Genomic DNA, 72089 nt, shown 5'->3' on the forward strand with positions numbered 1-72089 from the left:
TGTCTACCTAGCTCATAGGGTAAATGTTTTTGTAAACCTCAAAGCTCAGGCAGCCAGGCAGGAAATAATAATAACAGCCAGCATTTATATAGTGCTTAAGGATTGGGCATTTATTAAGCACCTACTATATTCAGAGTACTGTGTTAAGTGCTGGCTATATAAAGAAAGACAAAAGGCAGTCCTTGGTCTCAAGAATTTCACAGTCTAATGGAAAGACAAAATAAAACCCAACTGTTCTGATCTCCTGAAAATGTTATTGGTCACTGTGAGAGTGGACCCCTATCTTGGTTCTATGGGTATTCAGGGTATTCCATCTTGCTGCAGACTGAAGCTATCTTCCTTCTCTGCTTCAGTGGATTTGTGATCTCATCCATGCAGGGCCTCCTTCCCATGATGTGAACTACAACCTAAGCACCCCTTCCCTTCTTTCCATCTGTCCTGTATATATCTTGCTTCTCCCTAGTTGTTTACCTGTTGTCTATTCAATGAGAATGTAAGCTCTTTGAGGACCGGGCTTGTCCTTGCATTTCTTTGCATTTGCAATACTTAAATGCTTCTTGACCTGATGGAGAAAAAGAAAAGGTTCATTTAATATATCTGCTTTTGTGCATTTGGTTTGAGGTTTTTATGCCCTCATCCATGGTCAGTTTTTGTAAGGGTGCCATGTACAGCTGAGAAAAAAGTATACTCTTTTTTATTCCTGTTGATTTTTCTCCAGAGGTCTATTATAACTAGCTTTTCTAAGATTCTTATGATCTCCTTGACTTTTTTTTTGTGTGTGTGATTCAAGTTATCTGGGTCTGGGAGGAGAAAGTTAAGATCCTCCACTAGTAGAGAGTTACTGTCTATTTCCTCTTGTAAGTCATTTAAATTTTCCTTAGAAATTGTGGATGCTACGCCATTTGGTGTATATATGTTTAGTATTGATTGCCTATGGTACCTTTTAGCAAGATGTAGTTTTCCTGCTTATCCCTTTTAATTAGGTCTATATTTGTTTTTCTTTGTTTGAAATCATGATTCCTACCAGTGCTTTTTTTTTAAATCTCAGCTGAAGCATAATAGATTCCATTCCAGCCCCTTCTTTAAACTATGTGTGTGTGTCACTGTTTCAAGTGTGTTTCTTGTAAATAGAGTATTATTAGATTCTGGTTTCTAGTCCATTTTGCTATCTACTTCCATTTCATGGTGAGTTCGTCCCATTCACATTCATAGTTATGATTACTAACTATGCATTTCCTTCCATTTTATTTTCTTCTGTTTATCTTTTTAAAAAATTTTTAGTAATTTATTTTGATTTATCACAATCACTTCCATAAGCTTTTTGAGATTTAAATTTTTCTCCCCCTCCCTGCCCAAGATGGCAAACAGTTTGATATAGGCTATGCATGCAAATTCCTATTAAATGTATTTTCATATTAGTTATGTTGTAAGGAAGAATTAGAACCAACAGAAGGAACAATCTTCTGTTTACATTTTTCTCTCTTTTTGCCCTGTCCTTCCTCTAAAGTCTGTTTTGCTTCTGACCACTGCCTTCTTTTATCTGCTCTCTCTTTATTCATCCCCCCATTATCCCCTTCTTCTTTTACTTCTTTATTAGATGATAGATTTCTATTATGTATTGATACACATGTATGTGTGTGTATTTATTTCCCTCTTGGAACCAATTTACATGTGAGTTTAAAACATTGCCTACACTCACCAACTATTTTCCCCAAGTTTTTTCTTCTGTGCTCTTTTATGTGAGATATTTTCCCCTAGTCTTCCTCTTCCCTCCTCATTTTCTCATTTTCACATTCTTTCTCACCTATCCATCTTTTTTACATCATCCCAACATATTTGACTCATTCCTGCACCCAATTTCTAAGTAGAATTCTTCTCACAATCCTTATAATGATAAATATCTTAGAAGATATGTGTTTATCTTCCCATATAGAAAAGTAAACAGTTTAACCCAATAGAGTCCTTTATGATTTCCCTTTCATGTTTACCTTTTAATGTTTCTCTTGAGTCTTGTATTTGAGAGCCAAATTTTCTATTCAGCTCTGGTCTTTTCATCAGAAATACTTGGAATCTCTCTAATTAAATATCCATTTTCCTCTTGTATTTTTCCTTTTCCCTATACTCACTTTTGCTGAGTAGGTTATTATTGGTTGTAATCCCAGTGCTTTTGCCTTCTGGAATATATATTCCAAGCTGTACTCTCTTTTAATGTGATAGCTGCTAAATCTTGTGTAATCCTGACTCTGGGTCCATAGTATTTTCATGGTTTCTTTCTGGCTGCATAAACATAAAGGGTTTTCTCTTTGACCTAGCAGCCCTTGAATTTGGCTATAATATGCCTGGGAGTTTTCATTTTGGGATCTCTTTCAGATGGTGATCAGTAGATTCTTTCAGTGTCTATTTTATCCTTTGGTTCTAGGATATCAGGGTAATTTTCCTTGATAACTTCTTGAAATATGACCTTTAGACTCTTTCTTTGATCATAGTCCAGGTCAGTTGTTTTTCCAATGAGATATTTTACATTTACTTCTATTTTTTTCATCCTTTTGACTTTGTTTTATTAATTTTTGATGTCCCATGAAGTCATTAGCTTCCATTTGTCTAGTTCTAATTTTTAAGGAATTATTTTCTTCAGTGAGCTTTGGATGTATTTTTCCATTTGGCCACTTATGCTTTTGAAGGAGTTATTTTTATTAGTCAATTTTTGTAACTCTTTTTTCCATTTGGACAATTCTGGTTTTTTTTTGTTTTTGTTTTTGTTTGTTTGTTTTGTTTTGTTTTGTTTGGTGAGGCAATTGGAGTTAAGTGACTTGCCCAGAGTCACACAGCTAATAAGTGTTATGTGTCTGAGGTCAGACTTGAACTCAGGTCCTCCTGACTCCAGAGTCAGTGCTCTATGCACTGAGCCACCTAGCTGCCCCAAATTCTGGTTTTTAAGGTATTTTTTCTTCAGTATTTTTGTGCCTCTTTTAGCAAGCTGTTGTCTTTTTATAATATTCTTCCTTTGCTTTCATTTCTACCACTTTTATTTTGAAAATACCTTTTTAAGCTCTTTCAGAAATTTTTGTTCAGCTTGTGTCTATTTCACATTTTTTTCTTTGAGGCTTTGCTTGTGGCTGTTTTGACTTCATTATCTTTTTCTGAGTTTGTGTTTTGATCTTCCCTATCACCATAGTAGATGTTTATGGTTTGATTCTCTTCTTATTTGCACATTTTTTCCACCTTATTTCTTAATTTGGAACTTTATGTTAATATTGCACTCTATTCCCAGTGTTGGGTGGATGGAGGTTGGGGGTGGGAAGAGGCTTCAGACTTTTTCTCACTGCTGTTTTCAAAGCTAGTTCTGGGGGTTTGGAATTTTTCAGTGCTTCCAAAGCAATGTCATCTTGAGAGAGGTATGGTCACTGCTCTCGTTGTCTACACTCTGATCCTTATCCAGGAAGGGCCATTGATTGATTGGAATTTCAATCAATACTACTTTTCAGTGCCCCTCCTCCTTTGGGATCAGAATTGATACTGTTCTTTAGGGTCCCTAATCCCTTGGAGTTGGAAGTTATACTTCCCTATGGGGTTTCTACTCCCTTTTCACTGATAGTGTACCTCTGTGCCCTTGAACTACAACCCAGAAGTGAGTATAGTCAATGTAGTTGTCAAGCAGTGTCTGGTCCTTTGTTTAGTACTAGCACAGGAGTGCCCTGTAATTTCTTTCCTACTAGTTATTAAGTCCCTTTATCATCTTTGGTTTGAGAGTTTCTGAAGCTGCTGCTGCTTCTGTTGCCACCACCTAGTCCCACCACTGGTATTTCATCTGCATCTTTTTCATCTTCAAGAACAACCTCTACCCCCATGTCACAGATCTCTATTTCCACTTCCTATGTGGTTTGGGGGTGGAAGAATGTCTTGCTCTGGCCTCTTGTTGGCTTCGCCACTCCAGAATTCAACTTTAGGCATTATTTTTAAGTTGTTCAGAGAATGTTGGAAGAACTCTACTGAGTGCTTCTCCACTCTATCATTTTGTCTCTACCCCCAAAGTCATCTTCTGAGCCTTCTGTCTCTGAGTTTTGATAACCTCTAGGTAGACCACCAGAACTAACAAATGGGATTTTCTGAGAATAGTGCAATTTGTCAGATGAGAACATAAATGAACTTGATTGGAAATAGAGATTGCTGCCCCATGAAAGCCCCCATTGCCTGGAGTAGAATGAAAAATAAATTATTTAAATTTCATTTTCAAGAGAGATGAAGTGTTTAAGATGAATGTGTTCCTAATGAGAAGGAGCATGGTTTAGTGAAAAGAGCTCTGGCTTTAGAGCCAAAAGGCCTGGATTCAAAATCTGGTTTTACTAATTGATGTTGTGACCTTGAGTGATTCATGCCTCCTTTTTAGGCCCCATTTTTTCATTTGTAAAATGAGAGGGTAGGATTTGGTGATTTCTTTTTTTTCTTTTTTTTTTATTTTTAGAGGCAATCAGGATTAAATGACTAGCCCAGGGTCATACAGCTTGTATGTGTCAAGTGTATAAGGCTGGATTTGAATGCAGGCCCTCCTGACTCCAGGGCTGTTGCTCTATCCACTGTGCCACCTAGCTGCCCCAAATTTGGTGATTTCTAAGGTCCTTCTCCAAAATCTGAGATTTTCTGGTTCAGTGGAAGTTATCAACTGACTAGTTATCAGAAAAGGCAAAGATAGGATGCTGTACACTGGGGCCTCAGTAACATAACACAAATCAGAGATAATATGTAGAGGTGCTATGAACTAAGGCAAGAGAGGTTACATTGGAACAAAGTCTTGAAGGATAGGTGGTTATTTCAATTAAAATAGTTTAAGTAGGAGAGGATATTCATGATATAGGGAATATTAGTAAATTGATATTAACTGTTTGTTGAATAAATAATCTCATTTGATCTGGCAAAGGAAGCAAAGCAAGGATTATTATTCCCATTCAGAAGGTGGAAACAAATGAAACCCACATAGAAGAAGACACTTATATAAGGTTTTTGAATCAGTAAATGATTGAGCCTTTATCAAACTCCAGATTCTCCTGGTTACTAACCATGGGTCTTTTCATTTGCATTGGGCTATCTCCTTACAATAATGAGGGGTCTATCAGAAAGTATGATGCAGGCACCCCCCCCCACACACACACTGCTGGCTGTCTCAGCCAGGGAAGAGCATATCCTGTAGACTTTGTGGCCACTGGTAATACTAACTTGGGTATATGATCCAGGAGAGGATTCCTGCTGCCTCCCTCCCCAGGGTGTTGTGAAATTCAGATAATACGATTCATTGATTCAACAAGCATTTATTACCAATTTAGCAATCATGCTCTCCCTATGCCAGGGATGCCTACCTCTTACCAACTTCTTAGTGTTGAAATCCTACTTATATGTCAAGGCTTAAGTCAAATTGTCACCCAGTCCTTCCAAGGAGACTTTCTCAATCTGTCTGGCTCCAAGGAACTTCCTATTCTCTCATTAGGTAGATTCTCCATCTTCATTTATGATGTTCTGTGTTATGTAAGACTTGAAAAGAAAGTAGGAGCTGATCATGTGATGAAAAGCAAGGATGAACAAGGATAGCCAGTGTGTTTCATTAGCATCCTCCCAAGGTCAAGGAAACTAGAAAGAGGTCCCAACATGGTGGTTGTACCCTCACCATGAGGCAAAAAAGAACATAAGTCAAAGTTGAAAGGTATTATAAGCATGGATGGGCTGCAATCTGGATCCCTGAGAGGGAGGTTCCCACACTGCTATCACAGATTTATCACAGCATCAATCCTAAGGGAGTCCAAGACCAAGGGTTTTTAAGTTGGTACCACCTCTCCCCATGGGGTCCATGGATAGATTTCAGAAGGTCCATTAGTTTAGATGGGGAAAATTATACTTTTTTCTTTTTAATTTAACTGGTTTCCTTTATAATCTTATGTATTTTACTTTATGCATTTAAAAATCTTATTTTAAAAAGACATCTATAGATTTCATGATACTCCCAAAAGAGTCCATAGCGAAAAAAAAAAAAAAAGATAGAGGAAAGCTCACTTTAATTGTTGAAGTTAGAAGAGTCATATTAAAATCCTGTCTCTGCTGTTTACTAGCCAGGAGATATCAGACATTCCAGGGACTCAGTTTTTACCTTGGTAACAACAGAGCCATATCATATTATCTCTGAGGCCCCTTCTAGGTAGATGAGTACAGTTTAGTCCCATCAGCAATGGGACCATGTGCCGTTTTCTCCCCCAGACACTATTACTGGCCAGAGCCTCTCCATAGAGATTAATCAGTGTTGGATGTTATCGAATGTGTAAAGTTTACAGGTTCTAAAGCATAAGATATTGGCTTTGGAAATGGACTTTATAGGAGATCTCATTGCCCATTATGTCACAGAACAAAAAATGCAGGGTGAACCCACCAGAAAGGGAAGCAAGTGTCCAGAGTTTGGCTTGGCTACTCTTCACAATCCCTGGATCTGCTCAGTCCATTTGACAGTGAGTCTGGAGGTGATGGAGTTTCTAAAAGATCTATCTACTGCCTGCTACCTCCCTCCCTCCTTAAAAAGCCAGGGGTACCACACCCTTTAATAGCGTGGCACTCATTATTTGACCCTTTAAGAACAGCAAGTCAACCTGTGTGTCTTCCCTCTCTCTTGTCCTTAACAATGCCCACAGCACTTGTGTGTGTTACCTAGCAACAGGACGCTGGTGTTGAGTATGTGTCTGTTTCCTAGGAGATGAAAGTCGCTTTAGTCAAGGGCACCCAGCGCAGCCCAGTTCAGACTTCTCTCTGGTCCCTGCCTTAAGGCAATCCATCTGTCTTAGAGATTATGCCACAGTCAGGCATCCTGGTCACCCAGGAGCCTGCCCCACAGTCCGTGCAGGTCTGTGATCTTCCCCCCAAGGTCTATGAGATCGAACGCAACACAGGGCCCTACAGCTCCTCAGGGTTGGCCACAGCTGGCTTCCGGACAGCAAAGTACCTAACAGAGGAATGGTATCAGAACAACTACACCCTCTACCATGAGGCCTTTGCTGACCGTGACCACTCAGAGTGCAACCGGCATGAGTCCAAGCAGCTGGCAGCTGAGACAGAGGCCCTGAGCCAGCGCACGCAGCAGGACTCCACCAAGAAGGTAGGGGAGAGACTACAAGACATACATTTTTGGAAGTCAGAGCTACAGAGGGAGATCGAGGACCTCGAGACCGAGACTGACTTACTGATTGGTCAGAAACTGAGGCTTGAAAGGGCTCTGGATGCCACCGAAGTACCTTTCAGCATTGCCACAGACAACCTGCAATGCCGGGAGAGAAGACAACCTCCAGACCTGGTTAGGGATGTCGTGGAAATGGAGCTATTGAAGGTGCTTAATCCCCTCACCCCCTGGGGGGTGTGGCTGGAGGGATGGGTCATACTTTGCCACTTCTGAGGCAGCTGCCAAGTTACTATTTTCCTAACCATGGCCTGTATGGGACACCAATGACTGCGGTGAATGAGGGTCCCAGGGTCATGTGTCCACAGACCAGCCTGTATAAGGGCACCCATGCCCTCTCATCCACCAATTGGCTTTCGTTACTGTTGAAGGTAATGTTGCCACCTTGTAAAATGCAAACCTGTTAGGAGGAGGGTTCCACTTACCTGCAGCATGCTTCTCCCTGACAGAAGGGACCAGGGTTGAGGTTTTATTTACCACTTTGGAAGGAACAAGGGTGGAGGCAATAGAGGGCCTGAAAGGATAAATCTAGAACACGAAAGCAGAATTTATAGAGGATGAGACCCTAAAGGTTATCTAGTCCAACACTTTCATTTAACAGATGAAGAAATTAGGACTAGAAAAGAGGGACGTGCCCAAAAGTCACATTGGTAGCATATAGTGGATAAATCATCTGAATCTAGGTTCTCTGCCTCCAAATTCCACTCTCTGGACAGTGCAACATGATTTTCCCAATTTCACACTGTTTTTTGTCAATACTAGGTGGGGCCAGAATTAGTATATTGAATATTCTGTTGTGGTCAGATACATGCAGGTACTTGTGTCTTTCCTGAATATGCGGGGAAGGGTGGGGGAAAATGAAGAGAGAATGTGGTCAGAATATGGGGCTGACAAATTGTTGGGCAAGACCTTTTAAAGGGACAGTCTAGAGGTCATTATCAAGTCCAAATCACTCATCTCACAGAGAAAGAACCAGGGAAGCTAAATGGCCTATGATCATACGTAAGCATAAGAAGTAAGATTAGAACTCTTTTCACCAAACAATGCAGATTCTAGGTCTGTTGGGTTCCCTTGTCTCCTTTGTTCACACATTGCTGGGGTACTGGGAGACAGGAGACCAGGTCCCTGGTTTGGTGGCTGCCTTCATGTGCTGAAACAAGTGACTTCCCCCTACTTGCCTGCAGTTTTCCCATGAGGGGTTTATAAACAGGCATTTTCAAAGTTCCTTTTAACTTTCCTTATATCTACTACATACATGTAAGCTACATGGGATTCTGGGTCTCTCTGTTTCTGGTCAGGCTGGGTTTCGACTCTGTCCATACTTAGCTATGTCTATCCCAGTAGAGGACATGGGGAGAAGTGGACATGATTTACAAGTTCAAGATTCATTATATTGCGAAAATCCAGGTTCTGTTCCAGGGTCACCTATGGGTAATATCACATGAAGTTTGTATCATTTCCTTCATTCAGTGTCTCCATCACCCAGTGCTGCCTCAAGCTATTACCCATGTACCACCAATCCATTCCCCAGATTTTTGGAGAGTCAAGGAACATACTTCACCTTAGTAGAAGACATGCATTTAAATCCCTGCTCCTCAGCTTACTCCCTGTGTGACCTTAGGTAAGTCACTTAACCACTCAGCCTCAGTTTCCTCAATGTTCAATAAGATCTCCTCCATCCCTTTTCATTGTTGTCATTTTTCAGTCATGTTCTACTCTTTGTGACCCTATTTGGAGTTTTCTTGGCAGAAATACTGGAATGGTTTGCCATTTCCTTCTCCAGCTCATTTTACAGATGAGGAAACTGTGGCAAACAGTGCTTAAGTGACTTGCCTATAGTCGTACAGCTCGTAAGTGTCTAAGGCCAAATTTGAACTCACAAAGAAGAGTCTTCCTGACTCTAGGCCCAGCATTCCACCTACTGTGCCACCTAGTTTCTATCCCCAAATATATATTAGGACCAGTACTCACTCCGACTTTAATCAAGTCACTTCCATTCTGTTCCTCAGTTCCCTCCACTTTAAAATGCTGCTTTTCTGTTGGAAAACACATTTTTTTCCCAGTCAATACAAATGAATATTGGGGAAAGAAATACAACATAGTAAAGAAAATGAGAATTGAATTCTGGAGATTTGGGGCTTCAGTCCTGGTTCTAACATTCATTGTGCACTATGATTCAATTTCCTCTGTCACATGATGTAAATAATAATAACTCAAATAACAAAGGAGCTCCCCCATGTGCCCAGCCTTGTGCTCAGCTATGCTGTGAGGAGACAGAGATGAAAGATAGATCTGAAAGGCAGATCCACATTCTCAGGAAGCTCACAATTTAAAGTTAGGTGGCATTTACACTCACAGAACAGGTAAAGGACAGTAAATGAAACTTTATGTTCATAGAAGGAAAAATAATGCATTACCTCGAATCTCCTTAATTCATAGACTATCAGAGCTGGAAGGAACTTTCAATGTCATCTACTCCAACCCTTTCATCATACAATGGAAGAAATTGAGGTCTGAGTGGAAATGATATGCCCAAATTCATAGAGTCAATTTCTGACTGAAAGGGATTTGAAACCTAGAGTCCTGACTCCCAGGCCAGAGTTCTTATCACTTCAGTTAAAAGAACAGAAATGGTCTTTAAAATGTCTTTCTGCTCTATACTTTTCTATCATTTATCTGATAGGATTTGTCACCATGCTCTTGGCCCACAGAGAGTGTGTTACCTGGAAATCCTCTTCACTGTATAATTTAGGATACTCATAGATTTGATTGGACCATGGTTTCCAAGGCAACAGAATCCACAACCACTATCTGCAACTCATTCCAGTTTATGCAATTTAGATTTGGCTCTTCCCCCTAGCCTCACCATACCACCAAGGCAGCTTCTTCATTTCTATCCTTAGCCTAATGCTGAATTATAAAGGTCCCTGGGGCTGGTGAACATGAATGTTTCAGCCACTGTGGCTCTGTAGGGGACAAAACCATTTCTGAGGTCCTGTAGCAAGTAAAGAGAAACTCTCTCTCCATCAGACTTCTGGGTTACCAACTTGTCAGGACCTGGCCCACTTCCTGAACTTGGGACCTTAGTCTGTCATCAGATACTAGCTCTGGCTTCCCAAAGTAAATCAACAGAGTTAGCCTGTGCCTGAGATATAAACTACACCACAGGGCAGAGTTTGTTTTTGATGGTTGATAAGGTTTTCGGTGTTTTCTCTCCCAAAGGTATCTAATTTCTTTAGGAGCCATCAAAGCCCCCAAAGTCTCCAAGATCCAAAGGAATGAAACTCTACTGGTAAAATTTCAGGTACCAAGACAGAACAGTACTAAGGGAAAGGAAAGAAAAGGAAGAGAAGGGAAGGGACAGTTATTAAGCTTTTACTATATTCCAGGCACTTTACAAGTATTATCTCATTTGATGAGACAACATAATCATCTCATCAAATGTTGGGAAGTCATAGAGTGGAAAGTCAAGAGGAGCAAAGGCTTTCAGCTTTCATCATCTTATCCAATGTATATTTTTGCTTATATTTTCCACACGTAAGGTTATCCCTGGTCATAGGTAGTGGTACATAGAATGTCATCCCAATTCCATGGAAAGTGAACTGGACTAGAATTTTATGGTCTAATCTAGGCCAAGTCACGTACTTAACCTGAACCTCTGTTTCCTCATGTCTAAAATGAGTGGATTGGTTTCGATGATTTCTTAGTTCCATTCCATCACTGATGCTTTATGACTCATTATTCTCCGTAAGTCAGGCAAGTGTCCAAGGATGCACCTGTCATGTTCAGTCCTTGAAGATTCCTTACTTCTCCTACAGCAAAGCTTCTCTCAGTCTCCCTCACTTTCTAGCAAACCAAGGGAGTGTTTTCCTTTGCTAAAATAGAGCCAATCAATCAATCCAATTCAACATTTAGTAATTAAGTACCTAGTATATGGAGTACTGTACTAGGCAATGGAAGAAATAGAAAGTTCAGATTAAAGATGTCCTCTGTCCTTACAGAGACTCTGGGATCAAGAAAATAGATCTTGTAAAAAAAATTATTGAGATCATATTTTTACATCATTCTCATATCCCAATGAATCCCCCTCCCCATCACCCCATATTAAGAGAACAATTAAACAAACACACTCAAAACAAATCACACATTGGTCATATCTGAAAATAAATGCCTCACTTGAAACTTATAATCCGTCACCTCTTGGCTTATAGGTGGAAGATAATGCTTCATTATCAGTCTTCTCAAGTCATCATTGGACACTGCTTTAATCAGAGTCACAGATAACTCTGTCACATTGCTCCATCCACAATTACTTCAAAATGGGTTATTTTCTACATCTTACACGTTGCCTTCTGATCTTAGCAGGTACTTGTTCATGTCTTTCCACAAATTCTCAGTGGATGATCCACCCAAGGTGCAGGAGGCAGAAATGTCCCATTAAGGCCACCTATTTGGTGGCCTTAATTCTTGTCATGTGACCAGAGCATCTTCTTTTCAGTCTATACATGTTTTTTTTAAAGGTTTAAACATGTCTTACATGCAACCCATTATTTATAACCCAATTCATCTAATTTATTCCCACCATGCATCTTTCTATTATCCTTTAGGTTACTTGTAATATTGACTTTTCTTGGATCATGGCATGATTTTTAGCCATATAATATCAGTGGAGAATATTGGAATTTAAGAAATGGAGCTGGGCTTTTTCAATAGTGAGCAATTTAGGATCATTCAAAGTGCTGGACAGTTTCCCAGATAAGATTCCATTTAATCTCCTTCTCTTACTCAAGTATTGGCCCAGCTCATAAACCTATTTACAGCACTTTGATAAGATATATGTATATGCCCCTCCTCCAGCTATTAAAAGAAGTGCAGATGGAAAACCAGAAAAGATTCTCTTTTTTATTTAAACTTTGTGTCTCCTTCACATGTACACACATGTATCCACCCGTGTGGATTTTTACAAATGTGTGTATACGTGTATTTCCTGGAGTGATGCAGATACCAACCCTTGCCTTATGTATGTCTCCACATACATAAATATATACATACATACAAGTGTATTCAGTTGATGAGATGCCCATTCAGCTGCATTTCATTCAGGAATAGGGAACCTGTGGCCTCAAGGCCATGTCTCTTTCTAGGTCCTTGGGTGGGGTCTTTTGACCGAGTCCAACTTTTGCAGAACAAATCCTTTTATTAAGGGGGAATTCTTCAGGATCTAGAGGGCCACATGTGCCCTCAAGACCACAGGTTCCCCACCCCTGGACCATAACAGGCAATTTTCATTCACATGATTTTTCCTGTCCTAATCAGACTAATCTCCCATACCTAGCTACTCACTTCACTGAGGATTTTGCAATGTTCTGGAGCTCAATGCAGTTAATATATTTTCATCTGCAGGAAGAAACATTTGGAAAACATTGCTATTAATGGGGAACTGTTCTTCTATTTTAATTTGGCCCATAAAATTAGCAAATGTCTTAGGTGAACATTTACTAACCTGTCATATCTGGACTGATAGAGATACTTTGAAGATTACTGAGCAGTTGTTTCTGTAGACACACTTGTCATTCTTGTATAATTTTAACTTCTCCATGGGAGACACTTGGATAAGAATCTTCAAGATTGCATTTTGTTTTACCAAATCAAAATGCTCTTCTTTTCTGTATTTGGAAAAAAGAGGAATATCTTAATAGGCTAATGACAGCTTAATATTATTATAGTTTTGACCTTGAAGACCTGGGACTGACCAGGGGTCTGAGGACCACACTTTGAGAACCATTGTAATAGGTCATTTCCACTAACAATGTCCAGAAGGTTTCTTTTCTCATACCTAAAATCCTTAATGTTCTTGATTCATTTGTTTGGGCTCAAGCTTCATTCTTTCCATCCTCACCTTCTCTAATAACAGTAATACAAGAACCTGTTCCTTTCCACATCAGTCTTGATATAGAAAGTAGTTGTAAGTTAAAATTTTCTAATCCATAAATACACAGTGGGATCTTGTGTTTTCTACACTCTAAGTTAATGGTGTAGCCATCAATATCTGCTGTAGAAAATTGTTTGGTCAAAGCCTTCCTCATGTTTTCATCAAGTATACACCTCATGCACACACAAATCACTCTCACTTAGAAAGCTAAGAAAATAGACTTGAGAATCAGTAATTATTGGTAGCTTTTTGCATTGCCTTTTGTGGGGGAGGGCAGGAAGATAAATGCTTCACCTCTAAGTTATCCCATTTTGGTGGAAATACTTTTTTCAATATTTCAAAATTCAACCCCCACCAATGCCTTTAAAATTAGTTTGCTTGGTCATGGACTTCCTATTTGGGTACCTGTGTCCATCAAGCCCTTCCCAGCCATCATTGAAATGCCCTCCCTACTTCCTTAAATGGTATGTTGGGTAACAAGATGGTAGTGTCCAAACCTGTTGGCTCCATCATCATACCTGGATAAGACATTGTTATCCAAATGCCAGCAAATATTTTCCATTCCATATTTATTGTCCTCCTTCCAATTTTACCCACAAATGATTTCTGAACAACATGACTTAGCTGGATCTCACAGCAAACTTCACATACATGTTTTCTCCTTGACTGTTTTTCAGTGTTTCATGAGGTAATGCTCACAGTCTTACCTCACCTTCTACCATAATGTTTTTCAAATGAGCTTGTAAACTGGTGATGTTTTTGGCTGCCTGGTCCCCCTGTTTGACAATCAAGTTGAATATTTGCTACTGAAGGGCTTTCTGGCTTCTTTTCAGCTCCTCTTTTAGATTAGTAGAGGCAGCTGGGTGGTTCAGTGAATACAGTGCTGGCCTGGAGTCAGGAAGGCTCATCTTCCTGAGTTCAAATCTGGCCTCAGATACCTACTAGCTGTGTGACCCTGGGCAAGTCACTTAACTACTGTTTGCCTCTATTTTCTCATTTGCAAAATGGGCATGGTAGTAGCACCTACCTCCCACGGTCGTTGTGAGGACCAAAAGAGCGGGTATTTGTAAAAGTACTTAGCGAGGTGCAAGCACGTAGCAGTCATTTAATAAATTCATATTTCCTTCCCTCCTGTTATTTTAAACATCTTTAAGAATCAGTGATAGTAAGTCAATGTCTCTTCTTTTGTCCATTTCCTGTTTTTACTGTTCTTAGCCTGGAATAAGAGGCTAAAGGATCAAAGACCTAAAGGGTTTTTAGGAATCATTTAGTTCATCTTCTCATTTTACAAATGACAAAGCTCAAGCCCAGACACTTGCCCAAGGTAACAAAAGTACTAAACCTGCAGGGCTAGGATTTGAACCCAAGTCTTGTTACTCCAATTCCAGGGCTCTTTTTCATTATCATACTGCCCCTGGCTTGAATATGGCCCTTAGACAGCCTAATTAATGCAGGTCAGGAACTTGTCTGTTCCATAATGAATCACTGTGTATAAAGTCATTAACTCCAAGCAGGTAATTTTTCATCATTTGTGAAGTCCCGGCCAATTTTTTTTTTAATTTCTTAGTATTTTATTTTTCCCCAATTACATGTAAAAACAATTTTTAACATTTATTTTTGAAACTTTGAGTTCCAAATTCTCTCCTTTCCTCTCTCTCCACCCCCTGAAGTCTCCACCATTATGCATGTAAATGAGGCTTCAGCTGCTAGTCTTTAGAGGCAAAAATCTGCTATTAATTATGAAGCAATGTCCTAGCTTCTCTGGGGAAGAATCATGAGGTAATACTAATAGTAACAATAACTAGCATTTATATAATGCTTTAAAATTTGCAAAACACTTTATGTGTTATCTAATTTGATTCTTACAACAGCTATATCAAACTCAATTATCTTTTCCTTACCCAATACCTTTTCCCAAACTGGATCCCCTTTACAGCTACTATTTCACTATTAATGTGCTATGATCTTCCAAACTAGAAGTCTCAGAGTCATATTGAATGATTCCTTCTCCTTCATTCCCTCTATCCACCATGAAACACTAATTCCAAGACCAGTTACTTTTTTCTTCAAGATGTCTCATACCTACTTGCCTCTCTTCATTTCTAGTGCATTCATCCCAGTTCAGACCCTTATCACCTTTTATCTTGACTAGTTTTAAAAAATATTTTTATTTATTTCATTAAATATTTACTAATTCAGTGTAAAACTTTTAACAATAATTTCTTTAAAAATTCTGAGTTCTAAATTCTCTCCATCCCTCCCACCCCTCTTCCTTCCTTGAGAAGGCAAGCAATTTGATTTCTATTATATACGTGGAGGGTCATACAAAACATATTTCCATATTAGCAAAAGAAAACACAAACAAAATAAAACAATAAAAATAAAGAAAGTTAAAAAAATGTGCTTCAACCTGCATTCATCAGTTCTCTCTCTGGAAGCGGATAGCATTTTTCATCATAGGCCCTTTGGAAATGTCTTGGATCATTGTCTTAATCAGAATAGCTAAGGCTTTCACCCTTGATCATCCCCACAATATTATTATTACTGTGCACAATGTTCTATTGGTTCTGCTTCCTTCATTTTGCATGAGTTCATATGTCTTCCCAGGTTTTTCTGAACCCATTCTGCTTCACCTTGACTATTGCAAAATCCTCCTCATTAGACTTCCCTATCTCTTTTCTCTCCCTTCTATCCAACTGACATAGCCTACCAGAGGCACTTATTAATGCACAGCTCTGTGGTACTGTGGAAAGAACCCTACCTCAGAATATAATATTTACAAAGCAATTAGCACAGTGCTTGGCACCCTGTAGGCATTTAATAAATGCTCTTCTCTTCCTTTCTCTTCTCTCAGCAGAGGGGCTTGGTTAAACTTTTTTCCGTTCATATATATTACTGCATGACATTAGACAAATCACTGAAATACTCTGGACCTCAGTTTCCTTATCTGTAAAAATGAAGGGGGTTGGACTTGGTGGCCTCCTAGGTCCCTCCTAGATCTGTGATCCTACATTATTCTGATGTTCAAAATCCCTCACTGACTCCATATCCATATCCATATTTGGACAAAATGAGAAATCCTCAGCCTTGGAATCGAAGACTTTTACAACTAAGCCTCAATCCTCCAGTCTAACCTCATATCAAGTTGTTCCTCTACATGCACCCTCAAGTCTAACCAAGTCCATTTCCCCACCATCCTCTAGACATAACTAGTTCATTCCTATCACTGTGCCTTTGTTCACATTGTTCTCTAACCTAAAATGCCCTTCCCTTTCTTCTCCTCTTACCCAAATGCTACTGATTATTCTCCAGATTCAAATGTGGAAAGTTTTTTTCCCAGGAGATTTCTCATAACAACCCCTAGCTCGTGCCTTTCCCTCTTTCTTTTGATTCTTCTAGCTCACATTATCTGTGCTTACCTGTAGTCAGTACTGAATACACAGTACAGAACTTAATAGCCCTCTGTGCATGAGTTTTGAGCCCTGATAAGGCAGGAACCATAGTTGTAGCAGTATCTTTTTGTGACACGAAGGGATAGTTTCTGGCTCCTCCTTTAACTCAGTCCAACAGCTCATGTAGTCATGACTTCTTGTGGAATCATGCTATAATACAGTGAAGCACCTACTTTTTCCAAGGAGGCTCATTTTCCTTGGCTGTAAAGCAGGGATAATCATAATTTTGTAAGCTGGAAATCACAATGAGAGTGAGTTACTGTTGGTGTTATTTTTGTTTGATAACTGACTGGCATTCTGAGATCCAGAGGGATAAGTCTTTCCTGTAAACCCTAAGAAAGATTTAGAATATTATGATCTTTGAGCTAGAAGGGGGGTACTAGGGTCATGCGCAGGAATTATAAAAGAAAGACACACAGCCTGGGAAAGAATAGACTAGAAGGGAGGAATGGGCATATTCCCTTTCCTACCCACAACTACCAAGTCAAACTAGAAAGAATTGTTGGCATAGGGGCAACAATATACAGAAGTAACCAAGAGAAGAAATGAGCTGCAGTAGAAAAGGAAAATACAGGTAAGCCCTCAGGCCTCTCCAGGCACTTCAGAACAGAAGAATCAGGCTAAAGCTACTCATGTTTTCAATGGCTGAGGGAAGAGCAACAAAAAAGAAAAGAAAGAAAGGGCTGTTGTTTCCTCAACTTTCCCTCTTCATGCTTTCTAGTAACAGATGCTGTAATATATTCTGCCTGATTCTTTTACCTAAATATTTTCTGTATATACCTTGCCTGAAATAGAGAGAGGCCAGGAGTTACTTGGAAATGAAAAAAAAATCTTAAAGAGCCAAATCTCTTTCTGAATGTTAGGGATTTGCTTAACTGGGGGCTCTGAGCTATTGTGTTTACACTACTTTTTGTCTGCTATAAACTTTGCAAAGGGGGAAGACCAGATGGGCCTCTCAACCATAATATTGATCCTAAGCTAAAAATCAAGCTAATCATTGCAACAAGTGTGGATTATTAAATCTCTAGATGCAAGGGGGGAAATGGCATGCTGGTAAATATTTAACAATTGGCTTTCCAAAAATGCATGCTTATGTTTAGGTTTAATCTGTATCATTAACATTTTCTCTGTCACTTTCTTAAATCTAGACAGAGCAGAGCTGTCAAACTCACAAACAGCTAGCAAAACTCCCTCAAACAGCCCAAACCAATTAAAATGTAATTGGAAAATGTTTTCATTTTAAAATGAAATGCAATATAGATAATATCAATTTGTGCTTTTCTAGGTCAACATGTGGCCTTCATGGATCCATTTCTATTTGACTTTGATACCACTGGTCTAGACAAACCACAAAGCAATAAACCAATCCATGATTTATAATGTTTGCTGATTTCCAAAGTGTGAATATTCACACTGAAAATTTAGCAATCAGTTCCCTTGAGTCAGTTCAAACTGGCTTCAGAGAGGAATATGGAGGAGAAAAGATCATGCCCTAAATACCTCCCAAAGAAATAGGCATGGGAAGGATTCAGCTCTGCCTAACCTAACTGGAAAGAGGGAACAAAATGGATATAATACCAGCCCGACAACTTGACACTCCATGATTATACTTAATAATGTTATGTTATTATTACTTCAAGACCACAAGAACAAGATTCCATTGGTGTGGTCACATCCACCACCCTAAGCAATCATGATGCCTCCATGCTTTACTGGATATGTTCATAAAGAACTGTGGGAAAAGAGATTCATCAGCAAGAAGTCAATATTATTATTGTAGAAATGTGAGCCACCACCATCATCACCATCAATAATCATCTTGAAAATTAGGGGATCAGATGGTCTTGATCAGGACTTTTTAAACTGTGAGTAGAGACTCCATATGGGTCTAGATGTACTCTGAGTTTCTCCTTGCTTTAAAGCTATAATCCTATGAAAATAATTTTTATTGAGATGCCATTTATCCCCCATGGGGTTATGTTACATTTTGTAGAGGAAATGAGTTAGACTAGTATAGATGGCCACTGAAGTGCCTTCTATCTCTGAAATCCTATGATGCTGTTAAATCCCTGAACTCCCTGTCTTTAAGACCAGAGGAGTACTTGTGGTCCCTACTGAAAGGACATAAACTCTAATTTCAACCAAGGGGCCAAATGTTTATGTTATTCTGGGCAAGTTGTTTTCTTTATGAAATCCCCTCATCTGTAAAATGGGGATGATAATAATAACCTCCAAAGAACATAACATGAGCATGAAGAGGAGCCATTACAAGTCCACCGTCTAGCTGATTCTCAGGACAGCAAAGTTGGAATCTACTCCTTCTGTGAGTATAAAGCCTACAAACCCTGGGAGTGACATAACAATTTAATCTTTAAGATTCACGAGAAAACAAGCCCCATAAATTTAAGTGAATCACAAACATTTGGTCTTAAAAACGGAAAGAATATTTCTATTGGGCTTCCACAGCAGAGACTCATCGATGTATAAAGCTGGCCTAGTGATGGATTTATGGCCTGTACTGGACCATCGGGGCAGCCCCAGCCCTGCTGGTGTTGGAACTACACAGGGTCATAAAAGGAAGTTACAGCCTTGAAATCTGAAACATTCATCACTTTCTCAATTGATGGTCACTTGTGCCACTAATGAAGGTTATTATTATTAATTATTATTATTGTTATTATTATTGGTGGTGGTGGTGGTGTTAACTGGGAAATCAGCTGAAAACTGACCTACGTCTGCTTCAAAGACCAAATAGTTCTTCCATCTGTGTAAAGTTTGAGAAGATCTGCTCATTTACTGAGTGTCTACTGTGTGCAAAGCCCCCTCCTGAAATCACTTACCTGGCTGATAATGGTTTCCATTACCCTCACATAAACAAGGTAGGCATTCTATACTCTTGCAATAGCAGCCCAGAAAGTGGTCAGAAGAGACTTGTTATCATTCCCACTTCAAATAAGGTGATATTGCATACCTCTGGAGGAGCCCTGAGAACCCTAATGCATAGACACAATGGAATCACTGGCCACTTAACAGAGAAAAAGCCTGCTCCTTGACTTAGCATCTTATCCAGGTGCATGGGCTGGGGTAGGGAAGAGTATTAATGAACTCCCAGGAGCTACAGTGTGAAAGTAATACAACTGTGGTGGTAAAGAATTCCCAGGGCAATCCCATACTGTTCTTCCTAGACTAATCTCCAAGTGCCCCCTAGCCAGGAATGTGCTGGTAAAGGCTTAACAACTGGCTCTCCAAATTGCAGGACACACTTTTAAGCTTAATCTGCTTCATTAACATTTTCTCCATCACTTTCTTAAGCCTAGACAATCCACAAAACAATAAATCAAGCCTTTATTTGTAGTTTTCTAATTTCTGAGGTGAAAATGTTCAATACTGAAAATTTAGCAATCAGTTCCCTGAGAGCCTTTCTGAGCTGGCTCTGTCTATACCCCAAACCAACACACTTGGAGGTTTGCTAGTCTTATAGAGTCATAGATCATTGGAGACAGAAAGGACCTCAGAGAGTCCAAGACCCTAGCTTTACACAAGGGGAAACTGAGACTCAGAGAAAAGGGACTTAACAACTGTCAGGGTAATTTCAGAGCAGCAATTTCCTCTGCGATGATTTCACAGAATCTAGTGCAGCTCCTTCATTTTATTCAAGTCTCTTCATGCTCTATATCCTATGATTTTATAGTACTCTGAGATTTAGAGACCACTTTTCTCATAATAGCCCTGTGAGGTAGGTGATAGAAGTATTATTCCCATTTTGTAGATAAAGAAACTGAGGCTTAGAGGGGCATGATCAGGATAACATTTAGAAAGTAACAGAACTAGAACTTAAACTCACGTCATATCATTGATTCTAAGGCCAATGCTCTTTCCATGATATGATGCTGCCTCTTCAAAAACATCCACCAAAGTTAGTCATCCGTCCTCAGCTTGAACATTTCCAGTGAGAAGGAGTTCACTCCTTTGCAATGAAACATGCCTAGTTTTGACTGCCCTGGTTGTTAGGACATCCTTCCAATTACCCTAAACTTAGAGGGCTTTCTATGTTACTTCCTTATCTTGTAAAGTGAAGAATTACAGTTTTTGTGGGGGGGTTTTCTTTATATAATTGTTTTCCTTTGTAATTGTATGTCTCTTATCCTATGCATTCAAAATTTTATTCTGAGAAGGGGTCCATAGGTTTCCAAAAGAGTCTATGATATTCAGAAAGGACAATCAAAAACCCTTGATCTAAGGATTTAGTGTGTAGATGTAGTGTGTATCACCTCATAGCTCAGTCCCTATTTACTTAAGCTCATTTTCCATTCTCATTCCCAGCTGTGTGCTTCATTGATTCACCTCTAACTCTAGGACATATTATAATCAGCATTTAATCAGAATAAATGAAAGGTTGCCTGAGGCACTCAGCTGCAGATGAGATATAGTGACCGCATTGATAAAGGGAATTCCTCACCAAGAAGCTTGCTATATGGGAAAAAAAAATAATATCCCAGGACCCAGCCCTCTGCCCCAACAAAAAAGAAAAATATCAAAGGGAAAGCAAAGCAGAAACATTAGTCAACATAATTAAAGAGACAAAGATGATATATTACATTAAATCCTCATACCCAACTCCTTCCAAGAAACCCTTTCAGGCCAATATCCATTTTTCCCTCTTATGTCCAAGTCTGAAGGTGACCCAGAAATACAGTTTTCAGTTGCTCCCAGTCAGAAGCTGAGTAAAAAGGGGATTTCCCTCCTAATGGACCCATATGAAGCCCTGGAAGTCAGGCCATCTGTTTATGCACATCAGGAAATTTAAGCCCTCTGAGAGTCTCAACTGCAGAGCAGTAGCATGGCTTGAGCAAATAGGCAGCATGAGGCCCTTATGTCAGTCCTGAATTTCCATCTTTGAATAAAATCATCTGGACTTTCTCCAAGGGAATGCTCCCTGCTACTACTACTACACTATCAGTGTCCCCTCCAAAGGAGATGGACCAAAAAGTGGGGGTGGAGGCCATATCATCAGATGGCTCCTAGTCCTTCGCTATCTTCTCTCTCCTAATCTCCTTGAAAAACCCACAAGCCTGTCATACCTTCTGTAATGGTATATGCAGCTTAGACTGGGAAAGAAACTGAGACCTTGAATAAGCTTCAAACTATGTTTCTAGCAAATGATGATGATGATGATGAAGGCAATCAATAATAACTGACATATCAGTACTTTAATTTTTGCAGTCCTAATAATAACTGATATTTTATATTAGTATTTTAATTTTTGCAAAGTGCTTTATATGCATTTAATTGTCACAAACTGTAAGGCAAGTGTTATCATTCCTATTTTATAGATGAGGAAACTGAGGTTCAGAATTAGAGCTAATGTTTGAAGTAGGGTTTGAACCCAGGTCTTTCAGAAAGACCCCAAGTTCAGCATGTCTACCCATTATACCATGCTATGGAACCAGAATGAAAGCTAAGGTCCTTTGACTACAGATTCAATATGTTTCTCTTTACACTATGCTCCTTCTGTGAGTCTCACAGCATCAAAGAATTTCATAGTTGGAAGCAACTTCAAAGACCATTGGATTCAGGCTGGATTTGAACAAAACATGCCTGACAAGTGTCCAGGCAGCTTTTACAGGTGAGGGGGGCCTTTTGTCTCCCGAGATGATCCATTCCACTTTTAAGTAGCTCTAGTTGTAAGAAAATTTCCTTATATCCAGCTTAAATCCACCTCTCTAAAGCTTCCATCCATTACTACTACTTTCGCCTTCTGCGTCCAACAGAACAAGTCTCTTTTACTTTGTAGACTTTCAAACATCTGAGGAGAGCTATATCACTTGTTCTGGCTTAGGCCAGCATGCGACCTCTCCTCCAACCATCACCTCCCCACTGGTAAATTGGACTCTACCCATGGATCCCTAAGTTCATACAAGTTGGTTTTGCCTTATCTTTCTGGGGCCCAGATCCCTATGCCACTAAGGAAGACCTTCCCGCCTTTAGGTATTGTCTTTCTGGATTAGAATACAAGGAACTTGAGGTCAGAGACTACCTCATTTGCTTGTATATATATATCCCCAGTGTTGAGCACAAAGATTGATATATAATATTAGTACATTAGTATATATTAATAATTATATATAATACATATTAATAATAGGATAGAATATATTGCATTATTAATAATATTATAATAAAATAATATAAAATAAAACTTGATAAATGCTCAATCTACCTGTCTAGTCTCCTCTGAGTCTTCTCTTCTCTACTCTAAGCATCCTTAATTCCTTCCATTTTGACCTTTATGATCTTATAGCTTTTCACCATTCTGGTGGCCCTCTTCTGGATATTCTCCAGTTGAGAACAAGCTGGATTGCCTCCAAAACATGTGACATTCCAAAAAGAGCCCAGATGTGGTCTGACCAGAGCTCAGAGGGACTATTAAATGTATCCCTATCATAACCACTAAGCTTCCCTTATGCAGTCTAAGAACTTAGCTTTCTTAGCTGCCATATCAAAACAGATGGCTCGTATCGAACCTGCAACATCCCCAGATTCTTTTCAGGTGAATTACTATCTATCCAGGCCTCCCCCACCTTGTATTCAAAGCTGGTTTTGCACCCAAATGTAAGACTTTACATTTAGCTCTTCCTCACTTTAACTTTTTTTAAATTTAGTATAATGACTAGCTTGTCATGATTGCATTTGATTCAATATGATAGCCAACTCTCTTAGAGAGTTTGATAAAGATACCTTCTATGCCCTGCAGTTATCTAAATCACTGATAAGAAGTGTTTAACTGCACAGAACCAAGGATAAATTTTCAGGTCAGTCCTAAAAGACTGCCTTCTAAGTTGTCATCAAACCACTAATGAGTGTGCTCTGGATCCAGCCATTCTTTCCACAAGGATGGCATTAGAGACTTTCTCAATTGTTTCTCTGGCACCTGAACTGACTCTCTATAATTACCCAGACAGAAAAAAAAAAAAGGAAATGAGGTTAGTCTGGCATGACCAGTTCTTGATAGGAACACTACTTTCTTTTCTGAATGTTCACTGACTTATCTGTCCAATAATGGATTCTAGAATTTTGCCAGGAATCAAAGCCAAGATGACTGGGCCTATATAGTCTGTTTCCTTTAACATTCTACCTTCTCCAGGCCTGTGCATGTCTCCTGTTTTCCACAATCCTTTAAAGATCACTGATGGGGTTCAGTGACCACATAGCACCCTAGGCTATAGTTCACTTGGGGTTGGTGATTTGAACTTCATTAATGGCGGCTCAGAGCTCTATTAGTACGTCCCCTATTTATCTTGTGTTTCAACACCCCCCCAAAATTAGGTCTTTTTGGTTCTTTCCCCTCATTCAAGGTATATCCTTAGCAGAGAAAACAAGAAAAATGAGCAATTCTATAATTCTGGGTTCTGACTGCTGTCAGTCACCATTGTCTTATCCACCCCAGCCAATAGTCCTGCCTTTACTTTGATCTCCTTGTTTTCACTAATTACACTTTTTTAAAAATCCCCCTTTCTTGGTTGTCCTTCCTCTACTATCCTTGTCACTTTAACTTATTCTACACCTATCAGGCTGAATGGGCAAGAAGATAACTTGCATTTGTATATCTGGTGCATAATACAGCGCCTGACCCATAGTAGATGCTCATAAATGCTTGTTAATTGGCTCATTGAAGTAGTGATCATAGAATCACAGGATTTAGAGAGCAAAGAGCTGTAACTATGTGATATTTAACTTCTGCATTCTTCAAAGCAGAAAACCAAAAGTCAGAAAAGTTAGGCTACTTTCAATAATGAACAGTGACAGATGAAGAGAATTGCATTGATGTGGGCACAATAAAGGTGATGGAGAGTTTTGGATGAAAAGCAAGGGACACTATGGTGTGAGGTAGAGGAGTTCTTATAGGGGAGTGATTGGTTGAGGGGATATAGCATGGAATAACATCAGGGTCATCCATGGTATCAGTCTTGGGTCTTTTCCCCTTTTATCACCATTGTGGTATGAGAGATGTTCATAGGCATTCGCCTGATGTGATTGCTGAGCCCATAAACACAGCAGATACCAGTGTGGGAAACCATGCAGTAAAGCCACGATCTCAGCTCTAGCCTTCTACAACTTCTCCGAATTGTATCAGCTGAGCTTGCTCTTGGTTCCCATCCCAAAAGAAGAGTGCCTGGTTCAAAGTTTGGGGAACATCTGACAACCTCATTCATCCCTCTGCCATTGGTAGGAGATGGAGTCTGAGAAAACATTTAGTACAACAATTATAATAGTAACTACCATTGATATAATGCCTTTAGTTCTGCAACCTTTACAAATGTTAACTCTTATCCATTGCACCACCTAGCTGCCTAGCATGGGACAGGTCCCTCAATCTTTGATAACAAATATATCTGAAAGCAAAGAACAGCTTACATTTATATGAACTTTACCATTTATGAAACACTTTCTGCCCAACCACCTTGTGAGATAGATGATTTTCTTTCACATTTAAAAATATGTTTAATTGCTATCTTTTGTTTTTTTGTCACTTTTCCTCTGTATTCCCCTTCCCAAAGATCCATCCTCTATATCAAAGATTAAAAAAAAGAGGAAGAGAATATTAGCCAAACCAACCGATCTATTAAAAGTCCACTACTGAATCAATGTTCCATACCCATAGATCCAGCACCTTTGAAAAGGAATTGGGAGAGATGTCTTCTCCTGTCTTTTCTTTGGGGCTCATATTTCTTCTTTCTAATTTCTCAACATTCATTTTAGATTGTTCTGTAGTTTGTTTTTCCCATTGTTTAACTCAATGACTGGTAACTACCTTGATTTACATTAATTACTACCATAAAAAGTGGTATATAGAAAGCCTATATATTTTGTTAATGACATCCTTAGGGTATATGCCTAGCAGCATAATCTCTGGATCAAAGCAGATGGATATTTTAGACACTTGTATAGTTCCAAATTACTTTCCAGAATGTTCTACTAATTCAGACCTTCAACCAAAATACACTAGTGTGCCTATATTTCTACAACCTTCCAACACTGACCATTCTCATCTTTTGTCATCTTGGCTAATTTGCAGTATATGAAGTAAACTTCAGGGTTGTTTAGATTTGCTTTATTCTGATAGAGAGAGAGAGTTCCCTCATATGGTTAATAGTTTGCATATCCTTTGACTACTTCTGTATTGGTGTTTTGGTTTTATTTATTTTTGTTCATGGTCTGTATATCTTGGGCAGCTAGGTGGCACAGTGGATAGAGTGGTGGGACTGGAGTCAGGAAGACTTCATGAGTTCAAATCTAGCATCAGGCACTTAGTAGCTGTGTGGCTTTGGGCAAGTCACTTAACCCTGTTGGCCTCAGTTTCCTCATCTGAAAAATGAACTAGAGAAGGAAATGACAAACCATTCTAGTATCTCTGCCAAGAAAACTCCAAATGGGGTTATGAAGAGTCAGACATGACTGAAAATTGACTGAACAACAACAACTATGTATCTTGGATTCAAACCCTTATCACAGTTATTTTATACAAAGCATTTTCCCCAGGTGAGCAATTGTCCCCATACATACACACACACACACACACACACACACACACACACACACACATATCCTAGATATATTCATTTTATTTGTGCAGAAGCTTTCCAATTTCATGTAACCAAAATTATTTCTTTTCTTTTTTGTAATTGTCTTTACCACTTGTTTGTTTAAGAATTTCCTATGGGGCAAACATTATTATCACTATTCCACAGTTGAGAAACTGAGACTCAACAGAAAGGATCTGCCCAAGGTCACACAGTAAGTGAGAAGAAAAACTGGAGCTTGAACTCAATTATTTTAACTCCAAGTTCTAGGACCACATCACTTTACAATTATGCAGCAACCAATGCCAATTCCTAGTAGGATGATTCTCTCCTTTTTCTAAAACACAAATCAGGAGACTAAATAGAGGATCAGGGATGAGTGACAACGATGTTGTATAAAATAATAGCATCATAAACATAATGATAATGACAATTGATCTTTGTATAATGCCAGACAGATGGTACATTATTAATGATGAAAGAAGAATGGGCTTATTTAAAGCCTCCATTTTTTCCCCTGACATGTTTAATAAACTGATCATTAATGGCTCAATTTGCTGATCAGTGCCTATTGAATTCCTTTGCATTTTAATTATGGTTTAATAGTCTCAAGATATTCAATTTCAAATCTTAGAAGTGATTTTCTTGACATGGTTCTTTGGAAAGGGAGGGAAATGTCTAATACATGGGGATAGAGTATTTCACAGGATGCTGTTCTATATGTCTGCCCTTCTTTTCTCCCTCCCTCCTCTCCCACTTCCCAAGTGCTATCCAAGATGGGTTTAAGCAGTAGAATGATCAGTGGATTTGGGGTCAGAGAACCTGGTTTTGAGTCTTGGCTCTGCTACTTACACCACGTGTGACCTTTGGCAACTCCTGACTCTTCTTTGGGCTTCTGATTTTCTTGTGTGTAAAATGAAGGGATTGGATGAGATCATCCCTATTTGTTGTTTGGTCATGCCCAGTTCTCCATGACTCCATATGGGGTTTTCCTGGCAGAGACACCGGAGTGGTTTGCCATTTCCTTCTCCAGCTCATTTTACAGATGAGGAAACTGAGGCAAATGGGGGTAAGTGACATGCCCAGGGTCACACAGCAAATAAATGTCTGAGGCTGGATTTCAACTCATGAAGATGAGTCTTCCTGATTCAAAGCTCCATGCTCTATCCATTCTGCCACCTAGCTGCCCCAATAATCTCTAAGGTCCAATCTAAGTCTTGCAATTTATAAAAATGAGAAGCCTGGGATCAGACAGGATTGCAGTACTGTTTTATTGTTATTTTTATTGTTATTGTTGTTTTTTAAACTCAGGAAACTGAACTCATCCGAAACATTCAAGAACTTCTAAAAAGGACTCTAATGCAGACCGTTAATCAGATAAGGTAAGGCACCTTCTTTCCAATATCCTTATGTTGCTGACCAGTCCCTCAGAAGCAGCCTTAGGTCACTTGGAATTTTATTAGCCTTTCCTCAAAAGAAAGAACATACACATTTCGTGCATGAATCATCAAAGGGATGTGTTGTGTTGGGAGCCATCTAGTACCAGATCTGAGAGCCAGTTGTTAAATTTTCAGTGCAAGCCTTTACCCCTTAGAGGTACAAATCAGGGCATGATTTATTATTTGGTCGATTATCTAGACTTAAGAAAGTTATGGAGAAAATGTTAAAATTTCAGATTAAATGTAAAAGTGTGTTGTTCATACATTTGAGGAATAGGCAGTTGGTTGTATATCAATGAATAGGTATAAAATACTAGCCCCTTGACTTTTTTGATGATTTACAGGACACCCATAGGAAATTCAGAGTTGGGGTGGTTACAGTGCCTGACTGAATAAAGGACGTGGTCATCTTAGTGTATCTCCACTGCTCTCCCTAGAGTAGTAGTCATAGAACACTGGAGTTTTGCATGCAGTATTTTACAACAACCTTGTCTGAGGACTTGGGTTCAAATCCTAACTGCTTCTTCCTACCGTTATAACCTTGGGGAAATTATTTATCTTCCCTAGGCTTCTCTCCATATTTATAAAATGAAGTAGTTTGACAAAATTTCTAAGGTCTGTTCCAAATTTAAATTCAAGGTTCCTATTAGGCAAAAATGATTATTTCCATTTTACAGATGAGAAAACTAGAGTTTAGAGAGAAAGGAAGATCCTACTTCTAGTAAGTGGCAACAGAGCCAGGACTAATTTCAAATCCAAGGGGTTTTTTTTCCCTTTCCATCATGGTTTTTTCCCAAGTGGCCATGGACCAGCAGTATCACATGAATAGGTATCTCACATTTATATGTAAATAATATGATATTAAAAAAGAAACAAAAGAAAGAAAAAATAATGTGATATATACAACACATATGTGGTCACATAGTGCATATGATACTGATATACATATGTCAACATGCATGCATATGCATACACATGTATGCATTATACATACATCCACCAAAATTTGAAGCAAACCCACTATGTCCAACAAGAATATGAGAGCCCATGTTCTTTTATTTCTTGGTTGATACTGACACCTGGTGGATAATATGAAATAAATGTCTCTCTGGAATATTCAGGTTCACATGACCAATATTTTCATAGAGTCCTAGGATCTCAAAACTAGAAGAGCCCTCCCAGAGATCATCTAGTCCAAATTCTTAACCCTAAGTAGGAATCTTTTTTATACAATCCCAGACAGGTGGTCTCCATCTAAACTTTGCTTGGCCATATCTAGTGACTGGAGCTCATTTGTATATTCACTAATGAAAGAATATTACATTAATGTTATTAATTCATATTTATATAGTACTTCCAAGTTACCAGACATTTTTACTACCTGTCAAGTATATAATCAATGCATCTTTATTGATATTTATAGATGAGGAATTAGACTCAGAGAGATTAATTGACTGAAGTGATGGTCACGCAGCTAGTTAATTGTCAGAAAAGCTAGGTCCAAATTCATAGACTTAAGTCCAATTCGTTTTCCATACACCATATTTTTCCCCAAGGGACATAATTATTTATTGCCATAACCAGAATTGGAGCACTAGAACAGATGACCTCATTGGGTCTCTTATCTTACTCTGGGATTCCAGATCTCATGGCTCAGAACTGTAACGAGGGCAAGATTGTCAGGTGCTGGCATATGGGGAAAGGAAGACTTCCTCTCCTAGAAGGTATGCTTCCTTTCCATGTTGGTCCAGAGATCATTTTCCTTATGCTTGGAGTCATATGGCCCTCCACTAGGGTTATAAGGCTCATAGTACAGTATTGAACTTAGATTCTAGATACTTTGGTTCAAATCTTACTTCTGATACTTACTATCTGTGTGACATTGGGCAAGTTACTTAATCTCTATGAACCTCAGTTTCCTCATATGTAAAATGAAGGGTTGGAATAGACAAATGCTGATCCTTTCCAGCTCTGAAATTCTGTGATTCTTTGATTAGATATCTTTTAAGGTCCATTCTGGTTCTAAAACTATGATGCTATGAGGTAAGATGAGCTCTTGGTGATGGAGTTGGGATGATGATTGGTACAAGTTGGTGGAGGAAAGGAAGGAAAGGATCTGTCTTCCCTGTCCATGGGTCAGTTATGGCTTCTGTGTCACTGCCACCCCCAACTCATTTTGCCACAGATGAAAAGATTCCTCATTTTACCTTTGGCCCGTGGTTAGCACTTCAACCCTGGCCCTCAGTGATTTTCCAATCTAGTACTGTGTACCTTCAGTCAAAGCCTGCAGTGTCAGGTATGGTGGTAGCCCTGGGCTCTCAAAGGCCCTGTCATTATAGAGCAAGCTCCTATCAGGGAAGAAATGTTTTAAGTAGGGGTCAGCAACAGACTGTGTGCCCATTCTCCAAGGACCATCCTGGCTAAGTACAGAGAAATTCATCACTAAGGTCGGTCATCAGCTGGTGAACAATTTGGCCACAGGAAGTCATAATGGTTCTCTATATTGAGGGGTTATCTGATTTATTTGGGGGAATATCTACCCTGGAGACAATAACAATAATAACAATAAAAAATGATGTATTCAGGTAAAGTCAAAGCCCACACTGCCCAAATTACACCAAGACAGTTTAGAATTTTCATTGTCTTTTCTGTCCAGGGAGGTACATTTCCTGAGGGCTGGAGGGTGGGATTCTGGAAGCTCCTATGTAAATTCAGGCAGAATCGTCATTCATTCACATGGTATGATTAGGAAGGTGATAGAGGTTGGAAGTGGGAGGGATGCCCCTTTATTTAAAAAGGGACCCTTCTAACTTGATAGTTGGTACCCAACCCTCCATTCTATGGAATAGCTATAACCCCACACCTAACAGGCTTGAGTATGAAAGCAGTTTCAGTATCTCACTAGATCTATGCCACATGCCTTCTTTCGAGGGCCTCCATTTCCTCATCTATAAAATGAGCAGTTTTGGACTAAGTTGTCTCCCAGATCTGTTTCAGCATACAAATCCATGGCCCTATACACTTGTGAAGTATGTCACAGAAATACATATGGGAAAACTAAGGTTTCCAAATAAAATGTCCTGTCTAAGGTCATGTGTTCAGTTCTCCTGACTTACAGCTCATTGGTCTTATGCTATCCTATAACTTTAAGCTGCCCTGGTCTGTCATGTGTGAGTAAATTAAATGTTTAAAACAAGTTTGGGTGATGAAAAGGAAAAATAGAGAATGGGAGGGACCCAGGAGGAAGAACAAATGCCCAGGATGGTGAGAATAGGATGTCATTGACGACAAACTTCAGTCTTCTCTGGGTTTAGAAGTTGGGGTGGTGCATGGGGCATATTTGCTTCAGGGAGCAGGGATCAAGAAAGTTATGCAGTAAGAAAGCCATATGGGATTTGGCTGTTCTAGCTACCCAATTAGCTGATTTGGGGTTGAATCATTTTCTTGACAACCTTACCAACCCATTTATGTAACAACCCATTGATGTAGAACCAGAAGGAGGCCCAGATAAGTAAGGCAATTCACCCAAGGCGGCACATTGAGACATTAGCAGTCACAACTAAGGTTTGGTTATCCAGATACCTGGTGGGCCACTTTGGGCTCTGGTTTCCTATCACTAGTGAGCCACAGAATATCTTGGGCTGGCAAAGTACTAACACTGATGGGCTGTCCTTTGCTCTATGCCTGCCATTCTGAGATTCACAGAATAGCAAAGTAGATCTTTGAAATAGATCTTTTTTGTCTGAGCTGGAGGGTCCTTTAAAGATTATCTAGTCCAACCTGACTATTTTATAAATGTAGAAATTGAAAAACAGAGAGAAGAAGGAAGTTATTCAAGGTCTCACAGCTAGTAATTTCCAGAGCCAAGTTCTTGAACCTGGATGAGTTCAGCATTCCAAGTTTAGCATTGCCTTCACTACCCTGCATCTGTTCCCCTGCAGCAATCTAGGATGGCAATCTTTGGGACTCTTTCAGCCTCTTCCACTCGGCTTTTATGTGATAAATTTAAATTTCAGTGAATTTGAATTTCTTTCCATCAATGTTCATCCTCCTTTCCTTTTAGGTTGAACAGAGACCACAAGGAAATTTGTGAAATGGACTGGTCAGATAAGGTCAAGACCTACAACATCGATGAGATGTGTGCCCGTTACAACAACCAAAGCACCAACATTCAATTCTACCCTCACTCATCCAAGTTTGAAGACAGGTCAGCACCCCTTTGCTTACATGACACCTCATCTTCTGGACAGGACTCAGGGCCATCATTTTCTTTGAATGCTAATATATCAGGCCCAGTGGTACAAGTTGGGGATGGGGGAGAAATAGCCTGGATGTCTAACTTCTTATTCAGGTCAATAGAGTGGAAAAGTTCCTAGTATAACCTATCATTTAATTCCAGTTAGCTTTGGAATGGATTTTTAAGCTTATGTTTGAATATGAGCACACCTGATGTTCAGGAAATTTATATTAACGGTGGTTTTAAATGGAATGATTAATCCATATTGAATATGTGAATATGTGTAGGAGTAAGCATTCATCCTCTTTCTAACCTCACTACTCCTCCACCACCCACTCAGTCAAAAGACTCATCTCCTCTCCCCATACCATTTTTAATATCTGATTTCCAGAGTAATCTTCCTAAATCACAGCCCTTATCATAATATTCCTCCCAACCCACACTCAAAAACTTCGAATGAATGAAAAAAAAAGCAATTATGAAGCACTTACTATGTGTCTACTATATAAAGGCTAAGCTCTCAGACTTCTGGGAGCCAAGATGATGAAGTAAGCAGTAAATTGCTGTATCTTTCCCATATTCACCTCAAAATAACCATAAAATAGACCCAGAACAAATCCTGGCACATGAAGAGCTGCTTAAGGACCTATTACAGTGGTGGGGAAAATGGGAGGGTGGGCAATGAGCATCACTTGAACCTTACTCTCATCAGTATTGGATCAAAGAGGGAATAATACACATAATCAGCTGAATATAGAAATCTATTTTACCTGACAGGGAAGTGGGGGGAGGAGGTAATGAAAGCGGGGATAATTGGACTGACAGAAGGGAGGGCAGATCAGGGGAGGTGGTGGACAGAAGGAAAACACTGGTGAGAAGGGAAAGAGTTAAAGGAGAGAGAGGACAAACAGGAGGAAGAATAGGATGGAGGGAAATACACAGTAATCACAATTGTGAATGTGAATAGGATGAACTCTCCCATAAAATGGACAGCAGAGTAGATGAACACAGAATCCTAAACATGTAGTTTACAAGAAATACACTTGAAGCAGAGAGATACACACACAGAATAAAGGTAAGGGGCTGGAACAGCATTTATTATGCTTCAGCTGAAGTAAAAAAAAAAAGCAGGAGTAGCAATCCTCATCTCAGACAGAGTAAAAAACAAAAATGGATCTAATTAAAAGAGATAAAGAAGGAAATGAAATCTTTCTAAAAGGTACTATAGACAAAGAAGTGATATCAATTCTAATCATAGATGCACTAAGCAGTATAGCATCCAAATTCTTGAAGTAGAAGTTAAGTGATTTAAAGGAAGAAATAGATAACAAAATTATATTAGTGGGGGACCTCAACTGTCCCCTCTAAGAATTTGATAAATACAATCAAAAATAAACAAGAGAGAAACAAAGGCAGTAAATAGAATATTACAAAAGTTAGATATGACAGACTTTTGTAGGAAACTGAATGGGAACAGAAAGAATATATCTTTTTCTCAGTAGCATATGGCACCTACACAAAAATTGAACAAGTAATAGGACACAAAAAAACCTCAAAATCAAATATAAAAAAGGCAAAAATAGGAAGTGTATTCTTTTCAGATCATAATGCAATAAAAATTACTTTCAACAAAGGGCAGTGGAAATCTAGATTAAAAATTAATTAGAAACTAAATAATCTAATCCTAAAGAATAAGTGAGTCAAAGAAGAAATCATAGAAATATTCAATAATTTCATTAAAGAGAATGACAACAGTAAGACAACATACCAAAGTTTATGGGATGTGGCAAAAGCAGTGCTTAGAGGAAATTGTATTTTTCTAAATTCTTACATCAACAAAATGGAAAAAAAAAACAGATCAATGAACCAGGCATGCAACTAAAATAAAACTAGAAAAAGAATAAATTACATATCCTGATTGAGCACCCAATTGGAAATCCTAAAAACCAAAGGTGAGATTAATAAGATTGGAAATTTTTTAAAAAACTACTAAGTTAACAAGTAAATCTAGAAGTTGGTTTCATGAAAAAGCCCATAAGGTAGATAAGCCATTGGTTAATTTAATTTTAAAGAAGAAAACCAAATATCCAGTATCAAAAATGAAAAGGGTGAAATCACCATCAATGAAGAAAAAATTAAAGCAATCATTAGGAAATATTTTGGCCAATTACATGCCAATAAATTTGACGATCTGAGTGAGATGGATGAATATTTACAAAAATATAAATTGCGTAGATTGACAGAACAGGAAGTAGAATGCCTAAATAACCTCATCTTAGAAAAATAAATTGAACAAGCCATTAATGAACTTCCTAGGAAAAAATACCCTAGGCCAGATGGGTTCATGAGTGAATTCCACCAAATATTAAAAGAAGAATTAATTCCAATACTATAGAAGCTATTTTGGAAAATAAGTGAAGTCCTACCAAACTCCTTTTATGACACAAATATGGGGCTGATGTTTAAAACAGGAAGAGCTAAAACAGAGAAAAAAATTATAGACCAATTTCCCTAATGAATATTGATGCAAAAATTTTGAACAAAATACTAGCAAGATGATTACAGCAATAAATCACAAGGATTATACATTATGACCAGGTGGGATTTATACTAGGAATGCAGGGTTGGTTTAACATTAGGAAAACTATCAATATAATTGACCATATCAATAATAAGACTAACAGAAATCATACAATTATCTCAATAGATGCTGGAAAAGCTTTTGACAAAATAGAGCACCTATTCCTATTTAAAAAAAAAACCTGGAGAGAACAGGAATAAAGGGAGTATTCTTCAAAATGATAAGCAGTATCTATCTAAAACTATCAGCAAGCATTTTCTGTAATGGGGACAAGTTAGGAGCCTTCACAATAAAGATTGGGGGGAAGCCAGGATGCCTGTTGTCACCACTATTATTCAATGTAGTACTAAAAATGTTAGCTATAGCAATAAGAGAAGAAAAAAATTGAAGGAATTAGAATAGACAATGAGAAACAAAGCTATCACTCTTTGTACATGATATGATGGTTACTTACAGAACCCTAGAGCATCAACTAAAAAATTACTTGAAATAATTAACAACTTTAGCAAAGTTGCAGGATATAAGATAAACCCACATAAATCATCAGCATTTCTTTATACAACCAATAAAACCCAGCAGCAAGTGATAGAATTATGAACAATATAAAATACTTAGGAGTCTACCTGCCAAGACAAACTCAGAAACTATATGAACACAATTACAAAGCACTTTTCACACAAATAAAGCAAATCTAAACAATTGGAAGAATATCAATTGCTCATGGGTAGATTGAACTAATATAATACAAATGACAATTCTGCCTAAACTAATTTACCTATTCAATGTCATAACAAACTACCAAAAATTATTTTATAGGGCTAGAAAAAATTATAGCAAAATTCATCTGGAAGAAGAAAAAGTCAAGAATATCAGGGGAATTAAAGAAAAATAAATACAAAGGAAAGTGATCTAGCAACACCAGATCCTAAGCTATATTATAATGCAGTAATCATCAAAGCTATCTGGTACTGGCTAAGAAATAGAGTGGTAGATCAGTGGAATAGATTAGGTATATGAGACACAAGAGTCAATGACCACAGTAACCCAACATGATAAACCCAAAGACCCCATCTTTTGGGATAAGAATTCACTATTTGACAAAAACTGCTGGGAAAGCTGGAAAACAATAGGACACAAACTAGGTATAGACCGACATCTCACATCATATACCAAGATGAGGTCAAAATGGATGCATGATTTAGACATAAAAGGTGACACCATAAGCAAATCAGAAGAGCAAGAAATAGTCTACCTGTCAGATCTATGGGGAGGAGAAGGATTCATGACCAAGTGAGATAGAGAGCATTACAAAATATAAAATGCATAATTTTTATTATATTAAATTTAAAAGCTTTTATACAAAGAAAACCAATGCAACTAAGATTAGAAGAAAAGCAGAAAGCTGGCAAACAATCTTTATAGCAAATGTCTCTGATAAAGGCCTCATTTTTCAAATATATAGATAACTGAGTCAAATGTATAAGAATACAAGGCATTAACCAATTGATAGGTGGTCAAAGGATATGAATAGGCAGTTTTCAGACAAAGAAATCAAAGCTATCTATAGGTGTATGAAAAAGTGTTTCAAATCACTTTTGATTAGAGAAATGCAAATTAAACATACCACCTCACACCTATCAGATTGGCTAATATGACAAAAAAGGAAAATGATAAATGTTGGAGATTAAGTGGGAAAATTGGGACACTGGTGATTGTTGATGGAGTTGTGAATTGATCCAACTATTCTGGAGAAAAAATTGGAAGTATGCCCAAAAAAGCAACCAAACTGTACATACCCTTTTATCCAGCAATGTCACTACTGGGTCTGTATCTCAAAGAGATCATACAAAAAGGAAAAGAACCTACAGGTGCAAAAATATTTATAACAGCCCTTTTTGTGTTGGCAAAATATTAGAAATTGAGGGGATGCCCATCAGTTGGGGAATGGCCGAACAAGTTGTGGTATATGAATGTAATGGAATGCTGTTGTGCAATAAGAAATGGTGAACAGACATTTGAGTGAATCCCGGAAAGACCTATACAAACTGATGCAAAGTGAAATGAGCAGAACTAGGAAAACATTTTATACAGTATCAGTAACATTGTGTGATGATCGACCAAGAATGACTCTGCTCTTCACAACAACACAATCATCCAAGGCCAATAGAAAGGACTCACGAAGGAAAATGCTATCCATATCCAGATGAAGAACTAATGGACTCTGAATTCAGATTGAAGCATACTTTCCCCCCACTTATTTTAGTCTTTCTTGCATTTTTTTAATGTTTCTTCTTTTATAACTGTGACTAACATGGAAATTATTTTTACATGATAGCATATGTATAAACTTTACCAAACTGCCACTAGGGGAGGGAGGGAGGGAGGGAGAAAACTTGGAACTTGAAATCTTGTAAAAATAAATGCTAAAAAAAAGCTTTATTTTACTTGAAATATAAGAGAAATTTACAATTAAAAAAAGGCTAAGCTTTCAAGTCTGGATCCAAGGTCCTCAACATTCTGGCCCCAAGCTTAGCTTCCCAGACTAATCACATGCTACTTCCTTATACTTCTAGCCAAACTACTTTGCTGTTCATGGTTCACATCACATGCTTTCCTCCCCAAGTGCTCTTGCTCATGTTTTCCCCTGTGCCTGGAATGTATTTCCCTCCAACCCTTCTTTTTTTTTGTAAATAGTATTTTTTTCCAATTCCATCTAAATAATTTTCAGCATTCATTTTTATAAGACTTTTAGTTCCAAATTTTTCTTTCTTCCCCAAGATGGCAAGGAATCTGATATAGATTATACATGCACAATCATGTTAAACATATTTCCATATTAGTCATGTTGTGAAAAAAAGAAACAGAACAAAAGGAAAAAACTATGGGGGAAAAAAAAGTGAATATAGTATGCTTTGATCTACATTCAGACTCCATAGTTCTTTCTCTGGATGTGGATAGCATTTTCCATTATGAGTCTTTTGGAATTATCTCAGATCATTGTATTGCTGAGAAGCACTAAGTGTGTCATAGTTGATCATTGCACAATGTTGTACAACGCTGTCCTGGTTCTGCTCACTTTAATCAGCACCAGTTCATGTAAGTCTTTCCAGGTTTTTCTGAAATCTTCCTACTCATCATTTCTTATAGCACAATAGTATTCCATTACATTCATATACCACAACTTATTCAGCCATTCCCCAATTGATGGGTATTGCCTCAATTTCCAATTCTTTAAGGTCAACCTTTCTTTCAAGGCCCAGCTGAAGTGCTGCCTTCTCCAGAGAGCTTTCTCAGATCTCCATAGCCAAAAGTACCCTCTCCTAACTGTGAATTCCTTGGCCATTTTTTTTTTTGGTAACTTCTCCTTGGCCATTCCTTCCCGCCCCCCTGCTCCCACCCCCCATCTTGTGTTGTAGCTCAATTTCACAATCTTTTATTAAGGGCCCACCACAGGTATGGCAACCTGTTAGGTATTAGGGATACAAATTGTAGACAAAGATAAAAACAAAAGATCTCCTGCCTTCAAAGAGCTTATTATTCTTAGAATTATACTTATTTCCTTAAAATTGTGCTAATCTTAATTGTACTGTACAATGCAGTTATATTGTAATTATGCAAGTCTGTACCTTAGCTCCTACTAGAATTCATGAGATCCCTGAAGAAAGAGATCCCATCTCCTCTCCACTTTTGTACTCTACCTTACCCCTAACCTTCTGGTGCCAAGTACCAGCATCTCTGTAAATTGGATGTCAGTGAGTATCTATTGAATGGGTAGCATGTGGATTGGGTGAAGAGTATTCCCAAAAGGGAAATTTCCACATAGTATATACCACCATCATCATAGCTCGCACTTCCATGGAACTCAAAAGTTTACAAATTTATTTCTTCTCAAAAACTTTGTGAAGTAAGGACTACAAGGGTTACTTACAGATGAACAGACTGAGGTCTGTAGAGATAAAGGGATTTGCCAAGCTCTAACAGCTAATAAAGGTTGTACTCAGAGAGACTGCTAATGCTGGCAAGGAACCTAACAAATCCATCCCCCTCATTTTTAAGCCCCTTGAAAATAGGGGCTATTTGTGTATTTGTATCTCCATAATCTAGAAAAGCACCTAAAAATAGTCCAGGCTTTATAAATATTTGTTGAATTGAATTCAATCTGGCCCTTTCCTACCCTTCCAGTCTTCTTATACCTTGCTCCCTGCCATATCCTCTGCTCTCCATTGACACTATCTTCCTAATACAAGACATTATATTTCCCAACTCTGGGTATTTCATTCTCCATGCCTGGAATGTTCTCTTTCCTCACTCCTGCATCCTGATTTCTGTTCAGGTCTCATCTAAAATCCCATCTCTCCTGAGAAGCCTCTTCTGATCCTCCTTAATCTCCTGGATATATCTTGTTTGTTCACAACTGTTTGCACATTTTCTCCGCTACTTAGCTCTGAGCTCCTTGAGTATAGAGACTGTCTTCTGCTTTCCTTTGTATTTCCAGCATTTAGCACAGGGCCTGGCATATAGTAGTAGGTGTTTAATAAATGCTAATTGACAAATGGATGGCTATGAAAGCGGGGAAATTAGTTTGGAGGAAGAAAGTAACTTGCCCCATCTCTCTAGCTAGTAAATGTCTAGAACTCAGGTCTCCCGAGGCCTCCCTAGGTCATTGCTACTTCGGGTGGGATGTTGCTAAAACTCTTGCCCTTGGCCTCCGTGGATGAAGTCCCATGATTCACACATGATATCATCTTGTGACTCTCAGAGAATCAACTTCCCCACCACTCTCCCATTCTATAGTGTTCTCCCATCTTTTTGAGAGTTGGCACTCTGTGTAGTTTCTTTCAGTGACCAACAGGTGGCAGAGCACCTCTACCACATGAATTGCTTGCTTCTATTCCCCCTAGTTTATTCCAGAGAAGAGCTGGTTTATGTGAGGCCTTCTAATCTACACCAGGGGTCTTGGGTTAAGTGAAAAAAAAATAGATTATCTGGAGTGTATTTTTCCCCTCTCTTCCCTGATTTGAATTGTTAAAGGTGACAAATGTTCAAGGGTTGTGGTGAAGCTAGAAGAGTATAAGCCAGTCTTTTGGACAAGAGTGAAATGGAGGTGGGGAGAAATTCATAGGATTACAGATGTAGAGATAGAAAGGATTGTAGAAGCCATTAGTTCCAACACTGTTTTTTTACTCATGAGGGAACTAAGGCAGAGAGAGGTCAAGTGACTTGCCCAGAAACATACATCCCAGTAAGTGTCTGTAGTTGGACTTGAACTCAGGTCTTGCTGACTCCATCTAGGTCTAGAACTCTATTCATAGTCATCTAGATAGCAGGAGTTCAAAAGAGTCTCCAAGGCTGCCTATCCCTCCGTGTGTGGTGTTAGATAGAAAGGATGAGGCAGTAGAAACTGCGAACCTGGTGTTCTCAGCTTTGCCAGGCATTGTATAGAACAGGGGTTCTTAATCTGGGGTCCATGGTCTTTGGAGAGATGACAGGGTGGCTGTGCACTTGGATGAAAAAAAAATACATCCTTATTTTCACTAACTTTTAAATGAAATTTAATATTTCCCTAACTAAACAAAACATTATTGTGAGGTGTCCGTAAGTTTTACCAGATTGCCAAAGGGGTCCATTAAACAAAAAGGCTAAGAACCCCTGGTATAGCAGTTGATAAGTTTTTGACATCTGCTTCTGAAAAAATGAAATTGGACCTATCTGGGGAGATAGTCTGAGAGAGTATTGTGTGTAAGGGGACAAGGATTTGGGGTCATGGTTAGGGGCTAGGCTTAAGCAGAAGACAGAATGAAGTTTATGGAAGGTATGGAATTTATTCTGATTCAGGAAACTTTATTTTTCTTTTGAGAACCCAGGAGGTATAATGGTAGGTGCTCTTCTCCCACAAAAAAGAAGGAATTATACCTGCCTTCAAAGGTCTTATAAACCAAAGTGACAGGAATCCAAGGCAGTGACTCTAAGCCCAAGTCAAAACCAAGAGACTGAAGCCAGATATTACCTTTTGGCCCTGGGAATCACAACTGGTAGCCAAACCCACCTAGGGCTATAGAAAGGGAAAAGTAAATATTCTTCCTGGAAACTATTTCTCTCCTCTGCTGTGTGAACACAGTGGGCCCATTCAAATGTCTAATCTGTATTGCGTTTATGTACCTTAGGCAGACACCAGGATCTTCTCTGGGTACATCATAGCCATGGACTGTATTTTTTGTGTTTGTTTAGTTTTTTAGTCAAAGGGTTTTTAGGGACTTCAATGATGAGCTTAACAGCATTCTCCTGGCTTTTGTCTCTGGCCCCTACAGAGGCTGAGGGTCTCAATGCTCCAAAACAACACAGATCTTGCAGTATATAATAGATGTAGAGCTAGAAAGGACCAACTCAACTTATAGTCCAACTCAACTCCCTACCTTCACAGAGGAAGAAACTGAGGTTCAGAGGGGTCAAACTCCTTACACTAGGTCATACAGGTAGTAATGAACAATGACAGGATATGAACACAGGGCCCTTTCACACCAAGGAAGGGTTCTTTCCACAGATACTTCCCCGAGGCCAAGAAGTTGGGACCTTTACTCAGCTAGACCATTCTGTAGAAAGTCTAGCAAACCAGCCCAGAATGCTGACACCTCTTCCCCATATCCTACACATACTTGAACATAGAAGGTCAACTAATATTCTTCTCTAAAGAATATCAAAGTAGAAATAGCATAAAGGAGGTATGATTCCAGCAGTTAGGAAAGGATTTATTGGAGAAAGTGAACCTTGATCAAATTCACCAGGGATGCCAAATTGTCCCCCCAAGTAAGAATCAGTAAGTTCATGAGTTACTCCCTGCTTATGGGTTTTCTTTCTTCTGATCTGGCAAGGAGCATTCTGCCATCTTCCCTAGGTCAAAGACCAAAGTACCTTTCATTGGTGGCTCCCCAAAGCCCCATGGATCTTATCTTCTTCTGCCTAATTCAAATCCTATATACTTCCTCCAATTCATCTTATCTGGTCAACCCTACCAACCAATGATCTTTCTTTTCTCCAGATTCCTACTTTTTTTTTCTTTGTGCTGTAGGCAGTCATTCAATAAGCATTTTATTAAGCACCTACCATGTGCTAGGTTCTGTGCTAAGTGCTAAGGATGCAGAAACAAAGGCAAAAGACAGTCCCAGCTCTCAAGTAACTCACAGTCTAATGGGGGAGACACCATGAAAACAATTATGATCAAGCAAACTGCATACAGGATAAATCAGAGACAATCACAGAGGGAAGCACTAGCATGAAGAGAGATTAGAGCAGGAGTCAGGATTTTAGTTAATACTTGATGGAAATCTCTGAAGCCAGTAGGGAGAGGACCAATGAAAATGTAAAGCCTGGAGTTGGAGTATTGTGTGTGAAGAACAGAAAAGAGGCCAGTGTTGCTGAATCAGAGAGTAGCTGAGGGGATGTAAGGTATAAGAAGACTGGAAAGGTAGGAATAGGGCAAGTTATGAAGGGCTTTGAATGCCAGAGGATTTTATATATGATCTGGAGGCAATAGGAATTCACTAGAGTTTGTTGAATTGGGGGAAGGGGTGGGGTGTGTATATGACATGGTTGTGCTGTAGGAAGATCAATCTTGCAGCTGAGTGAAGGATGGACTAGAATGGGGAGAGACTTAAGGTTAATGTCTCAGTCAGTGTAGCCTGTGAAGACCCCCATCATCTGCCACTCCCTGAAATGTCCAGGTTAATTTCCTGCTGTGAGCCCCCTTCCCTCATCACTCTTTTCCTGTATGGGCTCTGAGAACCTGGCATACATTACACAAATCGTGCCTTACAATCTTCTTGTCTGCATAAGTATATTTCATTCCCTCAGTTAGAGTGGAAACTCCTTGGAGTCAGAAAATTTTCTTCTTTTCTTATTCCATGACTCCTCACACTCTGGGGCCAGGAAATACTGACTTCTTTACCATCCTCTGACCCCTTTAGCACCTCCACTCCAGAAACGTGGGCCAACTTCAGCCATGACAACATCTACCGGGCAGAACGGGAGAAGACGGCATCCGTCAACCTGCGGCTCCTGATTAACAACATCCTCAATGACACTGCCGAGGACCTCCGCCTACAGTGTGATAATGTCAACTTGGCCTTTGCCAAACGCTGTGAGGAGATGGAGGGTGCCAAACACAGCTGGAGTACCACCTAAATAAAGTGAGCACCTCTAGCTGTGCCCTATCTCCTCCCCACTTCATCTCTCCCTGCGTCAAAGCCTCGGGGCACCAGGCCCATGCTTTCAAAGTCCAGTTAATCGATCAACAAGCATTTAAAAAAAAAAAAGGACCTACCATGAGCCAGGCACTGTGCTCTGGCACCCAGGCACTGGGGATTTTAAGAAAGGAAAAAAGATAGTCCCTACTCTCAAGGGACTCACAAGTCTGATGGTGGAGACACCATGCAAATAACTATGTTCAAATAAGCTTTATACAGGAAAAATTAGAGAAGCTGTTATTATTTGTCTTTTGCTTTTGAAGAGTACCAATGGGGTGAAGTCTTGGCTCCCGAGTGAATTGGATTTAAATGAGGCAAACTCGTACAAAGTCATCAGCCTCATTCTCTCTTCCAGAGTCATTGAAGACCAAGGGCCTGACAAAAGTCAGAATAACTGGCAGGCGATAGTCTGGAATGCAGTGGATGATGTTGGCATCTTCGATGTCTGACCAAGCTCTAAGTGCTCCACAGTAGCTACTCCAGTCTTCTTCTCTAATAAGTTAGAGACAAACAACAGAAGAAAAGCATGAGCATAAAAGGGCATCAGGAAAGGCTTCTTGTATAAAGTGTGGTTTTAGCTAAGATGTGAAGGAAGCCAGGGAAGCCAGAGCGCAGAGATGAGGAGAAAGAGTATTCCAGGCATGGGGGACATCCAGTAAAAATGCCTGGAGTCAGGACATGGATTATCTTATGTGAGGAACATTAAAGAAACCAGTGTCACAGGATCACAGAGTAAATAAAGGGAGTAAGGTATAAGGAGACTGGAAAAGAGGGGAATGAGGCAGGTAATGAAGTGCTTTGAACTCCAAAGTACTTTATTTTTTGATCCTGGAGGTGATAGGGAGGCACTAGAATTTATTGAATAAAGAGTATGGATAATCATAAACAGCTAGGTGGCTCAGTGGATAGAGTGCTGGGCCTGATGTCAGGAGTTCATGAGTTCAAATCCAGCCTCAGACACTTAACAGTTGTGTGACCCTGGGCAAATCACTTAACCCGGTTTACCTTTCCTCGTCTGTAAAATGGTCTGGAGAAGGAAATGGCAAACCACTCCAGTATATTTGCCAAGAAAACTTCAAATGGAGACATGATTGAAAAATGACTAAACAACAATAGAATCTTATCTGCACTTTAGGAGGATCAGTTTGACAACTGAGTGGAGGATGTATTGGTGAGGAGAGAAATATGGTAGGGAAATCAACAGCAGCCTATTATAATAGTCTAGATATGATGAGGGCCCATACCAGCACAGTGGCAAATGTAAGAGGAGAGAAAGAAGCAAGTACATGAGACATGTTCAATTCGCACAGAACTTCCCTTTATAGCTAGACAGAGCCTTATAGGTCATCTAGTCCATTCACCCACTGCAGAAATCCCTTCTGTGAAACTCTGACTGGTTATCATCTAGTCACTGCTTGGAGTCTTCCAGTGACCACTGATTATAGCCTAAAATAGCTACTTTGTTGTCAGATAGCTCTGATTGCTAGGAAGCTTTTCCTGGAATTGAGCAAACGACTACCTCCCTATTATCCAGAACCACATAATATCTGGGCTAGAAGGACTGGCTCAGTAGGCTCAAAACCCTCATTTTACAAACATGGCATTCATAGAGGTGAAATGTTTCATCTGTAGCCCTATAGTTGGGAAGTGGCCAAGCTGGCCCCCTAAGGCAGATCTTCTGTGTCTAAAACCATAACTTTCCATGACTTCTAAGTCGCTGGTCCTAGTTTTGTGACATTTTTCTTTTCAGTTAGGCACAAGCACTGAGGGTTAGGCCTGCACCCAGGAAGGGCCATTTGTAATTCTCTCCTGAGTCAATGCTATAGCCCCTCCAATCTAGAATCATACCTTAATCTGGACTCCAAGGCTCCTTTTAGGGAAAGTACACAAATCACCCTACTGTTCCTTATTCCAAACCCAGAGGGGCAGTTAGCCACCAGTCCCTAGAGACCAGCAGCCATGACTCCCCTCTGCCAGGACTTACAAATATAAAAGTTGAACACTGGGGACTTCTCACTCAAGTCTTCACTTCCCCAGCGAGCCCCAAACTGGTTATTCTAAAAGCAGATCCCACTCAGCTGCTTCAAAATAATTTGACATTTGGGATAATTTGCTACAGTTATAAAGTGAGGGTGACTCACATAGTAAGAAGTTCACATTCTAAGGGAGCTTTGATGGGAATGAATGTAAGCAACTCCTATATTTTGTCAGCAGAGGCTTGTATGCTCAGAACAGGGGAGGGGGAAACCTCCTCAGTAATCTGGTCCTGCTCCTGCCAGGGCGGAAATGCCGTGTACAACATCTTGGACAGACAACCTTCTGTCTTCCGCTGCAAGACCCCCAGGGACGTGGCACTCATCACTACTCACTTGTGAAGTTCCCCTTTACAACAAGCTGAAATCAACTAGCTGCTTCCCTTTGTGGTCTTAGTTTTGCATACTTCCTGCGGCTCAATTTCTTTTTTTCTTTTCTTTTTTTTTTTTTTAAGATGGTGAAGAACCTTTATTTCAAGCCTTAGAAGGATTAGTCAAAAGAACTGGAATTGGGCATGTTTAACCAGAGGAGAGAAAATGGGGGGAAGACATGATAGTTGTCTTTAATCCTATGGAGATTAGATTTGTCTAATTTGGTCCTAGTGGACAGAACGAGGAACAATGGTTGGAAGTAGCAAAGGAGCAAATTTAGGCTTGATGCTAGGGGAAAAAACTTCCTAAGAATTAGGCAAGGTAAGGCAACAAGCACTTTTTTTCCCTTTTTTAATTGAGCCACTCAGGGTCTTTTTAATATTGAAATTGGGTCACCCACCCTTCATTATTTTACCCTTTACAATTTTTGTTGGTTTTATTTTTAATTTTTTTAATTAATTAATTTTTAGTTTTCAACATTCACTTCCACAAGATTTTGAGTTCCAAATTTTCTCCCCATCTCGTCCCTCCCCCTACCCCAAGATGGTATGCATTCTGAATATCCCTTCTCCTAATCCACCCTCCCTTCTATCTCTCCCCCTCTTCTCTTATCCCCTTCCTCTTCAATTTTCCTGTAGGTCAGGATAGGTTTCTATACCCCATTTCCTGTATATCTTATTTCCCAGTTACATGTGAAAACAATTTTTTTTTACTTTTGTTTTTAAAACTTTGGATTCCAAATTTTCTCCCTTTCTCCCTCCCCACCCACTCTCATTGAGAAGGCAAACAACTCCATACAGGTTATACATGTGTAGTTATGAAAAAAAAACTTCCATGTTGTGAAAAGCTAAGTATATCTCCCTCAATCTTATCTGGCCCCCCATTTATTCTATTTTCTCTTTTGACCCTGTCCCTCCTTAGAAGTGTTTGCTTCTGATTATCACCTCCCCCAATCTGCCCTCCCTTCTATCATCCTCCTGCTCTCTCGTCCCCTTCCCCCCATTTTCCTGTAGAGTAAGATAGATTTCCATACCCAACTGAGTGAGTATGTTATTCTCTTCTTAAGCCGAATCTGATAAGAATAAGGTTCACTCATTCCCTCTCACCTTCCCCCACTTTCCTTCCACTGCAAAAGCCTTTTCTTGTTTGTTCTGTGTAAGATAATGTACCCCATTCTACCTCTCCCTTTCTCCTTCTCCCAGTATAATCCTCTCTCACCACTTAATTTTATTCTCCAGATATCACCCCTTCATCTTCAACTCACCCTGTGCCCTCTATCTATCTATAGATACTACCTATATCTATATCTATATACATACATATAATTTTTCCCTCCAACTACTCTAATACTGACAAAGGACTCATGAATTACAAATATCATCTTTCCATGCAGAATGTAAACAGTTCAACTTTAATAAGTGTCTTATGATTTCTCTTTCCTGTTCACCTCTTCGTGTTTCTCTTGAATCTTGTATCTGAAAGTCAAATTTTCTATTCAGCTCTGGTCTTTTCATCAAGAATGCTTGAAAGTCCTCTATTTCACTGAATATCCATTTTTCCCCTGAAGGATTATGCTCAGTTTTTCTGGATAGGTGATTCTTGGTTGTAATCCTATCTCCTTTGCCCTCCAGAATATTATATTCCAAGCCCTGAGTCCCTTAATGTAGAAGCTGCTAAATCTTGTGTTATCCTGATTGTGTTTCGACAATACTTGAATTGTTTCTTTCTGGCTGCTTGCAATATTTTCTCCTTGACCTGGGAACTCTGGAATTTGGCTACAATATTCCTAGGAATTTTCCTTTGGGGCTCTTTTTCAGCAGGAGATCAGTGGATTCTTTCAATTTCTATTTTGCCCTCTGGTTCTAATATATAAAGGCAGTTTTCCTTGATAATTTCTTGAAAGATAATGTCTAGGTCCTTTTTTTTTTGATCATGGCTTTCAGGTAGTCCAATAATTTTTAAATTCTCTCTCCTGGATCTATTTTCCAGGTCAGTTGTTTTTCCAATGAGATATTTCACGTTGTTTTCTATTTTTTCATTCTTTTGAATTTGTTTTACAGTGTCCTGATTTCTCATAAAGTCACTAGCTTCCAATTGCTCCATTCTAATTTTTAAGGAAGTGTTTTCTTTTTTTTTATTCTTTCCATTTTATCTCTTCTTTTATTAATTTATTTTGATTTATCAGCAATCACTTTTATATGCTTTTGAGTTTAAAATTTTTCTCCCCCTTCCTCCCCACCACCCTCCCCAAGACAGCGCACAATCTGATATAGGCTATACATATACATTCCTATTAAACTTATTTTCACATTAGTGGTGTTGTAAGTAAGAATTAGAACCAATAGGAGGAACCACCAGAAAGAGGAAACAAAACTCAACAGAAGAGAAAAAAAAAGCAAATAGTATGCTTCAATCTGCATTCAAATTCCATAGTTCTTCCTTTGGATGTGGATAGTATTTTCCATCATGAGGCCTTTGGAGATGTCTTAGATCCTTGTATTTCTGGGAAGAATTAAGTTTATCAATATTAGTCATGACACAACATGGCTATTATTGTGTACAATGTTCTCTTGGTTCTGCTTACTTCACTCAGCATTAGACCATATAAGTCTTTCCAGATTTTTTCTGAAATCAGCCTGTTCATCATTTCTTATAGCAAAATAGTATTCCATTACATTCATATACCACAACTTGTTCAGCCATTCCCCAAGTTGATGGGCATCCTCTCAGTTTCCAATTCTTTGCTACCACAAAAAGAGCTGCTATAAATATTTTTGTGCATGTGGATCCTTTTCCCATTTGTATGATCTCTTTGGGATATAGCCTGAGAAGTACTATTGCTGGGTATGCACATTTTCATAGCCCTTTGGGCATAATTCCAAATTGCTCTCCAAAATGGTTAGATCATTTCACAACTCCACCAACAATGAACTAGCGTTCCAATTTTCCCACATTTTTGCCAACATTTATCATTTTCTTACTTTGTCATCTTTGCCAATCTGATAGGTGCGATGTGGTACTAAGGGAGTATTTTCTTCAGTAAACTTTTGGACTTCCTTTTCCGTTTGGCCATTTCTATCCCAGCTACTGGATTCCCTCTCATTCTGTGGGCCAGAAGGTCTGGAGGCATCCTCCACCCCAGAGCCTCCCTTGGGAGCTAGGGCTGGGACTGCACTTCTCTCTCACCGCAGACATAGACTTTTCCTACTGACGTTCTAAGTTGTCTTTGGCTTTCATGGGTGGAGAAGTCTGGAAACCACCACAGCTGCCTGTGATTCAGTCCTCTGAGGCCTGCTCCAGGTTCCTGAGGCCTGTTTTGCCTGCATGCCCACGCTAAACTGCATTCCTCTCCCAGCCCAGCTTGATATACCTCTCTGATCAACCATCCAGATTGTCTTGGGCTGAAAATTTGTTTCACTCTGTCTTTTTGTGGGTTCTGCTGCTTTAGAATTTGTTTAAAGCCATTTTTTACAAGTATTTGGAGGGCTTTGGGGAAGAGCTCAAGCAAGGCATTGCTTTCACTCTGCCATCTTGGCTCCGCTGACTCAATTTCTTCATAGGTAAAATGAAGGGGTTGGACTAGGGGGCCTCTGAGGTCCGTTTCAGCTCATCATAGATCACCTTCATTTTATAGATGGGTAAAGGGAGGCTTGGAGAATGATGTTATGTGACATTACTAGCATGTGAGTAATGCAGCCAGGACTTGGGTCCTAGGGCCCTCCCACTCATGTTTTCTCCCCCAATTTGCTGTGCCTTAGTTTCCTCATTTGTAAAATGATGGAGTTGGACTCAATGACATCTAATAAACTTAGCTACATGATTCTGTGGGTCTTTTCTTGCCATAATCTCCCCCTTACCACTACCACCACCACTATACCCTAGCAGAATGCTTTCAGGATGTTAAAGGAACAGGAAATTTAGCCATTTTGACTCAAGCAGGTCATGGGAGCTTTTACCATTTCTAAATTGTCAATGACTTCTTTCATTAAACAAATTTGGACTAAGGTTCCACTAGCAAAAGTGAGGTATAGAACACAGAAATTTTCCTGCAGTCTCCACACTCAGTCCTACACATATCTTGTGACCCCTTTTCTCATTTCCCTGATTATTTTGGCTCATGGAGCTCTGGGACCAAGTTGTAAACTTGGCTATGTCAGCATCACCTCCAAGCTTCTGTTCTTGAAGAACAAATCCACTGTAGCCGTTAGAATAACCACATACACTCAGAAGCGATACAATGTTAAGCATACAAAGAGGAAACATGATAAAAGGGGGAAAAAAACCTGAGTCCTAACTTTGCGTGATGGACCATTCAAATCCCTAAATTGGGAAGTCAGAAGGTCCATTCTTGCCTCTGGTCAAGCTCACAGAGTGTGGTAAAAGATAGAATTCAGAGGGCATGCTTTAGAGAGGCATGTCTCCTGCTTTGTGCAGAGAGGAAAGAGAAGCTATTGCAGACTTGTGTCTCTGGGTTTAGGTATATGCATATATACCTGGTTCTGTACCATCTACTGGTCTGGTTCAGCTCTGCCATTATCTTGGGCACTTGCTGAAGGCACAGCCTGAGTCTTTTTTACCCTGCTGCCTTTTCCCTAAGTCTCCTGGCTATCCACATAGGTGGAGTTAACCACAGAAGCTCAATCTCACTTTGCTTCTTCCACAGACACTCAGAGAAATTAGTGACCAGGAAAACAACATTGCATCCCTCAAACAAGCCATCAAAGACAAAGAAACCCCTCTGAAAGTTGCTCAGACAAGGCTTTATCAGCGAGCTCAAAGGCCCAATGTGGAACTCTGCCGGGACGCAGCACAATTCAGGTAATGACTATGGCCTGGTTTCACACTGCTTATGTTTCTATACACATATAGCATCCCCTTAGTCAGTCAGGGGATCATTGGGGTTGCTTTGGGATAATTTAGATTATAGCCTGAATCCCCATCTATTATATTATTTTATTCCTAGGTCATTCTAGAGATGCATAGGCCCATTAACAAAAACACTTCAGATATTAAAGAGAAAATTAAATAGTTTCACATTCTCTGTGCCCATACACATAATATCCTATACTTCCAGAGAGTTATAATCTAATTTCCCTTTAATTCCTCTTATACTCAACATAATGAAAGGACACAGACAAGACATAAGTCTGTATTTAGAGGGCATGTCCTCTGAGTTGGAATATTTTTCCTAGGGCTCTTTCAAGAGAGGTTGGAGAATAGCTGAAGTCTCTTACCTTGGCCCTGATGTCATATACATGTGGATCTAGGGATTGGGGATGCCATGGCCATATGACTCTACATGGTGCTTGCTCTCCAAGAAACAGTGTGGTCACAAGAAAAAGCACCAAACTTGGAGTCAGTAGATTTGGACTCAAATCCAAAATTTAATACTACCTTTCACCTCTCCAAATCTCATTTTCTTCATCTGTAAAATTATGGTTATTAAAAAAAATTTGTAGTGCCTACTTTGTAGGAGTATTGTGGGGTAAAAAACTGAGACTCAGATTTCACTGGTGTAGTGAACTCCCAGTGAGAAAATTTCCTCTACTCATACAAATTGGCAAATGTATAGTCATAAAGAGTTGCCTGGGGGAATTGAGTGGTAGAGTGATTTGTTCAGGGTCATAAAGGCAGCCAGTATATGTCAGAGACAGGACTAGAACACAGGTCTTGTGCTTCTTTTCTCAACTGTTTAAAAAAAAGAAAATAACCCATGCTATGGGAAATAGTGAGATGAACGTGCTTTGGCAAGTAAAAGCATTGTATCTATAAAATAGGTTGGTATTATCATTTTACAATCTTACTTGGGGCGGGGGAGTAAACTCTCCTGGCTGAAACAGAAAGTGACCAGAGAAAAGAAGAGCCCAAACTTTGCCATTTCCTTGCCAAATGGTCATGGATGCATTGTTCCTCCTCTCTTTGCATCAGTTTTCATATCTGCAAAATTGGGGTAGGGTGCAGTAAGTGATCCATTATGGGTCTGATGCTCTATGAAAAGATCAATAGAACCCAGAAGATTCTAGCTCTATCTGGGCACCTCCCCACTCTACCTTTCTGTACAGGGGATCTCTGTGTGTACACACCCAACTGCAGTAGAACACCAATGTTTACTATTTGAAGAATACAAGGACATCTATTAGCTCCACAAGAGCACTGATTCCAGCATAAGGATGATTTCCTCCTTTAATGTATCCCGCAGGGCAACTTCCAGCTGATCCTCTTTCAAACTAGAGCTAAATCTAAATCACTCTTGATTAAGGAAAACACAAATTAAAACAGTTCTGAGACACCATCTCATACCTATCAGATTGGCTAATATGCTCTGGAGGGGAAGTGGAAAAATTGAGATATTTTTGCACTACTGGTGGAGTTGTGAACTGGTTCAAACATTATGGAGGACAATTTGAACTATACCCAAAGGGCTATAAAACTATACACAATCTTTGACCTAGCAAATCTACAAATCTACTTACTAGTTCTGTATCCCAAAGAGATCAAAGAAAATGAAAAGGATACACGCACACAACATATATATGTGTGTGTATGTGTGTGTGTGTATGCAAAATATACATATATACATAAAATACACACACATACACAAAATATAAATACAAAAATATACAAAAATATTTATGGAATCTCTTTTCGTAGTGGCAAAGAATTGGAAATTGAGGGAATGCCCATCAACAGGGGAGTGACTGAACAAGTTATGGTATATGATCATAATGGAATACTATTATGCTATAAGAAATGTTGAGCAGGATGGTTTTGGAAAAATCTGGGAAATTTTCTATGAACTGATGCGAAGTGAAGTGAACAGAACCAGGAGGAAATTGTACACACTAATAAAAATATTGAAATAATGATCAGCTGTGTTTGATCAATTCAATGATCCAAGACAGTTCCAAAAGACTCATGATAAAGAATTCCATCGAGCTAGAAAGAGAAAATTGATAAAGTCTGAGTGCAGATTGAAGCATACTTTTTTCACCTTATTTTTGGTAACATAGCTAATATGAAATATATTTTACATGATTTCACATGTATAATTTATTTCACATCGTATGCCTTCTCCTTGGGTGGGGGAAAGGCTGGAAGGAGAAAGAAAATTCAGAACTCAAAACTTTAAAAAAAAAGTTAAAAAATAAATAACAAATTAAAATAAAAAACAAAACTAAAGCTGAAGACCACAGTCCTAAACCAGAGAGGGCCTGGTTAGAAATGTCAACGAGATTCCCTGAGGAGTGAAGGCAAGGGCACTAGATCAGTCCTCTAAGGGAGGTTAAAAGGCTTGACTTCTAAAAGGGTTTAAATGATGATGAATTCAGCACACACAAGGCTCCACTAAATATGCACTTATTGGACCTTGTGTGAGCTAAGCAAGAAAGGATGCAGGAAAGAAGCAGAAAAAGAAACTAAGGCCCAGAGAAAAGTGGCTTGGTGGAGGTCATAGAATGTGACTATAGTTTTGTGGTGAAAAGGGAATTGGATTTGGAAGTAAAAGATTTAACATCAAGTCCAGGTCTGCTACTGCCATTGGCCAAGTCACTTCTCCCCTCTGGGTTTTGTTTTCTTCATCTACAATATGAGGAATAGACCAAATGACCTCCAAGATTCCTTGCCTCTCTAATATTACATCATTCTGAGTTGTGGCAGAGTTGGGACTTGAACCCAGATTTACCAACCTATCACTCAGTGCTCTGGAAATATTGCCTGCGTCCTCAATGTTCCCTGTGTGCTGTACAGACCCAGCCTTGATATGTAGTAATGGTTATCTGTGGATAATAAATAATGTTATTAATAGTAATAATAACTATCATAATCTGTCTTTGCATAGCACTTTAAGGCTTACAACAACTTTATGAGATGGGCAATGCAAGCACTATTATTCTCATTTTACAAATGAGGAAAATGAGGACCTTAGAAATAAGCTGTCTTAAGTCATATTATTAGTAACTAATAGGACTTGAGCCCAGTCAAAACTTTCAATTCCAAGACCATTGCCTGATGCACTATACAGCAGTGCTGATTGTTCCTAGAAAGTAACTTTGGTCATATAAAATGAGGAAGGGAAAGATGCATTCTGGGGTTTATGTTACTCCCCATTCACCACATTACTCCTGAACTTCTATATTGAACTCCCCCCTTGTTCATGGAATCCTAAACCTCCCAGGCATGGAATCTTTTTTTAACCTGACATATGGTTTGAAAATCCCATTACCAATGCAAATAGACATATTTTGTGCCATTTATAATCTTTTTTTGCTTTTTTTTGAGGAAATTGGAGTACCCAGGGTCACACAGCTAGTAAGTGTCTGAGGCTGGATTTCAACTCAGGTTCTCCTGACTTCAGGACTGGTGCTCTATCTACAATGCCATCTAACTGCCACTCCCATTTTTTTAATTAATAAGCTTTCATTTTTTCCCTCCCTCTCCTATTCCCCTCCACTAAAAACAAACAAACAAACAAACAAAAAACCATTATGACAAATATGCAAGTTTGGCTATGTCCAAAAATGTGTGCTTTATTCTGCAAATTGAGACCATCATATCTCTGTCAGGAAGGGGGCAGAATTCTTCATCACTGGTCCTCTAGAATAATGATGGATTAGCGTCCTTAAGTCTTTCAAAGTTGTTCATTTCTTGACAATAATATTGTCGTAGTATAAATTCTTCTGCACTACTCACTTTGCTTTGCCTCAGTTCATACAAGTCTTTGCAAGTTTTTCAGAAACTATCCATTTCATTATGTCTTAAGGTATAATAGTATCCCATGACATCCATATACCATACTTTGTTCAGCCATTTTCCAATTAAAGGGCATCCCCTTAGTTTCCAGTTTTTTATTTGTTTGTTTTTTGATGCTACAAAAGAGCTGCTACAAATATATACATATATTTGTACATGAGTCCTTTTCCTCTTTCTTTGAGGTAGAGGACTGGTATAATTTAGAATCTTAGCAAGTTGCTGGGACACTCAGAGTTTAAATGAATTGCCCAGAGGCACAAAGCCAGTATGTGTCAGAAGCAGCACCAGAACCCAGGTCTTTCCGACGGAGAATGACTATCAACTATGATAGGCTGCTGTAACAATAACAGTAACAACAATAACTAACATTGATAGAATGTATCAAGGTTTGCTAAGCACTTTGAACAGATTAACTCATTTGTTTACATACACATTTGTGTGTTGTTGTTCAGTCCTTTCTTACTCTTCATGACGCCATGGACCATTGCACGCCTGGTACTGTCCACAAAGTTTTGTTGGCAAAGACTCTGGAGTGGTTTGCCATTTCCTTCTCCAGTAGATTAAGGCAAATAGAGGTTAAGTGATTTGCCCAGGATCACACAGCTAGTAAGTTTCTGAGGCTGAATTTGAACTAGAGTCTTTCTGACTCTGGGGCAGCTAGGTGGTGATAGAACACTGGGCTTGGAATCAGGAAGACTCATCTTCATGAGTTCGAATGCCACCTCAGGCTCTTACTAGTTGTGTGATCCTGGGCAAGTCACTTAAACCTATTTGCCTTAATTCCTCATTTGTAAAATGAGCTGGAGAAGGAAGTGACAAACCACTCTAGTATTTTTGCCAAGAAAACCCCAAAATGGGGTCACCAAGAGTAAAACATGACTGAAATGACTCAACATCAACTTTCTGACTCAAGACTCAGTGCTCTATTCACTGAGCCATCTAGCTCCCCCAATTATATTTGCATATAAACAAGTATATCATATATATGTATATGTATATGTGTATATATATATATAAATATAAATATATACATATACAGAAACATGTTAATATGTATGTGATGTCTCTCCAAATATTGAAAGCAAGTATCATTTAGCTAGAGATTTTCCCATTCACAGGCTCCAGATATCAATGAACTGTGTCAAGCTCTTGGGACTCCTGTGATTTTTTCATGAAGCTAGTCCCTTTGAAGCTGGTTTAGAGAGTAATTTTCTAGTACCATTTTATTCATCTCATAATGCCTTAGAAATGTCAAGGCCTTTCCAAGCTATTAAATGCACACCTGGAAATATGCTACTGATTCTACTGTTCATTTGGAGGAAGGATACAGTCTCAAGGACCAGAGGGTATGTCTACACTAATCATGGAACCAGCAGGATTTTGAGCCAGACTCCTGTAAATGATGCCTCTCTTTTGGGATTCCCTATGGGTCCTAAAGTGTTACTAAGATAAAAGGCTGCCTGGCCCACTGGGATTGAAAGGACATCTACACAGATGTGAATCCAAACCTAGATGCCAATACCCAGGCCAAAGAACCAGTGTATACCCACCTCTGAATTCTTTCCCCATTTGAAACTTTTTCCAGTGGATATGATGTTATTTGCTTATCTGGATAGAATTCAGATGAGGTGGTTGATATGTCTAGGATCAGGGGTGGCCAACCTGAGGCCTGGAGGCCACATGTGGCCTACTAAATCCTTGGGTGCAACTTTTTGACTGAGTCCAAGTTTTACAGAACAAATCATTTTATTAAGGGGATTTGTTCTGTGAAGTTTGGATTCATCAAAAGGCTGCACTTGAGGACCTAGAGGGCTCAATGTGGCCTTGAGGCTTCAGGTTCCCCACCTTGGTCTAGGTAATAGCTAACATTTCTATGGTATGTTTGAATTTATAGAGCACTTTATTCAAGACAAACCCATGGGGTAAGTAGTGTTGTTATTGTCGTTGTTTAATCATTTCAGTCATGTCTGACTCTTTATGACCCCTTTTGGGGTTTTTTTTGGCAGAGATACTGGAGTGGTTTGCCATTTCCTGCTCCAGCTCATCTTATAGGTGAGGAAACTGAGGCAAATACAGTTAAGTGACTTGCCCAGGGTCACACAGTAAGTATCTGAGGCCAGATTTGAACTCAAGTCTTTCTGGCTCCAGGCCTGGCACTCTATCCACTGCACCACCATTTGATAGACAAGAACTCTGTCTATATCTTGTTTATACATAGCTTGCAGATTGTTCTCTCTCCTCACTCCTATTCCATCCTGAGATCTTTGAGGGTGGGGACTGTGTTTTGACTTTATTTGTATCACCAGCACTAAGCCTTGTACCTGCATATAAGAGGACCTTAGTAAATGCTTATCACAGGGCAAGTCAATAGTATACACAGCATTGATAATGCCTACAGCAAGTCCAGATTAGACAAGTGGATGAACTAGCATATCACCCTGGGCTTATTCACCTAGGCCTTCCCTAAATCCAATTTAAAAAGTCAAATTAGATGTTTTCTGCCTAGGGCCTTCATAGATTGGGCTCAATGGCCTACCACATTGCATGATTGATCAGGTCAGCTACACTCTGATCAGAACCAGTGATTAAGGCCCTGTCTCATAGCATCATTATTACTTTGGTGCTTTAAGAGATTCATGATGTTGTCATGAATTCTCCAGTAGGTTCTTCCTCCTGTGACAGAACATGTATCTTCCATAACTCAGCAGACAGGGCCATTAATTTCTAGGGTGAAAAACATTTTTTAAAGTTTAAAAAAATGTTTAGGTTCACTTGGATTCATGGATTGTTAAAGACATATAGATGGGGCTGCTAGGTGGTGCACTGGATAGAGTGCCAGGCCTGGAGACATGAAAACTCATCTTCCTAAGTCCAAATCAGGCCTCAGACACTTACTAGCTGTGTGACTCTGGGCAAGTCACTTAACCCCGTTTGCCTCAGTTTCCTCATCTGTAAAATGATCTGGAGAAGGAAATGACAAGCTGTGCCCGTATCTTTGCCAAGAAAACCCCAAATGAGTTCTCAAACAGAATTGAAAGGACTCAACAACAACAAAAAGTAGGACCTACTATGCTGCTGTGTTCCCTACCTCTACCCTCATCCTTACTCCCACCCCACCTCTTTTAATCTCTGGGCATCCAGGGTCATCTCTTCACAATAATGAGGCTTCAGAGGAAAAGCTTGTATCATTGTTTGGGTTAACTTGGTATTTGACACTGGCAGTTTTCAAAGTTCATTTACATCCATTATCTCACTTGCTCTGCATTAGACCTCCCAATAGAGCAGGGATTTTTAATGTTCCTTTTATAGACAATAGGCCCAGGTAGGGAAAAGATACTTAGCAGAGGTCACGCAACAAATCAGGTAGAGCCAGGATTATAATAACCCAGGCTGGATTTTCCTGGTTGGATTTTCCTGGTAAATGTTTAACAACTAGCTCTGGGGTAGGGAGTGGGGATGGGGGTAGAATGCACACAACATACTTTGAAAAAGTGATAGAGAAAATGTTAACAATGCAAATTAAATTTAAAAGTATAAAAAAATCAACTAAATAATAAATCAAGCCCTGATTTATAGCATTTACCAGTTTCCAAAATGTTTACTTTTCACACTGAATATTTAACAATCAGTTCTAGTGAGGTCATAATAGGTGCCTCTAGCACACCACTGAACCCAGTTTCCCAGATTCCTGGTCCAGGATTATTTTCTTCTTGCCAGACTACTTCTGTACACACACACACACACACACACACCCTATTTTGATGGAAATCAACCAAAAAATGTTGAATTTAGTTAAGTGCCTTTTATTAAAAAAAGAAAGTAATCTATTTGATGAGAATAAGTACATCTAATGGACTTTTCCAATCTTTACTGTTGGATAAACCTTTGAAATGCTGAATGGATTACATCCACACAACCTATCATTTTCCACTATACACCTCCTTATGTAGGCACCCAAGGCCTTTAAAAGAGATACCACAGCCAGAGGTCTGGTTTCATAGCTCATTGCTACCACCATTCCACTTGGACAAGTGGAGTAATGGAAATAGCACTTAAATGGACATCTTAGGGCTTGGGTTGGTCCTGCAACTTACTCCCTATGGTGACCATGACCAAATCATTGAAACTGCTTCCCCTAGTCTCAATTTCCTCACCTGTAAAATGAGGACATACATACGTACTTGATCATCTTTGATATTTTATTTAGTTTGAATCCATGGAACCAGAGAATGATAGGATCCAGGGACATCTCTTCCACCGCCACACCCCTCAGTGGCTCTGGTGAATGGACTTATAATCTTCCTGTTCTCTATCCCCATGTGTCTTTGTGATTTAGGCTGACCAACGAGGTTGAAGAACTAAACATGTCCATCCAAGCCCTGAAACAGAAGCTACTGGAATCAGAGCAGGCCCTGAGGAACCTGGAGGATACTCGAATGACCCTGGAGAAGGAAATTTCCATCAAGGCTAATAGTCTGTTCATCGACAGAGAGAAGTGCATGGCACAACGCTCACGTTACCCCACCATCCTCAGGCTGGCAGGCTACCAGTAGGGATGCAAACCCTTCTTCCTAAAACCATTTCATCCCAAAGGAAGACTCACAGAGAGATACTTGTTAGTCTTTAAAAAAAAAAGACTAGCCTCACAGTATAATAGAAAACTCTAGCTATGCTAAATAAAATGTGTTTACTTTTTACACATCTTCCTCCTAGTATATTAAAAGCTAACCTTAGACCCTTAAAAACTCAGTGACCCTTGACAAGTTACTTAACCTCCACCTGCCTCAGTTTCCTCATTTGTAAAATAAGAATAATACTAACATTTACCTCCCAAGGTTGTTGGGAAGATAAAACAAACCTTAAACTACTATATAAATGCTAGTTATCATCATCATCATTGTCATCATTATTATTCTATGATGTACACACATTAAGTAAATCATAGATTATAGGGAATAAGCAGAAAGGGTCATCATCATCATCATCATTATTATATGATGGACATGAATTAAGTAAATCATAGATTATGGGACTTTGGGAATAAGTAGAAAGGTACCTTAAAAATCATCTAGTACAATCTCCTGGTTTTACAGTTTAGGAAACTAAGATCTAGAAAGGGGAAGAATCTTGGCCAAAGTCAAACAGGCTCTAAGTAGCAAAGCCAAGATGGAAAGTCAAATCTGACTCCAACTATAGTATCCCTTTCCCCATAACAGTTTGGCTCCCAAGACACTACAGAGCGCCTGTTCATGTTTCTTTAATCTAATCCCCCTAATTAACCAGTCAATAAGCTTTTCTCAAAAGCCAAGGGGGAGCAGATTATAGAATCAAAAAATGTTGCAGGTGGAAAGGATCTTTGTCCAATCTTGGGAAAACTGAAGGGAAACCTGTGTCAAGGTCATACAGGGCAGGAGAAAGCCAGGATGTGAACTCAGATCTCTTAACTCCATATCCAAGGGTATTTCCATTTATACTATGTTCAGATGTCTCCCAAGCACCTTCTCACCAAACTCTCTTCCACACACTCTTTTCCTGCCCACCCCATTTCCCCACAGCAAAGCTCCTGTAGCATCATACTCTCTACAGAGATACCTTCCCAGCAGAGACCCTTTCTTATCCTCATTTCTTCCTACATTTCTCCCTCCTTTCCTCAGCATCATATTTCTCCATCCCCTTATTTCTCCCTTCCATTTCCTTTTTCTCTTCCCCCATACTTTCCCCTCCCCCAAACATGAGACCAGAGTATGTCAGTTGTTTAGGTAATGCCAGGGTCAGGGTACAGGTGGAGACAGTAAAGGGCTTGTATGTTGAGGATATATTACTTGACTTTGGAGTGAAAATAGTTGGGGTTGGCATGATAGGCATACAGTTATGCTGCTTTATGTTCCTTGTTGAAGAAAGCTGCTTTGAATACCCTTCTGTGGGAGATCTATGAGATCTTTTGGGCCCTCTCATACCTGCACCAACCCTAGGACCACTTTAGAACCATAATACTCCCTTATAAAGGCTTCCTTTGAAACCCATGACATGGGGAAAAATAAGAAACATAATTGTCCAAGTTATAGAAATACTATTTAATCGTTCAATCAATATTAAGTACTTACTATGTGCCAGGCACTGTGCTAAGCAATTACCCCTTTTTCTATGGATTTGGAGTGTGTGTTTTTGGTAGTAGTGGGAGGATATAGATCTAATTCCCTCCACCAAGGAGACTTTGAAATGTTAAATGCCTTGCTCAGTCCAGGTCACACAGCTAAATACGTGCAGGAATTAAAACCAAGTCTTCTTGACTATAAGGCCCACCTCTATCTGCTATTCCATTCCTCTGGTCCATGACCAGAAAGTTCTTGACCACTTACAAGACAGCTAGCAAAGATTGGGTGGATACTTATCGGTGCTGTAAAGGGACACAAATGGAGGTTGGATGAGATGAACTCTGAACTCCCCAACATTGAGATGCTATGATTACATATGGAGAAGAAGACTGAAATCTATGGCTACGAGTGCAGCACCATATATTTAGTCTGGCTGTTTTAACCAGTCTCATTAAAGAAGCATCGTCCTGGTCTGTTCAGTTGCTTAGACAATGCAGTGCAGATGGCATTTAAAGCTGACCCACAGATTCCCTTTATCTGTCTTCTCCCGTTAACACAGAGAACTGAGAGTTAGCTGCTTTATTAAAACTAAGTCTAAAATTACTGTACTTTAATTGAAATAATGCAGGGAACTCCATTGGGGGAGCATTGTCCTCTATGACAGCCAATTTCACTCTGAGGCCCATTATCCCCAGAGCATGCCAGCCCTGGCTGCTAACCATTCTGACTTGGGGAATTAAAAGTCCAAACCTTTGCTCTCCAATAACTGATGTAGCCAGGCATATTTGGCCAGTTCTGCCCAGGGCAGAAAATATACTCTCTTCAAAGCTGAAGTGCAAAGGCACTGTGTGAGCTAGCAGAATTCAAAAAGGAGGATGAGATGTTACTAGGTTAGACCTTTCTAAAATGCCTTTGTCCTTGCTAAGCTGGCACAAAAGACAAAGATTTTTGTCCACTATGCCTCAAGTCACATTGCTCTTTCCTTTCCTGAGGAGATGTGATAGTCAGCATTCAGAAAGAAACCTCTCTCTACTCCACTGGTGATATTTTGTCTTCATGTAAGAAGTGATGTGGGTCCTTCCCACTTCCCACTCCCTCCCCATTCCCACTTCCCCCAACCTAACCAAAACAGATGAGAAATTACAAACTGAATTATAATTCTTATTCAGAATAAGTGATTAAGATTTCCTTAATTATAAGTCATTTTCCATTCAAAGCTGTGTTAAGACTCTCAGGGCTTAGCTGATAACACCAGGCATTCTAATTCATTGGGTTCCAATTAGCTGGCCAGGAAAGGGCACTTGAGACTGAAGAAGAAAATATTTCCAGAAAATAATTACAGAAAAGTGGAGACAATGAATCTGATTTCCCCTTCTCCCACAGTGACTGCAGGGGGCTATATCTCCCATGTTTCAAGATTTTTGAAGCTCTTTTTTCAAAATAATCCTGTGAGGAAGGGAGAGGGAGGAAGCTTTATTCTCACTTTATGGATGAGGAAACAGGTTCAAAGAGATGGAGGGTCACACAGGTGTCTTGAGTACTCAAGCAGCTAGGTGGGCCAACGGATAGAGCTCCGGGCTTGGAGTCAGGAAAATCTGAGTTCAAATCCAGCTTCAGATGCTTACTAGTTATGTCACTCTGGGCAAGTCACTCCACCACTTCTTGCCTCAGTTTCCTCAACTGTAAAATGGAAATAATAATAGCACCTACCTCCCAAGGTTGTTTTGAGGATCAAACTATTTGTGAAGTGTTTAACACAGTGCCTGAAAATAGAAGGAACTTAATAAATTATTGCTTCCTTCCTTCTTGATCTTTTGACCAAAGTTGTTTTTTTTTTTTGTTTGTTTGGTTGGTTGGTTTTCCCCACCATACAATGCTAAGCAGTCCAAAGACAAGATACTTCCTGGCTGGGGGAAGAATGCATCTAAGATAGGATGCCCTTCTCAAAGTCAGCCATCAAATCCTTCCAATTTTAGGCTGCTAAGAAAACAGACATAGCCACACTGGGTGTTTTCTCTCTACCATCCACCCTCTTCCATCCTAGAAGTTCAGGTTAGCCTCAAACACTGTGACAAGTGTCCAGTCCCCTAGGGGAATCCTTCTTACACATAGCATTTCCTGCAGTGCTTAGCTCAGATATAGGCAGTCTTTGTGTGTGTGACTGGATTTGAGAGCACTTAAGGGACCCCCATTGTAAAAATATGGATCTCCTCAGCCTATCTGACGGCTTGCAATTCCCACTATTAGTCATTCCTGTGATTAGTGTGATGAGGTAGACATTAGGAAGACTTGGATTCCAGTTCTATCTCTACCTCTAGCTTGCTATGACCTTGGGGATCTTCCCCTTTCTTCATCCCCTCAATTCTTTCCTATCTCAAATGAGTGAAGAAGATGAAACAATCTTCCAAGGTGCCTTCTAGCTCTGCTATTTGGTGAGCTTTTGCAGAGTTGAAGACTGTCAACATGAAAATTAGTTATCTGATTGGGTAACAGTTTCAACTATTATTGGCCATTGACACCTTGGCATCAGTTTCTCATATCAGAAAGGGCTCAGAGAACAAGATGCTGAGGGGATAAAATGGGGCAAAGGTTAGGCAGAGGGAAGAAAAGTCTGGAGGCTTAGAGATGTTCTAATGTTGGCATTGCGTAGCTTGAGAAAATGGGGTGCCTAGAGAGAAGGTGCTATACAGGGCAGAAAATCACTAGAAACAGAGTGTATTTAATTCAATGAGAGATACCACTGTATAGTGGAAAGATTGCTGGTCCTGGCTAGAATCAACTAAAACTTCATAACACAGAGCTTGGCACCAGGAGCCATTCAGTCCAATTCTCTGACCTGAAAGTAGGCAGCTCTTCTGTGGGTTTATGGAAGCAACATAGCCCTCACATCCAGTGGCTGGGCATCTGAAGTAACAACAGTTGGAGAAGGAAATGGAGGAGAAGGAATAATAATAATTAAGAAGCTGGGAGTGACTATGGTTGGGACTAGCATGACAGACATCTAAATCACAGAATCCCAGAGCTAGAAGGGACCTCAGAGATTGTAAAGCTCAACCTCTTTCCAAAACATGTCTTCCTATTACAATGCCATAGACCAGTCATCATTTAGTGTATGCTTGAAGACTTCCAGCAAAGGATACCCTATAGTTAATAATAATAACAGCTAGAATTCACATAGTGATTTAAGGTTCACAAAATGTTTTACAAATATCTCATTTGATCCTCACAACAATGCTGGGAAGTAAGTCTATTACCATTACTCCCATTTTATGGAAGAGGAAACAGAAGTACAGAAAAATTAAGTGACTTGCCCAGGGTCACACAACTAGTAAGTATCTGGGGCCATATCTGAAATTAGGTGTTCCCATTTCTAGTTTCAGACTTCTCTCCACTGAACCACCCAGTTGGCTCAAGACAAAGACTCTCAAGGAACTCTATTCCACTGTTGTAAAGCCTAATTAATATCTAATCAATTTATTTTTCCTGATCATAAGCCTAAATTTGCTTCAGGCTCTATCTATTGCATCTAGTTCTAACTTCTGGGGTCTAATAGAACAAATCTAACCTCTTCTACATATGACAGCTATTTAAATATTTGAAGACAGCTATTAAGTTCCCTCATATCTTCTTGTGCAAATAGATATCCCTAATTCCTTCTACTTATCCTCATGTGGAAGTTCCTTCTCTGGGCATTCTCCAACTTAACAATGTCTTTTCTAATATGTAGTCCCCAAATTGGACACAAAACTCCAGCTATCGTCTGAGCAGAGCAGATTGCAGTGGGATTATTGCCTCCTCATTCCTGAAGGCTATGCCTTGCTTAATACAGCCCAAGATCGTATTAGCTTTTGCAGGACTTCCATATTACACTATAAGCTCAATATAAATCCATAGTTATCCACTAAACCCCTCAGATCTCTTTCAGACAAACCACTGTCTGACCATGCCTCCCCCACTTGTATTTATATATTTTTGAACCCCTAGTGTTTTGGTCTGGACTTGACTCAGGCCAGTCCACTGTTGTTTAGGTTTTTGGAAGAAAATGACATTTGCAGATCATTTGCAGTGAACAAAAAGAGTTGAGCATAGCAGAAGCAGAAGCTCAAAGATTCCCCCATCAGAGATGATATGTTTCCATCATGATCTATCAGCCAAGCGTCCAAGTTCCTTGGTGCTCTTCACGGCTGCTTTGTACTCAGGCAATGAGGAAGTGGCTTCAACAGCCTGAGACCTTAGTCCCTGAGCCAGCCAAGTCAAGGAACATCTCAATAATTTTTAATGGACAAACAACAACAACAACAACAACTAGCCTAACTTGTTGGGGTGTATGTGTTAGGATATTGCTCTTGACGTACCTGGCTGCCACCTATGTGACACAGAGAATAGTGTTGGACTTGAAGTCAGGGAGACCCAAGCTTGAATCTAGGCTTGGACACTGTGTGACCTCGGGTAAGTCACAGTCTCTTTCAACCTTAGTTTCCCCACCTATAAAATGGGACTAATTAAGCACCTATTCCACAGGGCTCTTGTGAGGGTCATCTGAGATAATATAAAGTATTTTTCAAACCTTAAAGCACAATATATGCCATTTATTTATTAATGTGAATTATTTATTGACAATGTATTAATAATTCATTGGTGTAACTATTAATGTTTATTAACATTAATTTTATTTGATTCACTAGTTGGGATTGTTAATAATCTGTATTAAACTTCATCTTGGTACGACTGGGCCAATGTGTTAGCATATTGGGATATTTCTAGGTCTTGATTGCTACTTTCATGTCAGCTATTCCTTTAAGTTTTGTGTCATGCAAATTTGCTAAATGTGTCATCTGTCTTTATCCAAGTTATGGCAAAAACAAAACCAACACAAATAAACAAAATACAAAACTTTAAATCACAAAGGACTAAGAGCTGATGCCTGAGCCACTCCCAGAGGACACCTGCTTCCAGGTTTGCACAGAGCCATTCATGATTACACATTCTGAATGCATTTAATTGTACTGTTGTATAGCTTATTCATCTCTCATCTTTTTCTCAAGAGAGATTTTTTAAAAAAATGTTTTGCAAAAATCTAATTGAGGCTGAATTTAAACATTCTCCTCATCTGCTAGTTTAGTGACCATGTCCATAAAGGAATAAGGTTTATGTGAATTGGCATCTTTTTTTTTTTTTTTAAAGATCTTCTATTGATAGCTTTCGTTTTTATAGCATAACTACTTCTGGAGATACACCTCCCACAAACACACCTCCAATGCCACCACTTTCCACAACTCAAATTTGATTTTTCATTGTAATAAAATCAGTTAAACAAAACATCCAATAAAGTAAATACATCTTATAATATATCAAACATTTTGTCCCAGCACCCCCTTCTTTCTCTACCATAATAAGGGAAAATATTTCATTAGTAATCGTATTAGTTTTCTTAAAATAATTTAGAGTTCCTTTCAGTAATCCTTTCATTTACATTGCTATAATCATTGTGTATATTAGTCTTTTGGCTCAGCTAGTTGCACTGCATCAGTTCATATGAATCTTCTCATGTTTCTCTGAATCCTTCATTATTCCTTATTTCTTATTGGATAATAATGATCTGTTACATTCACACAGTATAGTTTTGGTTTTTTTTTTACCTACCCATTTCCCAATTAATGGGTACCCACATTATATTCAGTTCTTTGCTACTACAAAAAGTGGCACTGTGAATTTTATGGAAATAGATTAGATTTATTTCTATATTGTATCTCTTTGGGGTATATTCCTGTAGTGGAATCACTGGGTCCAAAGTATGAGCAGTTTAATCAGTTTTCTTATATTATTCCACATTGAGAACCACAGAGTTGGAACTATTTAAATCTCTACTAGCAAGGTTTTAGTTCGCCTGTCTTTCAATAGCCTCTCCAACATTGACTTTCCATTTTTTAATAACTTCTATCAATTAGGATGTGAGATAAGCCTCAGAATTACTTTAATTTGCATTTATCTTTTTGGGAGATTTGAAGCATGTTTTCAAATAATATTATATAGTTGGAAATTCTTCTTTTGAAAACTTTTTATATCCTTAGACCACTTAATTGGAGAATTTATACTACTTTCCAAATGGGGAAAGCTATTTGTTCATATCTTTTGATAATTTATCAAATTAAAAATAGCTCTTGAGCTTATATAGGGAATAAGCATAAACATGTATATGGTACAATAGGCTTGGCAGAGAGAGAGCTCCTCATCTTTATCAATTCCCTATATCAATGAGATCACAGGTTTTATCCCTATCCCTCGCAGACTTTCTTATTGTATTTAGTCCAAATTATTTTCCTAAATGGCAATTTATTTTCTTAATTGATGTTTGCTTATTTTATTTATGTGTGGCCCAGAGACCCAATATAATTTGGTACCAGTATCCCTCCTCTTTCTCTCTATACTAGTTTACTTTACTTTCCTTTGTTCTTGCTGGCAGGGAGAGGAAAAGGCTACCAAGGTTTGGTGGTAGTGATCATAGCTGCCACACACTGATATAATTAAAATTCTCAGAGTCTCTGGGATAACCCTGTTATAGAAGATATACTCCTACTACTCACCATTGAACCCCCACTGGTATGTTTCATATTTTCACAAAATCAATCACAATGACACTATTGACTCAAAACATTAAAGACTCGCTAAATGATAAGACAAAAGGAATGATGACGATTACTCATTAGAAGGCAAAAGCTAAAATACTCAGAACATAACATTTACTCAATAAAAGGTTAAAAAGTAAGGTCAAAATGCAACAATCCTTCCATAAACCCAGATCACTGCATACCCTATTCATTGTAGGGAAGAGCAGTATGGAGATGGAATGAACATATATTTACAGAAACTTACTAGGGAATCATATGAACAAGGAAAAACATATGCCTAGGGCGACTCACCAGTTGGACCCCTGAAGCCTTGGCAGGTTCTTAATCTTTTTAGGAAACAATATACACGATGTGGCACCTGCTAGGCAAAACCACTTCTCTGCTATCTTCTCCCTTCCTTGGACTTTTCCTTACTAGGAAAGGCTCATTCCCTGTTTCAATTGGGTCTTGCAGTGTCATGCTTTTTTAATGTACCTTTGACAGGACTCTGGAATCTTTTCACTTCCAGGAGCCAAGATGCCAGCATAAGCAGTAAATCACTGTAACTTTCCCATATTCACCTCCAAGCAGCCATAAAATAGCACTCCCCCCAAAATTCTGGAACAATAGAATCAGGAAAAAGACAGGGTGAAACAATCTTTTAGCCCAAGAAACTTGGAAGATCGACGAGAAAGGTCTGTCTGACTCAGGGAGCACATTCCAGGACAGGAAGAATCCAAGCAAACCAGCAGCAAGCCCCATCTCAGCAAACCAGTGGGAGATCCTGAGCCCCAGTGTGGTTGAACAGGCAAATGCCAACACCAGGAAACCCCACACACCTTAGCATAGCCAGGGGAACCAGCAGACTCCAGCTCCTTCCATAAACCCAGATCACTGCACACACTGTTCGTTGTAGGGAAGAGCAGTATGGAGATGGAATGAACATATATTTACAGAAACTTACTAGGGAATCATATGAACAAGGAAAACCACATACCCAGGGTGACTCACCAGTTGGACCCCTGAAGCCTTGGCAGGCTTTAGCATAGACCAGGGCAAATAGGCATACTCCAGCAGGACAAGAAAGTAGATCAGACCTCCATGTGCTTCAGTTTAGCCCCTGGGCAAACAGGCATCCTCTAGAGGCCAGACCTCCAAATGCTTCCACACAGCCCAGAGCAAAAAGACATCCTCCACAGGCAGACCTCAATGTGCTTCAGTGTAGTCCCAGGAAAACACAGATACACCCCACCAGCCTCGGCACACAATAGACACCAGCAGTAGTACCCCAGATCACCATCAGGTAAGCTGCCAGACCCCGACAGCATCCAGCAGTGCCATCTACTCTCTACCCCACTGCCTTCAGCATGGAACCAGGCATAAGGCTTCCCCAGGAGCCTCAGAGCAACATCAGCACAGCACCAGGTAAACAGCCAGGGCCTGCAGCCATTAGTGCAAGAAGCCAGAGACAGAGCCCTTTCTACCCCAGCAGCAGAGCACAAATTTAAAAGAAAGTAAAAAGGTAAAAAAAAGAGCAAAAAAGGACCAAAAAAGAATGACCATAGAAAGTCATTATGGTGACAGGGAAGTCCAAGACACAAACTCAGAAGAGGACAACAATGTCAAAACACCTATGAGCAAAACCCCAAAGAAAAACAGGAAGTGAACTCAGGCCACGAAAGAACTCATAGAAGAATTCAAAAAGGAACTTAAAAATCATATGAGAGAGGTAGACAAAAAATGGGAAAGGAAATGAGAGTTATGCAAGAGAATTATTAAAAAAAAAAAGAGTTAACAGCTTGGAAAACAGGTTAAAAAAATAGAATTGGCCAAATGGAAAAGGAAATACAAAAATCCTTAGAAGAAAACAACTCATTAAAGAATACAACTGGCCAAATGGAAAAGAAAGTACAAAAGCTAATTGAAGAAAACAATACCTTAAAAGTTAGAATTGAGCAAGTAGAAGCTAATGACTCCATGAGATACCAAGAGTGAATCAAACATATTCAAAAGAATGAAAAAAATGGAAGAAAATGTAAAATACCTCATAGGAAAAACAATTGACCTGGAAAAATAGATCCAGGAGAGATAATATCAAAATCATTAGACTGCCTGAAAGCCATAATCAAAAGGAGGACCTGGACAGCATCTTTCAAGAGATTATCAAGGAATATTGCACTGATGTCCTGGAACCAGAGGGCAAAATAGGCATTGAAAGAATCCACCAATCACCTCAGGAAAAAGATCTCAAAATAAAAACCCCAAGGAACACTATAGCCAAATTTCAGAACTATCAGATCAAGGGAAAAATACTACAAGTGGCCAGAAAGAAACAATTCAAATATTGGGGAGTCACAGTCAGGATTACACAGGACTTGGCAGCTGCAACAGTAAAGAATCAGAGGTCATGGAACATAATATTCCAGAAGGCAAAGGAGGTAGGACTACAACCAAGAATCACTTACCCTGCAAAATTAAGCATAATACGTCAAAGGGGAAAATGGCCATTCCATGACAGGACTCTGAAAAATGTGTTACTATTTTGGAAAAATATAAAGCATTAAACTTTCAATGTAAAGCAGTTCATTTAAGGCTAGGATATGACAAGCTAATCAGGCCTATACTCTAGGGGCTAGGAAGGTGTTTCCCTCCTCAATCAAAGAAGACAGTTAAGGGGACAACACTGGCAACCATAAGAGGTTTCCTTTCTCTTTGGGGGTAGATAGTGCCAAAGAGCAATAAGTCTGGATAGTTCTTCAAATAACAGAGGATGCTACTTATCTTTAGCAGTTATAATGCTTCTGTCAAATCAAACAGCTCCCTGATGTCCTCAAAGTCTGTCAGCCAGGCCAGGTTTCTGTCAATTTCAGAATTTTGTCTTCTGTAATTCTCTCCTTGCCTTCTTTGTCTTCTATCCTCATATTTTTCTCTTGTATTCAGCTTTTTTCCCTATCCCCTAAAACTACTAATGCCTCTTTATGTTTAATAACTCATCTCTACCTTATGATGTGAAACTCTAAAAAACAAACACAAAACTAAACAAAACAAATCCACCTGTCAGAAATGACTCCAGCAGTCCCTATATTATCTTCCCATGGTTCCCAAACAGTTGTTTGACTTATAGTTCTTCAGTTATATATCCTTGGAAGCAATCTGAAAACAATTTATCTGAAAATGAACTGAGGAACAAAAATACCTCACAGATATCCTCACCTCTATTCATACCTTTTGCCTCTGAGAGAGTCCCTTCAGAACTGTATGTGACTTTCTTCAAGAACTTTTATCTTCAAGCACTTTTGTTTCTTCTCAAGCTGATGAAATCAATATTCTTTTTTTCTTCTTCCTCTTTCAGCAACCCAAATGTCCAGATTAGGGAAGAGGGAGACAAGCATTTTTATGCATTCACATTTTTGACATTCTACTTATTCTTGATGAAGTTGTGAGGTCTCTTTGGGATCACTGCTTTGTTTTACAAATACTTACTAAAAATATCTTAAATCAATTATAGAATTTTGCTGGGGATGTGTCAAAACTTGATCCCCTGTAACCTGGAGGTTTCATTCTTTCCTTTTTTTTCTTCTGAAGATTAGGATACATTTACCCTACTCCAGCCCAGTGGTACTTCTTGTATTCTCTGTAATCTTTCAAATATCACTGATAATGACTCAGAAATTGCACACTCACTAATTCTTTCATTATCCAAGGATGGAGTATATCTGAGCCTAGGAACTTGAATTCATCCAGGGAAACTAGGTGCTCAATTACTATTTCCTTACTTATCTTCAGTATCAACTCCCTATTAGTCATTTTTACTCTGTACTTTCCAGTCTGAAAGTCATTTTTCTTGACAGAGAACACAAACAAGAGGAGTTAGCAGCTTTGCCTTCTCTCTATTTTCATTTATTGCCCTCCCATTCTCCCTAACAATAGTTTAGCTTTTACATAGCATTTTAAAGTTTGAAAAGCTTCAGATGTTATTCCACTTGAGTCTTACAGCAAATTTGTGCTATTATCTATGTGTTATTGGTGGAATACTAGCCACTGCCCCTAGCTAGCCAGACACTGCCTCTAGACCCAATATCCCAACTTCCTCATAGTCCTTACTGCCTCATTAGAACAACAGGTGTTCTTATGTTCTCAACCACATCATCCATCAAGTCTCAAAAAGGACCATAATAACCAGCCCATCCATCTAGTCTCAAACAGGACCACAATAGTCAGCCAATAAGAAAGCATCACCAACAGGATACTGAGTGGATGCTTGACCACAGATCACAGAAGGGGCTTTCCCTAAGTAGGTTCCCGTGCAACAATAGCAAAGAACTGTCCTTAGGTGAACTTATGACACAGAGAGGCCTATTAAAATATCATTATCATATGTTAATACCTTCCCAGTGGGCTTTTCTGTATGCATTATGGGTAGCCACATGCACAGTTCCATCAAGGTGAGGACCCTTCCTCATTTTAACAAACCCCTCCTCTATCTTAATATTCATATATTCTATAATGCATATTAATACATTTTGTTATGTAATAGCATCATTTGTTCCATAAAAATCCCTGTCTTGCTTTGCTAGTTGCTAGTTCCTCTAAGAAGCCTAGCCCACTTGCTAAGAGTGTAATCATCAATAAATGCCTTTGCTTGGGTTGAAGATGGTCCGAGTCTGTGAATTCTTTCAAGATGACCCAGCAACACAAATTGAAACCTTAACGATATTATGATATCCATTTTACAGATGAGGGAATTGAGGCAGAGAAACGTGACTTGCCTAGCATCACTCAACTAGTGTGTGCCTGAGGCAGGATTCAAACTTGGTTTTTCTTAACTCCACAAGTCCACCACTTTATCCACTTTCCTGCCTAGCTGCATAAGTGCTCATATCCCTATTTTGAGTCTCCTCTTTTCCCCAGTATAGCTTAAAAACAATAATTCAATCCTTGCTATTATCCTAAGATTTTATAACTAACCTTTTTTATTGTAAGCTTTAATATTCCTGACATGACTCTGACATGATAATGTCACCCTTCTCCAAAAATTCTCCATTATTGGCTCTTGCACCCATTTTCTAAACACATCTCTTTACAATCTAAATTGGTTGGAGAGTTCCCTGTGCAGCCATATGACAGTTCAGAGAGCTGATCTTTGGAAAGTTTTCCTTATATGGATCTTGAATCTGCCTCTTCATCACATTCATCTTCTGATTCTAGTTCAACTTTGCAGGGATAAGTGGAATCACTCTTCTCCTTCTTCCACATGACTGACTGAAAATGGCAGGAGAGTCCCTCCCTCAACAGAGATTGTATCTTCTCAACTTGGGACTGTACTCAGGAAGAACCAAGCTTTTGTCCAGCCTCTCATATTTCCTAGCTTTGTGACCCTGGGCAAGTCACTTAACCTCCTTTGCCTCAATTTCCTCAACTGTAGATAATACCATCTACAACCCAGCATTGTTGTGAGATTCAAAAAACATAATGAGTTCTGAAAGCACCAGATCCTCTCCTTGCTATGACCAAATATTGGAGATTATTTAGTAGAGGCTTCCTACATGAAATTCCTTTAAATAGAC

General features: G+C 39.3%; 1 protein-coding gene across 1 annotated transcript; it reads left to right on the forward strand.

The window, feature by feature from the left end:
* Positions 1-6717: 6717 nt before the first annotated feature.
* On the forward strand, positions 6718-58516 carry LOC110222079 (tektin-4-like). The gene is given in 7 exon segments (XM_021006918.1): positions 6718-7354; positions 27481-27551; positions 31672-31815; positions 42388-42584; positions 42587-42609; positions 49735-49889; positions 58156-58516. Coding segments are annotated over 7 exon segments (1341 nt in total). The 5' UTR covers positions 6718-6820; the 3' UTR covers positions 58373-58516.
* Positions 58517-72089: the final 13573 nt, after the last annotated feature.

The sequence above is a fragment of the Phascolarctos cinereus genome, unplaced genomic scaffold (assembly GCF_003287225.1).
Source record: "Phascolarctos cinereus isolate Bilbo 61053 unplaced genomic scaffold, phaCin_HiC Scaffold_4;HRSCAF=312, whole genome shotgun sequence".
Classification (NCBI taxonomy): Eukaryota; Metazoa; Chordata; class Mammalia; order Diprotodontia; family Phascolarctidae; genus Phascolarctos; species Phascolarctos cinereus.